Here is a 72,089-nt window from a genome sequence, read left to right as displayed (position 1 = left end):
GACTACTGTTTCTTGGTTCTGGAGGTGGGCGCCTTTCAGTGGCAGAAAGATACTCGTGTCAACACGAGTGCATGACCTATCAAATTCCTCAATGTCTCCAACGTCAAACAGCGGGTTTTTAAATAAGGAGCAGCACAAACCATCCCCACTGATCCTGAAGAACTTCTTGACCGGAATCATAGCCGCCTTGCTTTTGTTCGTTGCAGGGATGGAAACAAACCCCGGACCTGAAGCTTAAACTATGTGCAATCAACAAATCAAAAGCACTCAGTTTAGCGTGTGATGCCACTACGTAATTGGGGCAGACCTCAAATATGGCAAATTCAAATCCGTTAGTAACAGCGATAGCAACTTTTTGTGCCGAGACTGCACGTGGTGTCGACCACCTTATATACCCACTGCGCAACCAGTCCACCACCAAAGAATCCACAATTTTCATTATCCGCTAGTTCAAAATAGCAGCTATACAAGAAAGAAATCTTACTGTGGCGGTTAAAATCCTCTTGGGTATCAGATAGTGGCCACCAACCGCCCTAATGAGCGTGGCAGAGGCGGAGATCTTGCATTCATCGTTGAGAAAAACGTTCATTAATGGCGACATTAACGCATACAATGAGCTCTGGTACTCACATAAACTCAGATCCAAGAGATGATAAGTTTGCAGTTAAAATTGGAGAATCAGACTTCATATTCTTAAATGAAAAATTTTCAAGCCGGTCATCAACATTTGTTCAGGCTCGCCAATCATTACGCTCGTTGCACAAGATCTGGTCACAAATACAAAGAACTCGAACCTGACTCATTTCAAGTCCTCATCACCTTAAACCTATCCCTCAAACATCACCTGCGACATTGAGAGTTTGAAAGCAGAGACGAAACGCTCCTACATTCATTTCAGGAAAGAATTCTGGTTAAAATTTCGTGAGGAAAGAGAACAATTGTTTCTAAAAGTACTGTTCGCGGGTAATGTGTTAAAGGATCATCAACAAAGCCGCGTTGCAAAACATTCCACCGGTCTGCAATCGTGAAATAACCCCTAAATTCTCAAAAGAGGTACTAAGAATAATGAATGAAGGAGACAATTTACAACAAGAACACTCAGTCACCCCAACATCCTAGTCCTCAATCATAAAATAACTAATACGATACAAGACAATAAGCGCTCATAATGGATTTCATAGAAAACCACTCCTACACAAACTGAACCAGTGAATCGAACTGGCTAACCATCAGCATTGCTTCAGTAAAGTACGGTCGATATTTACTGCGTTAAAGTGTAGCAACCCAAAATAACGGTCTTAACAAAAACAAAACCTGTCATAGAACGCAGCTTGTTGCTCTAGATCTCACACTGCAATTGATACGGTTAACCACCGAGTTCTTGTACTTAGTTTTTCTCATTAAGAGCACTAAACGATGGCTGCTGTCATATTTACGAGGCCGCTTCACTCAAAGTCGATTAGAAATCAGGCAACAAGCAAACGTAATGCCACACTAGTGACAACATTATTTCAATCTTCTTTGCAGATGACAGTACCCTTCTTATATCTGGGCCCAATGCATCGGTACCACACATTCCCATGAACGCATACATGGATCACCTACAAACATGGCTCATAAATAGACATCTTAACCTATCTTGATGATAATTCTATGGCCTATTTATTAATACATGGTCTACCGAAGTGAGGTTTAAAACTAAGGTTGATATTAGGGGTTATCTCCTAAAATTATCCAAATTTCTTACATTCCTGGCTGTCACATTTAACAACATGCTTATTATCAGAGAGCATACATAAAATATCTGTTCCTGATTACAATCATGGAAAAATGCTTTGAAAAACTAGCCAGCACTAATTGAAACTGCAGTAAAGGGACCTCATCGATTTCATACAAGTCCATCAGTCATGTTATGAGCTACAAAGAACCAATATGGTCATCCAGCCTCATTGCCTTAAACTGGAAGAAGGTGCAAGTGAGACTAAATGATGCGCTGAGAACTGTCACCGGTTGTGTGAGAATGACAAATATATAACACCTGCACAATGAAAAAGAGGTTCTCAAGGTGCGTGAGCGCAGCGAAAGACTCAAAACAGCTTCAACTTGACAGACATCTTCCCAGTCGAGCGGATAGTGAGAATTAGTTAGTAATACGAAAACGCTCAAGCCAAAACTACAAACTTTGTTTCAACGAGACATCGCCTCTCTTTTCCCAAACACAGCGCAAAGTAATCATACACTTTGTAAAAAGAGCTTCGAGCATCTCTATAATAAAACCTCAAAAATTGCATTGAGAACTACCCTTACAAAGTACCTTACTCATTTCCACCTGAAAAAGACGCTAGTGAACATAAGCTCGATCGTAAAGTCAGGTGCAAACTTGCGCAGATCCGATCAGGATACTCTCCCTTGCCGGAGTAGTATAAACCTTAAAATCCCTAGTTTCACAAGGCCCTCAGCTCATAAAGTCAATCGTTTGTTTAACTGTCGAAACAGACCGACAGATTTAGATGTCCTCAGTCTCTGGACTGACGCCACCCCCCGTGTAGTTGAGCTTCCTCAGCTCGCAACGAAAATTAGAAAAGGAGAGCTTAACTAACCAAATAGTTAGTATGACGGGGATGCTGCCCTCAAAACAGCACAACTAAACGAGAGTACCATTGTAACGACTTCCAGTGACAAAACTACGTTCAGGTAACCCGTTTATATTGTATACCCTAAATATCCCGTTAGGGGCCAACGACACTGGGCTATGGACGAGACGAAGCCACCTCAAACAAACCTTCATCTCCTTCGCAGCTGAAGGATTATCATGATAAAAAAATTGCTGCCCTTGAAGGAGACGAGGCCACAACAATGACAGTTGTTTTTGATGAGACATTTAGATGACACTACAGACAATTCTTCAATTGCATTTCTGAAAATATGAAAATGCGCAAATTCCAACCAATGCATTTGCTCTCATTTAAATTTATTACTAAACGGCGGGTTCCTAAATTGTAATAATCTGAACTAACTAAAATTTCGTCAATACACAAATGCAGCTTTACATAGATCAGGATTTAGAATTTTTTCGAGGTGGAGAACTTCAAAGGTTTTCATAGCAAGAATCGGTTTGAAAAAATGAAAGTTTCTAAGTGAAAAGAACGTATTGATTGTCACTTATATAGATAGTGATTTTTTTTTCAGTTTTGCTCCTTGATTTTCATTTTTTTGTAAGTTCTGCTCAATTATTTTGTTAAAAGGCAGGCAAATTCCACTATCGAACAGCAAAAGTTTGAAGGTACTCGAAAAACGTGAATGACTTCTAGTTTCGAAAATGGATTTTAATTTTTCTGAATTCCCAGCGGAAAAAAAAACAAAACAGATTCAAGTTTCTGGAAATGGGATTTTTTTTGTTGAAAAAAGAATCCGTCATAAACATTTTGGATTGAAATTTGAAGAGCTCTAATTTGATATATTTTTTGTTCAAAAGTTGAAAATGTTTTCAAAAATTGTCAATCATTTTTTTCGTTTTCGGTTGTAACATGATTGCGAAGGCAGGATGGCCGAGCGGTATAAGGCACCAGAGCAATCCAAGGCTAAAGAGTATATCAAGCTGAAAATTCTAGTACACGAATCTACGTGTGGGTTTGAGTAGCACTCTGTAAATAAGTTTTGTTTTGGTTTGGTTGTCTCCAATTCATCCAGTTTTAGACCTATTTTGATATGCTCTGTTTAGAAGCTAAATTTTTATCTGAAATGACCGCTGAAGGCACTGTCAATGCACCGGCAGTCACTGAGACTGTTCTAAACGAGATGTTCGGAGACGCAAGGACTGACTTGGGCGAGACATTTTTGAAACAGGAGAAAGTTTTAGAACAAATCCAGACTGTTCACTGCAAGTTCTCTCAGTTGAGCTCCGGCAACAACGAAGTGAGAGACGAGTTCCTGAAGAAACTAGCACAGGCTTATGATGCGTTTGAGACCCTGGTTAATCATCTGCGAGAAGGACAGAAGGTTGGTTAATTTATTGTCAATTCGGGTGTTTTTTATTTTGTTTCTCATGTTCAGTAATAGTACGTCAAATGGCTGTTGGGTATGCTTTTGAATGCAGCAATTTATCGCTTAAATTGAAGTGTAGATCGAGAATCTAATTCCATGTTGAGTCCAGGCTAGTACGAATGATAAAATCGAAAATATATATATATACGTGTTTAGTTCTATGGAGACTTGACGGAGATCCTGCTCACACATCAGAGTAAAGTGAACGACTTCGTGTTCGCGCGCAGCACAGAAAAAGAAGATCTCCTCAAGTGAGTCTTAAGTAATTTCCGTTTTTCCAAGAGTCGATTAAACTTGGACTCTTATATAGGTCGTGATGATTTTATTTCGTTTTCTTTTCAGGAAAAGTCTTAAAATGCTCTTATAACTACTGGAGTGCGGTCAAACATTTCATTGCATTCATGAAATTCATCTGCTAAGAGGCAGTCAAATTGGGCTATCCAATTACAAACGTGAAAGAGGCGCGAAAAAATGTGATTGATTTCTAGTTTCCAAAGTGGAATTTAATTTATGATTTCCTAGCGGAACAAAAATTTTACCGAACACTCCAGTTTTCTCAGTTTGAGTTAATTGTATCAAAAAAGCCAATGATAAATAGTTCTTGAAATTCAAAGAGTTTTGAGATAATGTTTTTTTTTGAAATTCGAAAATTTTTCAAAAAAAAAAACAAGTCAGTTTTTTGTATTTCTTTGCGATCATTGATTTTTTTTCCAACTGTTTGTTGGCTATGTTTGCTTTTTGGTCTTATGGTTATTGCGGATAGCTTTTCAGATGTTTTTTCGATGTCATTGTTAACCATAAACAATTTGGGCGACGCCATTTGTTGCATCGAAAAACTGGATCTGAATCGAAATTTATAGGAATGTTGTAGGCCTCAATCCCCTAGTTAAGTGTGTTTCTGTTTCCTTCTGACAAGTTTCTTTCTGATCTCTCAAGCAATCTGACGAGAACGAAACGCTTTGAAAATTCCAATATTTTTTATTTGGTTATAGGGACATCACTTCGAATGCCACTAAAACTGCAGGTCAGCCGGATGCTCCCTCCTACCACTCCAACATCCCCGCTGCCTCAGGTTCCACCACCGGCTCCGCTTCAAGTAATTCTGCGCCCACCCAATCCACGGCAGCCCCATCGGCACCTGGCCAGACCCCTTTCGCGCCCAATGTGCAGCAGCCGCTATACTCTAACCCTACCCCCATGCCCAGTTACAACCCCTACATGCCCATGACGCACCAGAGTAAGTACAAGTGCTTTTTCAATCAGGTGTTCAAGTTATAATTTATATACAAAAACAAATTATTGAGAGTCGATGATGGTAGTTCAGACTCTTATAAAGGTTGCTATGATTTTTTCCGTTGTTTTAGGAAAAGTCTTCGACTTTCGGTGTTTGCACTAGCGTCAGCTTAGTGTGTTATTACGAACCTTCTTTTTTTTCTAACCTAACTCGCAAATAAAAAAGTTTATTAAAAGTATTCAATTATTTGGAAATTTCACTGTAGCATTGGAAATTGCAAAGCATCTGTTCTCTGCTTTTTTTCTGGCTAGTCTTTAGTCTTCTGTCTTCAATCTACTATTAAGCCTCTTTGGCTGAGTGTTTAATGTGTGTTACTTTTAGTTTCCTGGTCGCACGTTCGAATCTCAGACGTAGCCGATTTTCTGCTAATTCGAGGCTTATGTCTACTTTTTCTTATTTTTCATTTTAGTTATCTTCAAGCTTGTTTGAGCATAAATAATTTGATTACATATGTTGCTGCTTTGTTTTTGGCTAGTGTTATGTCCTATTTGAAAAAAAAACATGTATAATGAAAGTGTAGGGGGTTTATTCTTTTTCGTTTTTTTTGCAACGCTTAGGAAATTTTTTTGCACTTAAAATATGGTATAAAAGGAAAAACTGGCTGCTCTGTGTGCCTGCATATTTCGCTAGTCTCTTTTCATTGTGGCTCACGTTCTACAGCCTTCGAAAGTTTCAGTAGGGGATTTTTGGCCTACTTGTTTTGATTTTTTTCTTTTTCCCAAACATGAATGCACAAATCAAAGATGAAGGTTTCAATCAAGAGAACAACTTACGGGATATATCTTCTCAGGCGACTATTAACAAAATTAAGTGGAAAAAGTTATGGCTTCAAACAGACCATTTTTTGTCATTTTGGTTAAATTTTAAAACTTTTTGACTTTTCCCAAAATTGGAGATTACCATGCCAAATCGGAGATTAAGGGTCGAACCAAAAAAATTTTTAATTATGCAGATTTTAGCTGCGCAAGCGGCTATGCCCTCCCTTTTGAAAGAAAATATGGCCTTGGAAAATTTTTTCGAAATATAATCTTTTTTCAAAAACTGACCTGTCGATTTTGAGGTTGATAGTTCAACAAAACTAACATGGCACTTGGATGTTCCTTTCGTAAACTGTTTTACCGTGTTTTGTTTATACAGAAAGCTGTTATGGACTTCGGAAAAATACCTTCTCAAATTTTAAACTTTTTAAAAGAAATTTCGTATTATTCTCGAAAATTTATTCAAATCTGATATTAACGACTCAATGTAAAAAAGTCAGGTTGTGGAAATCTTCAATCTATAAATCAGGGTGTGGAAAGCAGAGGCTATTGCCGTGCTTAATTTGATAAATATTTTTGGATGTAGGAACGAAAAGTTAACGATTTTTAGAATTTTTTTGACTTTTTTTTTCGAAAGCTACCCAGCCAAATCTGAGATCACCTGAAAGAGCGAGTATTAGTGTTTCTCTTTAACTAAGTGATTAATTCCCTACTTGAGCAGAGAAACACAAAGGCTTAGCGTAAAGTCCATTTTTTTGAATCTTGGAAAGTTGCGCTCTTCCATATCTGTTCAATATATGATTAAAAATATTAGAACAGGTAGATTCAGCATTAGCTGGGCCTTTAGTTTTCTTGCAGGCGAACTTGGCGCAGATGCGAGGACGTGAGGCTTCTAATCAGCAGGTTGGATTTTCAGATCCGGATTATTTGAATAATTTTTTTTGGTCGGTTTTTTTTGCTGCATTAAATATTGGCAGTTTGATAGAAGCTGTAGCGGCTTTGTTGGTGGCTAGTGTTAGTAAAATTACAAGCGGTCGTTGAGTAGATGTGAGAACGTAATACTCCTAATTGCAACCAAAAATTTCAAGCTGTTTTTTCTTAATCTTTTTCTTATTTCTATATGTTTTGCCTATTTAGAGCTCTTTTCTTGCATTTTCCTTGCTTGTGTTCGCGAAGAGCAGCTTCGCCTCTGTGTAGCATGAATGCAAACTCGGTTATCTAACAGCAAAAGAGTAAAAGTCACGGAAAACGTGATCGACTTCGAAAATAGAATTTGTTTATCAGATTTCCCAGCGCAATAAAAACTTCACCCATTGATCCAGTTTTCTCAAATTGGGGTTTTATCAAAAAGGGTCATATGTGTTTCTGGAAATTCAAAGAGTTTTAAGGCAATCTATTTTTTTTCTTGGAAATGAAAAAAAAAACAAATAGTATTTTTTTGTTTACTTGCGTTCATTGACTCTTTTGCAATTGGCTATATTTTGCAAGTGAATTTTAGTTATCAGATTTCTCAGCTAAACAAAAAATTTATTCAGTGATCCAGTTTTCTCAAATATGATTAATTCCTTGAAAAAAAATCAATCATACATTGTTCTGGAAATTCAAAGAGCCTTAAGGTCATCTATTTTCGAAGTTCAAAAGTAGAGATTTAAAAAACAACAAATTGGACTTGTTTTTCTGGTTTCTTGCGTTCATTGACTCTTTGCCAACTGTCTGCTGGTCATGGTATGCGATCAGATAGTACAAGTGACAAGATTTATACGATTATACGGAAACGATAATTGGCAGTTTTTAGTGTGACTAAAATTATTTATGAGTACTGCGGGGTTGATTGATTTAAAAGATGGTTCAAGTCCAAGATAAAGAGTAGTTCAAGTCTTTGAGTTCATTTCACTCCCAAGAAATCATTCACTTTGATTTCATTCACTCGAGTTCACTCGCAAATAAAAGTTTTCATTATTTGGGAGCAAAAGTGTTCGTTTTTTGTACAACTTGCTATAATCACGATCTGTAGCATTGGAAATTTCATAGCATCTGTCTCTGAGTTATTTGAGGCTACTGTTTGTGATTACTTAAGAGTCCGTGGTTAGTTCGTGAGACTCATTTTCTCCAGGTAACCGTGGGTCGCAGATCGAATCCGAGACCTCGCCGAGTTTTTACTTGTTCGAGGCTTATTTCCACTTTTCTTATTGCACCTTATAGAGCTGATTTTTTTTCGTGTTCTCTCTTGTGTTTGCGAAGTGCAGCGTCGCCTCTGTGTAATTTTCCGGAAGAAAACAATCTTACAGCAAAAACGATATAAAAAGACTTGACCGGTTGATATAATTGAATTGGGATTTCGATCTCGTGAGTTTTACAATTTCAAGTTTTTTAAAATCAAAGCCAGAATAAGAAAACTAAAAATACATTTGTATATTGTACGATATTCGGGTTATACGATTATAAGACACTACTTTCGTCAACTCACTTTTTTCGATTGTTGATATGTAGTTGGAGTAGTGAGGACTCTTAATAGCAACAATAGACCATTATTTTGCCTGCAGCACTTTTTATTTTGTTTACTTTGCCCCTTTCTCTCGTTTGTTGATACAGGTACGTGATTTGATTGTAGCACGGTTAATTCTGATACGGAAAAATTTTTTAAGAAAACCACGAAGACATGAAGTTCTTTTATTTTTTTGTGACCGAAGAATATTAAAAAAGGAAATTGTTTTCAGCTCAGGCTAATAGGCAAGATTTTAGCAGAAGCATAGTAATGGATTAGTTTATAAAAGCAAGGCCGTTTTTTCTAAGCCTAGTTCAAATGGTCTTACAACAGTTGTTGTTTTTTTATACAAAAAAATTCCGATTACCTCAAAGTGAATCGCAAAATAAAATATTAATGGACGAAAAAGAAGGTTTTGCCACAAAAAGCGTTTTTATTTGGTCATGCGAGAACAATTTTTTTCGCGGTTTAAATTTCCATTTTTTCAAATTCATAATATCAAATGGAAGGCAAATTACTCTGATATAAAAAAATTTTGCAAGTGGCGCGAAAAAAAGCGTTTGTAAGTTAAATTTTGAAACCAAGCTGTGGTTTCTGCAATACAAAATTGGAGTTACCGCAAAAAATGCGAGTTACATGAGTTTTTGAAGTCATATTTAAAATTTCTCCGCCTCAACTGATATCACCCCGAAAAAAACGTTCACCAAGTGACTTAAGAATTGATCAATGTTTAAGTGCCCTATGGTAACCCATATGCGGGTGGTTATCCCCAGCCAGTTTATGGAGGTCAAATGCCCCCTCAACATGGACAGATGCCCCAAGGAGGGGGGTATCCTTACCCACAGCAACCAATGATGCCTACTGCGCCCTACGGTCAACACAACCCCTACCAACCCAACATGTACAACCCTTACGGACAAGCTCCGCAGGCTCCTGGAATGAACCAGTGGCCTGCCGGATATCCACAACAGCAGCAGCCCCAACAGTAAAGAACTCTGAGATGAATTGTAGTTATATGTATAGTTTCGATCTTCCCCAGTCATTCATCCATTCATGGACTTTTATCAGTGCTAAAACCTTGAAATTTTTAAATAGTCTTTCTTTTTCTTCCCGCGCCTACTTTAGAGTAAATACCCAAGTTCTTTTATCGGAAAATGCAGCTCCATAAAATCTCACGTTCATTATTGCTTTAAACCAAACAATAATTTGTTTTCCAGCGGGAGGAAATGTAAGGAGCCTTGTATGTTGCTAAATGCGATTGTTGATAATTTGACGAGAAATGCTTTTTTCAGTTTTTCCATATGCTTTAAATACAAAGTTCTCTGTTTAAGCTTAGAATAACCAGATTTACTTGCGAAATAAATAGCTTTAAATCGAAATATCTTAAATCTTGGAAATATTGTTCTCGGTGATATTGCTAAAAATGCAATTGAAAATCTTGGCTATATAGGAAATGAAATTAACAGCTCGACCTTCAGCCAATTTTGAGTCAAGTAATTTGTGGCAATCCCAGTTTCCATGCGAAAGAAAATAAAAAAATGTTGCAAAGCTCTCGTTCTTTTTTTGGGGATCGGATTATGCTGAACGGGTACAAGATTGTTTAGCGGACGTAACAGCCCTCCTTTTCACAACGGGTGAAAGTTTAACCACAACAATTTTTGAGGCAAGATGAGAAGAGAACCTCAAATTAGGGTCTGTCCATTTACCCCACATGTAGTCGTGTTACCTTGTTGAAGTACGGATTTCACGAAGTAGAAAAACGTCAATTTTTGCGTCTCAGAAAGGCGTATTTCGCTAGTAATAATGGCCGAATCATTCCTGATAGGCTTGTAGTTGTGGCAGATTTAATTATTTGAGACGAAGATGGTTGAAGCAGGTAAATGGAATCGAATTTATTGCTGTGAAATTATATCTCTGCCTGATCAAGTTTCACTGAATTGCTATTGATATTTTTGCGTTGAATATTAAATATCGATTGGTCTATTTGTGCATAATGATACTAACTCGAAAATTTCTAAAAGTAAAATGTGAATAAATTTGGTTCTGAAGCAACCAAAATTGCTGAGTGTATAATATATCCGTGACAGTTCATTTTAGAATCGAATTGAATAAAAAGATTATTAATGCCTTTGAATTATTGAGATTTCAACGTGGAGCTAACTAATCGGGCAGTTTCAGAGAAAGTACTCAGTCTGTTCGTCATGCTATCTAGTTTCGACCTATTTATATAAACATTGCATAGCCTCACCTTAATTTCTTTCGATAAACTTGATAAAACACCATAGTTAACTTTGAAAATAATAAATTATTTTTCTGCAAAAACTCTCAATCAAAGCTCATCATTGTGATTAAGTGAGGGAGACTTGTCACCTCGCGGAATTCTCGAATGACGAAAGATCCGTCCGAGATAGTGGAAAGTAAACAGTCGTAAGCTAACATCATAGATCACTAAAAATGTACGCGGGACATCTTGGGTGTTTTCTAGAGTTCGGTTAAAATTGAATTATTTTGTTTAACTGTTTTTCTTTGCTTAAGTGTCAAGGAACGCAGTGAAGATACGTAAAAAGGTAGAGATTATTTTTTAACGCTCATATCACATAGTTCGCGGTTTGATTTTGGATGCTTTTTTTCAGTCCAATTCCTTTGTTGAAAGGATTATAAACACTACTATTGAATAGAAATTGTAAATGGCACTGAAAAGAAATTGTGAATATCAGTCTTCTTCAAATTGTAAAATTTTGAAGACTGATATTTCCAAAAATGTACTTCAGCTTTCTGGATTTTCAGCGGAATGAAAAAGTATCAACATTGGTTGATATAATACAATATATGGTAGGTTCAATTTGAATATCTGGATCGCTTTTTGTTATACTTCGCAAATTTTTTATAATTATATAAAAAGAAAAAATGTAAAATTCAATTTTGAATAGCATTTCATCTGGCAGAAAAATGTATTTACAAAAACTATCTTAGTAGTATAATTGATTGCAAATGAAATGACTATATTATGCATTAAAGTTCTCAAATTTAATACATACACTACACTCATAATTACCACCTATTGTAATATCACCACACATTGATCCAATTTTCTCATATTGGCTTCATTTTATCACAAACGTGTCATTTACATATTTTTGTGATCTAGCTTTAAGGCAATTTCGGTTTCATTAAAATTTTTTAAAAAAAACTAGGTGTTTTTTCGGATTCATAGCATTCATAACACTTGCGAAGCGAGTGTATGAGTACGAACCTTTTTTTCTCCAACCATATTTCGTCATTTGCATATTTTGTGATATAGCTTTTAGGCAACATCGGTTTCATTAAAATTCTAATTAAAAAAAAACTAGTTGTTTTTCGGTTCTTAGCATTCATTACACTTGCGAAGCGAGTGTATGAGTACGAACCTTCTTTTTCTCCAACCATATTTCGTCATTTGCATAATTTTGTGATATAGTTTTTAGGCAATATCGGTTTCATTAAAATTCTATTTTTTTAAAAAAAACTAATCGGTGTTTTTTTTTTGGATTCTTAGCATTCATTACACTTGCGAAGCGAGTGTATGAGTACGAACCTTCTTTTTATCCAACCATATTTCGTCATTTGCATAATTTTGTGATATAGTTTTTAGACAATATCGGTTTCATTAAAATTCTAATTTTAAAAAAAAAACTAATCGGTGTTTTTTTTTCGGATTCTTAGCATTCATTACACTTGCGAAGCGAGTGTATGAGTAGGAACCTTCTTTTTCTCCAACCAGATTGCGTTATTTGCATATTTTTGTGATATAGTTTTTAGGCAATATCGGTTTCATTAAAATTCTAATTAAAAAAAAACTAGTCGGTGTTTTTTCGGGTTCTTAGCATTCATTACACTGGCGAAGCGAGTGTATGAGTAGGAACCTTCGTTTTCTCCAACCATGTTTCGTCATTTGCATATTTTTGTGATATAGCTTTTAGGCAATATCAGTTTCATTAAAATTCTAATTTTTTAAAAACTAGTCGGTCTTTTTTCGGATTCGTAGCATTCATTAAACTTGCGAAGCGAGTGTATGAGTACGAACCTTCTTTTTTTCCAACCATATTTCGTCATTTGCATATCTTTGTAATATAGCTTTTAGGCAATATCGGGTTCATTAAAATTCTAATTGAAAAAAATCGGAGTTTTTTTGGATTCTTAACATTCATCATTACACTTGCGAAGCGCGTGTATGAGTACGAACCTACTTTTTCTCCATGTGTATGCTGCTTACGTTAGAAAACAAGCTCGTTTTCCAACTGAATGGAAGCTTCGAGAAAAATTCTAGTACATCTGTAATCTGCTTAACTGCTACTGAGTAACGATTTAGTAGAATGTATATCGTTTACCTGAGGCAGTACATCAATGACGAACTACAAAGTTTGTGTTAAACTGTAAATTTGAAATTTAGTTGTCTTCAAATGATAATCAGTAATTAAATATAAAAAAAACTCCCAATTTAGTTGATGCCGCATGTTGAACACACAGTCCATTCTAGATCAGGGCGTGAAACAATTTGCTGAACAAATAGCTAAACCCAGCATATGTAATACCTCCACCGCTTTTAATCAACCTTTCACTAAATATAATTTGTCTGAAGGCTCTTGTTTGTGTTGTTTGAGTGCAGCTTAGTTTTTCTCCTAAATTTAGAAACGAAAAAAGTTATTCCCACTAGTTTTTACACTTGCGAGAGCAAGTTCGTTTTTATCGGGAACCAGATTTTTTTCCCGTAAACAACTTTTTTAAACACATTTGTGGTTAAAATTGATGTTTTGTTTTTGGAAAGTTCTAGGACTCTTAGCACTTGGGGCCTCAAGTGTCGTTGATATGTAGTCTCAAGTGTCGTTGAATAAATCCTGTAGTTTTTCAAATTTTTTATCCCTGACTTAATTAATTTCCCTTGTTTGCTTTTTTTTCGCTTAGAAATTTTATTCAAATGAAATGATTTCGGCGCTCGGAAAATACTAAAAACTTTCATAATCCTAGTGGTTGCGTTTCTCATCTGTTTTTCTGTGATTGCGTTTTTCGTATTTCCAAAAAAGTGTTGATTTTTTAAGACAACAAATTGTGTGTTTACGGATCAATTGGCGTCTAACCACGCGTTTTTGGCGCTCAGAAAATACTAAGGGTTTGTTTAATGATAGTGGCTGTACTTCTCGTCTGTTTTTCTGAGGTCGAATTGTTCGCAGTCCAAAAAATGTTGATTTTTTCAAGTTTTTCTTCGCTTTAGTTATTTCCATCTCTCTGTATTTGGTAGCTTGCAGTTGATACGAAGCTCAGCTTTTTTTGTGTTAAGTTTGAAGTTATGGCAGATTTTTGAATGATTTTTTGTTTTCTAATCAGAATTTAGATTTTTCCGTCAACAACTTCTTTAACAAATCTGTAAGAGTTTAATCTGGCTTCATTACTGAATCTTGACAAAGACTCGTTGCCACTGAATCTAGAGGTAAAGCGATCTATCTAAGTAAAACAACTTGACCTTCAATGAGAAACAGTCGGTTCTAAACTGCTCTTTTTGCTTGCCACGAATTTAAAACATCGCAAACTTATTCAATGGCGAGTCTCAATACTTTATTCGATGAAATAAAAGATACAGTAAATATTGATCCTAAATTGAAAGGCCTATTACAAGGGCTAATTGAGAATGTAAAAGGTAAGGATGATATCATTGTTGAATTGCAAAATCGGGTGCATTTTCTAGAGAATAAAGTTAATGAAATGGAAATTTTACCTTTACGATCCGGAAATTTTACCCAAGATGTCCTGGCCTTTTTTAACGAAGTTATGGGCGTGGAGGTGAACAGCTACGACCTGAAGGCATGCCATTCCCTCGGCCCTGTGAGTCAAAACCAAAAATGTGTGGTTATAGTGAAATTTGTCTACTTTGATATAAAAAAACGAATTTATGGCAGGAAAAAGTTATTGAAAGATATTTTGCACCCTGTAAATAAGCAACCAGTGTATATAACAGAGAGACTTACTCAGCGCGATTCAGAGCTTCTTGATTATTCTCGGGGTTTGGGAATGCACACAGTTACATATAATTGTGCTCTTCATGTTTTCGTTTCGAAAGCAGATGGTGGATTTCAAAGGCACAACTTAGTTGATATTAAGGATGCTGATCAAATTTTCAAAAACAAGAATCCAATGATGGCAAGACAGACAAATAATGCTAGAAGACAAAATCCTCGTGTGGTACAAAATAATCAAAACAACTTTTCTCGTCCTCCTATTGTTTCAGTGAGGAAACGTGACAGAGAAATAACCCCAAATAATGTGGAAAGAAATCATCTGACTGATGAATTGTACAGTAGGGTATCGAATCCCGTCAAATTGGTGCAATTTGTGGAATCACTTCAAAGAGATTCTCCATAGTCCAAATTCGTCAACAACGGAAATAATAATCATGAAAACGATTCTGATTAGTGGCAAAAGCATTTCAACTCTATTTACAGTTTTTTGCCGTAAATCTCTTTTGTTTCATTAGAAAAAATCTTTTGCGAGATATGACTGACCTGACAACAACGCAAACAGCATTTTTCCTAAATGTTCAATCCATAAGAGCCCATCATGACCAATTATCAGTTTTAATTGAATGCTTTGATAACAAGCCTGCATTAATCGGGCTGACTGAAACATGGCTCTCAGACAATGATCCTATTGGCAAATATAACTTAGAAGGTTATGGCAATATTGTCTGTGCAAACCGCGTAAACGCTAGAGGTGGGGGCGTTGCAGATTTCATCAAAATTGGCCTTAATTATAGTTATTTTAAATTACCAGTCAGTTTGGAGCACATCGTTATCAAAATGTGTTTTGTCGATCACACTACACTAAATGTTTGCATAATATATCGTCCACCAAATCTCAAACTAGATTTTTTTTGAATTTATTTGAAGATTTATTGCTTGAATTGAAAGCATTGAGCGGTGAAATTTTGCTAATGGGTGATATAAATTTCGATATTGTAGGTAACCAGCGCAACTTTTCTGACTACAAAAGTCTGCTTTCTTTTGATTTAGAAGTTCAAAATATCGAGCCAACTAGAGTAACTAAATCATCAAGTACATTCATTGACCATATAATTGAGGCGGAGGAAACTCAGGTAAAAACAATAAATTGTTCTATTAGTGACCATTATGTACTTATGTGTGACCTAAAAATTTTTTCAGAAAAGCAAAACGTGGATTCTTATCATTCGGATTTCAACTATGATTTACTACTGAATGATGATTATTGTTTAAAATTTTTATTTTCGCTAAAAAATCGATTGAACAAAATTAATGATGATGATCCTGACCTTTACATCATTGAAATGATCCAAATCTTGATTGATGAATTTTCAAAGTATTGCTTAAAAAAATCTGAAAAAAGAATAAAAACAACCACCCATGGATTAATCTGAAAATCAAGAAAATGATGAATAACCAAAATGTGTTACATAAAAAGTGGGTTCAGACACCATCCATTGAAAACAGAAATAATTTCACCTCATGTAGGAACAATGTTATTAAGGCTATAAGGTTGAGTAAACGCCGGTTCTATGATAACTTGATAACGAGGAAGAAGAACTCGTCCGGATTTTTTGATGCTTTAAAACATTTTTGTGGTGAAAAAACTGTGAATACTGCTTCCTTCGATCTTAATGTTTTCAATGAACTCTTTGCTACTTTTGGAGAAAAACTAACAGAAAACTTCAAACAAAACGTGAATCGATCAAATTTTCCAGTTAATAAAAACACGTTCGTTATATATGATACCAATCGATATGAGATACTGAAGGAAATTAAAAACTTGAACAATAAAAAGTCTACTTCTCAAAATTGCAAATATTTTACCATTGTATAAAAATGGCGACAAAATTGAACCCGATAACTACCGTCCAATTAGTTTGTTGTCTTGTATAAGTAAATTTTTTGAAAAACTAATTTTCAAGCGCATATCTAATTTTGCCGCTAAAAACAGCTTGATTGATAAGCATCAGTTTGGATTTCGAAGTAATCATTCCTGTACTATGCCATTTTGTCCATTACTGACTTTTTTCGGGAATCAATTGATAATAAAAAATTTGGTTACTCCTGCTTTATTGATTTGAAAAAAGCATTTGATACAGTTGATCGGAACATTTTGCTTGACAAACTTAATCAATATGGGTTCAGAGGGAAAATTCACAAGTTAATGACAAACTATCTTACAGGGAGAAAACAATATGTTTATTCGAATCAATCCGTCTCGAATATGCTAGAATGTACAAAAGGTGTTCCTCAAGGTTCAGTTTTGGGGCCATTTCTGTTCCTTTTATAGATAAATGATATGCCGTCGGCCATCAACGTTAAGCTAACATTATTTGCAGATGATACAACGGTAGTTGATGCTCAAAAATTTGCATCCAAAACGAAGTTCTAGACAGAATTAAATAAAAGATGTAATTGGTGCAATAATAACAAACTGCTCATAAATCAAAAGAAGTGCAAAATAATGAAGTTTGGACGGGATAACTTAAATGAAAAATTTTCTTTTGGTAATAATGTACTCGCCGAGGTTTCTGATTTTAGGTGTTTAGGAATTCAAATGGACAACAGACTCAAATTTGAAAGTCATATTGATAATGTTTGGGGTAAATTAGCTAAATTTAACGGTTTACTATTCAAGGGTAGAAACTATTTCTCGAAAAATGTGCTGGTTCAATTTTATAACTGCTATGCAAAGCCACTCATTTCCTACGGTTTAATTGCATTTGGTGCAACATCAAAAAGCCTCTTAGAAAAAATATTTGTGATGCAAAAACGTATTTTTAAAACTATTTGTTTCAAGAGAAAATTTGGGCATGCCTCATATATCCTACATTAGTTTGAGATTGACACCGTTTTTGACTTATATTTCAGACAAATATTCAAAGAAACTTTTAATCAACTTCGTGGTTAAACTCCCCTTGAAACTTTTAATTTGGATTCTCTGAAAAACCGTCGGGTTACTCGGGCCTCTGTGGCAAAAACTTTACCAATCATGAAAACTAGAACACAAATAATGCAACGTTCATGGAAAATGTGTCTCTTAAATGTTTGAAATTTTTTGAAATCAAACGAGCTGATACCAGATAACCTAAATCAACTAACTGAGCATCAACTAAATGGGTATTTCAAAAAACTGTTTTCATTGTTTCTTAAAGATAATGGAGATCTTCTAGATTTATTTTTTTGAATCATCAAGTCGGATACTATCTCGCAACTTCTGTCATAGGTTTTTTCAGGGTCATGCCTCGATAAGCTGCATAGCTGTTTGCATGATCCTTGGTGGGTTTGATTTGTACATGCGGTTTATTGTTTACCTGTCTGTATAATATTACTCTCCTAATAAACTATACTACTATACTATCTAAGGTCTGGGGTTAGTGTCCAGACCCCACCTTAATTATTTCATTATGTACGAAGTTTGAAAAAATTATTCTGCGAAGAACTGATTTGTCGTATTTTCGTGTGTCCATTTAGTTTTTGTCGAATTCGCTTCCAAAGCAAATATATTTGTTTCGGGTTTGAACTTCTTCGACTCTTATTTTGAAAATTAACCGGAATTTTGAATGCCAACTTGTATTTTTGATTTTTAAAAAGTATTATGGTTTTGGCTTATGTTTTATCGGCTTAGCCAATCTAGCTTACGTCGTTTGAAATCCAAAAATTGAATATTTTTGAAACTACTGAATCGGCTGTGGTGTAAAGTTATAAAAAATGAAAACTAAATTGCTTTCAATTTTTAATCGGAAATTTTTCTTTTAGCATTGCATGTTTTCAGCTCAATGAGCGTCTTGTCGGCCCAGTGGCCACTCGAAAATTGTTTCTGGAAGTGTTGGATGGATGTTTGTCTGAAATTGATCTTTTCGTTCTTTCAAAAACATAGTTTCATTTTTTTAAATACTTTATACCCAGTTCTATCCGTCTCAATCATCGCGCTAACCATGTATCGTTAAATATGTGGATTCATTGGCAAAGGGTTTTACCCAAAAAAGTATAGGCTAATTCAGTTCGTTAACAGTATCCAAGTCGTGCAGGGTTGGTTCTAGGATTTTCTTGAGAGGGGGCGGATTTTCAAAAAAATTTCGTCGACCTTTTCTTTTGATCAACCAAATTGATTTTCCGAGGTCTCTCAAAGCATTACAAAGAGCCTGTTTTCGCCAAAATTTTTCCGCCGCAGGCAAAATTAAAAAGAAAAAAAAAACAGGTCGAAAAAGGCGTTTTAAGGCAATTTTTGGAAAATTTTGACCAAAAAATTGCGATTTTTTTGGCCCGCGGTACCCCCTCAAAAATAGTATATATTGGCGCTTAAGGCGCCTTTAGAAAATTTTTAGGGACCGTTACCGAAAATGGATGTCTACCTTTGAAAAGATTAGTACAAAGGTGGACCCCTTGGGTCGGCAGGAGGTCGAATCCGCCGCTGGATGCAACTGAGTACTTGAAGTAGTTTTATAGAATTTCATCCAAAAAGGTAATGTTTAATCAATGAAGGGATGTGGATTTTTCTGTTTACGATTATTTAAAAAATTAAATTGCATTTTGGAAACTAGAAGTCGTTTGAATTTTTTGAGCTCTTTCAGCTCTCGTAATTGGATATCCTAATTATCTTCGCTTTTTGAAAATAAATTTAAGTTCGGCCGGAAGAATTTTTCTGTCATCTTGAAAAAACTCAAAACGACCGATGTAAGTGTTTTCACTGCGTTCAGTGACATTTTGTTTATTTCTTGTTGGCTATGTTGAAAACCTTCAGTGAACGGAGCGTAGAGACTTGTATTGCCCGCTTAGAACTTTTTCGGTTTCCTTGGATTCATTTTGATTTCAACTGTTTAGGTGCTCTAATCATTGAGAGTTGTTTGAGGATTGATGGAGGCAATTCTTTGAAAACATTTTAACCAAGAGCGAAAAAAAACAATTTTTTATTTTTTCCTGAATGACAAACCTTCTCAAATGTGGTACTGCTCTTTGTGAACCTTGATTTTACTAAAAATAAATGAAAAATGACTGTTTAGTGCCTTTTATGGCAGCACAACCTCACAACTGGATTGTTTGTCAAGTTGTTTGTCAAGTAATTGTTTGTACAATTAACGCCTTTTTGATCAAGTTTTTCATACAAAATTCAGGAACTTTATTCAATTGGTCGCCAATGAACCAAGGTGATAAAACAATTTAATTTCACAGTAGCATGTCGAGCGTCCTTATATTCCAGGTGTTTAGTTTATCTAACGATTTTTTTTTCATATTTTTGTTGGCTGACACCTAAAACTGACTCAAAACACGATCGGAGCGATTCTGAATCAAGATTTTGCTATTGACATTTATTTTGTCAAACTAAGATCTTTTTGGTAATCGTGTTCGGAGAAATTTTAATCCTGGGAATATTGTAAATCAACTAGATTATATGTCTTAGGAATTGCTACGCAGTTAAAACTGGCAATTATAAAAAAGTCTATTTCGGAAACAAATTAGAGAGATTCATTCCTTTTTTTGGCCCAATGTATTTCGAAAGCTATCTTGCCTGGTGTTCTATAACAAGACTCCTCATCACCTCATCAAGGGCGGATCTAAGATTTTCTCGAAGTGGGGGGGGGGGCGGACTTTCAAGAAAATTTCGAAAGATTTCCCGCACTACAAGAAAGCACTGCAAAGACCCTGTTGCGGCCAAATTGCGGACTTAAAATTTTTTGATTATTTTTTAGTCCTTCATTTTTTTCCAGCTTCGAGGGTTTTCTGTTCAGGTATTTGCGGCTTTGTCGCTGCTCGACTATTTTTCTTTTGATGCTTTTTTTTGTCCGGGTATTTCGATTCTTTTCGATTCATAATTCGATAATTTGTTTTGCTTGTTGTTTTTCAGCTTTATCGCTGTCGAGTAAGCTCTCGGTTTAGTTTTGTATACTCAATATGTCTTAGTAGCTCTCGGTTTAACCCAAATGGTATGTACCACCTTGCGATCAGTAAATATATGGTACTCAGGGGCTCGTTGTTGGCAGTATATGTTTATAATTTTTTTAAATAAGATTTTGTCGAAATGTTTTATTCGACTTTCAGCTTGTTGTGGTCAGCTTTAACTCTGTCGGCTAATTTAACCAATATTTTTGTTTCCTAAAGACTCCAGCCCCAAATTTGCAATGGTCAAAATCAACCCTACTTGGATTTAAAATTTTGTTTTAACAAAAAAGTCTTTTGTGTTACATTTTTATTAGTTTTTCAAGTTCTTTCTTCGGCAATAACATCTCAAGAAAAATTTCTTTTGATAAGCGAAAACAAATTTGCGCGCATGTTTGTATTTTGATTGGAACTGCAACTTGGAAAACATTTTTGATTTTTTTTGTCTTGAAGGGTTTCAGTTCAGGTATTTTCAGCTTTGTTCCCGCATGGCAAGTTTTCTCTCACGGCTAATTTCACATTTCTTCTGTCCTGTCTTTTTTGAAGATAGCTTTCTTCATTTGGGTAGATATAATGTTTTTAATTTTTTGATTTTGTTTTTGACTTAGCGGCTGTTTTGTTCTGTATCGAAGGAAATGCGAAGCTCTGTTTTGCCTCTGGGTAGAAACTGGCTATACTCTAGTGATGTTTTGACATTTTCAAGATGACGCGTCGGCGATTTTGTTGAAATGTTTCAAACTTTATGGAATAATAACCAAAAAAAATTCTGAAAAAATAACCCTGTCGTTTTTTTTTTTCATTTTTGACAGTATAAATTTCGGTCATACAAGAGGCCAAACTGTAGATTTTGTGAGTTGCTAGCGAATCCCGTAAAAAGGTATTCACGCCAACGTTGTTCTTCTTTTATTTTTCGTTTCCTTTGATTTTTCTGACAAAAGCTAGCTGAACAAGTTTGAAGACTTGGATTGCTACACACACTAAATTGTGCGCCTATCCAGTGCTGTTTGGCCGCGTAAGGTTGGCTAAATTTTTTGAAAAAGTTTATAGGTTTTAGCTTCTGTGTTCCCAATTGTATTTTGTAAATTTTGGTCTGTTAGTCTTATTTACTTTCCATTGTGCCTAAAGCTCCAATATGTTGCCATATTTTTAATTAGAATGCTGTCAGAGTTTTTTAAAGCTTTCTGCATCGTTTTATATGATAATTTAATTGTTAGAAATTTTTTGAAAATTCAGTTTTTTTGTTCTTTTTCCTTCGCCTTGATTATAATTAAGGAAGTGATAGAATTTTATCATAGTCTTATTATTCCTAGTCTTATGATGGACTTACCAATAAACTGGTTCAATGTTTTATGCAGAGTTTGCGGGTAATTATGGGAAATTTTGGCCTCAATTTTTGAACGAAACTCGAACGAAACACAATTTTCGAACAAACGATAGTCCGATTGTTCAAAATTTAGGCAAACAAATTTCTTAAAAAGCCAACGTTTAAATTTTTTTTTTGAATTAACGCGTTCAACAAATTTTTAAATTATGTGTTTTCATTTTGTATGTAAGAGATGATGAATACTTTCAGTTTCGAATAAAGAAAAATATTGGTCTGTTTGACTGTAATTGTTTCACGAAAAGTCCAAAGAATTCTTTATTGGCTGAGTTGCAATAGCTTTGAAATAATGGCATATGTCAGTTTCTTACAAAATTTATACTTATTGTTCCGACTTGCGTAACAAAAGTAACAGAATATTTGAGCTCGAGTGGAATTTTTTGGAACGTAGAAATTGGTCACCATCAAAAATTCCATATAGAAAAAGTTTCTTTGTTCGAGGGTGCCACATCTAATGTAGTGCCACATCTAATGTAGTATGACTCGCCAAAATAATGTGACATTACCTGCTTTCGTATAAACTAATAGTTTTTGAGCCATTAACAAGAGCATGAAAAGTTGCTGAGCGTTGCAAACTGTTTTTTTTTTTCAAATTAGATCTATTTGACTTTTGCGTCGAAATATGGAGTAAGAGTCATCATCATTATCTCCTATCTCATTAACCATTGGTTTTTTGGACCACACATATAAGGAAAAATTTTGATCAGCATCAAAAACTATGCATGAAAATTCGCATTATTTGATCTTGGTCGTATCAAATGTAGTTGGACGCTTTAAGCAAACGTTATGAAATAATAACCAAAAAAAATTCTGAAAAAATGTACGTGTCGTTTTTTTTTTCATTTTTGACAGTATAATTTTCGGTCATACAAGAGGCGAAACTGTAGATTTTGTGAGTTGCTAGCGAATCCCGCAAAAAGGTATTCACGCCAACGTTGTTCTTCTTTTATTTTTCGTTTCCCTTGATTTTTCTGACAAAAGCTAGCTTAACAAGTTTGAAGACTTGGATTGCTACACACACAAAATTGTGCGCCTATCCAGTGCTGTTTGGCCTCGTAAGGTTGGCTTAATTTTTTGAAAAAGTTTATAACTTTCAGCTTCTGTGTTCCCAATTGTATTTTATAAATTTTGGTCTGTTAGTCTAATTTACTTTCCATTGTTCCTAAAGCTCCAATATGTTGCAATATTTTTAATTAGAATGTTGTCAGAGTTTTTTAAAGCTTTCTGCATCGTTTTATATGGTAATTTAATTGTTTGAAGTTTTTTGAAAATTCAGTTTTTTTTGTTCTTATTCCTGCGCCTTGATTATAATTAAGGAAGTGATAGAAGTTTATCATAGTCTTATTATTCCTGATGGACTTACCAATAAACTGGTTCAATGTTTTATGCAGAGTTTGCGGGTAATTATGGGAAATTTTGTCCTCGAATTTTGAACGAAACTCGAACGAAACACAATTTTCGAACAAACGATAGTCCGATTGTTCAAAATTTGGGCAAACAAATTTCTTAAAAAGCCAACTCTTAAATTTTTTTTTTTGAATTAACGCGTTCAACAAATTTTTAAATTATGTGTTTTCATTTTGTATGTAAGAGATGATGAATACTTTCAGTTTCGAATAAAGAAAAATATTGTTCTGTTTGACTGTAATTGTTTCACGAAAAGTCCAAACAATTCTTTATTGGCTGAGTTGCAATAGCTTTGAAATAATGGCATATGTCAGTTTCTTACAAAATATATACTTTTTGTTCCGACTTGCGTAACAAAAGTAACAGAATATTTGAGCTCGAGTGGAATTTTTTGGAACGTAGAAATTGGTCACCATCAAAAATTCCATATAGAAAAAGTTTCTCTGTTCGAGGGTGCCACATCTAATGTAGTATGGCTCGCCAAAATAATGTGACATTACCTGCTTTCGTATAAACTAATAGTTTTTGAGCCATTAACAAGAGCATGAAAAGTTGCTGAGCGTTGCAAACTGTTTTTTTTTTCAAATTAGATCTATTCGACTTTTGCGTCGAAATATGGAGTAAGAGTCATCATCATTATCTCCTATCTCATTAACCATTGGTTTTTTGGACCAACCATATAAGGAAAAATTTTGATCAGCATCAAAAACTATGCATGAAAATTCGCATTATTAGATCTTGGTCGTATCAAATGTAGTTGAACGCTTTAAGGATATGTTTACTAATCTGCTATCTCATTAAGGATTGATTTTTTGACCGCTTAGCATAAAACATTGAGTTTAAAAAATGGGCATTGTTCAAGATTACTCTCAGCATAAGCTGTATGATTCATCATTTTAATGTTACATCATCAGCTTTCTCCTAAAGCTATATCTTTTGACATATACATGAATTTTATATAATACAAAATTTTAGTAGAAAATTTAAGGGATTTTCAAGTTTTGTTTCATCATTTGTGTGGTTCATCAAAGTAATGACACGTCATCTGCTGTATCCTTAGTTGTTTTGGCAAAATAGTTAGCAATAAAAAGCCTTGAGAATAAAAAAACTATAGGCATCCAACGATGATTTTTGTTAAAACTCGCAATCACTATCATCAGCTCAAAATTTGATGGAAGGATCGAGTTCCTGAAAACTTTTTTTTTTAGTTTTGACTACTATAATATTTGGGTAACTTATCTGAGGAGAGTAGTACACCAATTGTTAGTAACGGTAGTTTTAAGGGTTGAGTCAAAGGAGTTCCATGCAGTTGGGCATCAGTTGAGTAAGTACATGAAAAATAATACAATAGTAAATCAGGGATAAAACTAAGGTAAATATAATATCATAAATAGGGATATTATATTACATGGTACGGGGAATACTAGAAGGCGAACGTTAGAAAAGGGGAACTGTTAATAAGGGGGTTATTCAGAAAAGTTGATATTAATCCCGAGTTTTCGTATAAATTGAAACATTGTTTTACCTGAAAGTTTGTCATTTTCTTGTAAGTCATGCTGTTTTTGAAAAGTTGAGAGAAACGAGTCAGTCAGCTTGGCTGTAATGTCAAAAGTCAAGTTGAGAGAAAGGTGACCTTAATTGTTTACAATTAACACCCGCCCACATTTGCCGAGTTTGCAAATAAAGTATTGAATAAAATAGTAAGGATACGGTAAAAATACAAAGATAAGGGAACCAGTAGATAAGGGAACCAGAAATTGTTCTTTTTCATCTTCATCTTGGTTTGTCTATCGTTGAGCTGATTGTCTTAGTTGAATTGAAGAGTCGTAGATTTGTTCATCTTTGTCGAGTTGATATGTTGAAGGCTGAGTTGCGTGATTATTTGGTTGGTTAGCTATTTGGAGCTTGGTTACTGCGAAACTGGGAAAACGCGGCTCAATTTGACCACAGGTCGAACTTTGAATCCAGTTGGCGTTTTCAGCTTCACTGAGCGGACTATTCCATCTTGTCCAGGAAAGGTTTCCACCACTTTAGCAAGAGGCCACAGTCCACGAGGTGTAAAATCCTCCAACATCCAGACCATGTCGTCGGGTTGCAAATTGGAAGTCGCAGAAGTCCACTTTGATCGTTTCTGCTGACCTGGTAAGTACTCTCGAAGAAAGCGATTCCAGAAGTGATCTGCGAGTAGTTGGGATGCTTTCCATGATTTTGACAGAGATAAATCCTTGTCCTTGAAGATACCAGGCGGTAAATTTGGAGTTCCACGACCAAGAAGGAAATGGTTGGGAGTGAGAGGCAGATCATCTTTGATGTCGTCAGACACATTGGTTAAAGGTCGTGAATTCATGGTTGATTCAATTTCGGTCGTGAAAGTAGCCAGTGTTTCATAGGAGAGTGTTCTTGATCCGATGACTTTGTACAGGGAAAGTTTAAATATCTGAACTAGTCGTTCCCAAGAACCACCAAAATGAGGGGCCACAGGAGGGTTGAATTTCCATTCGAGTGATACGTCCAGCTGATTGATGCTTTCCACAAATTCTTTGTTCTTTTCCAAGTTGTCTAGACATTTCTTCAGCTCAGAATTGGAGCCCACAAAACTTGTCCCACAATCAGAAACCATTTTCGATGGTTTTCCTCGCCGGGCAAAAAAGTGTCTGATACAAAGAAGAGTGCTGTCTGTCGATAGTCCTAATGAGATTTCAAGATGCACAGCTCTGATCACTAAGCATGTGAACAGTAAAATATACGCTTGGTATTGTTTTCCTTGAAGGATGATGGGAAAAGGTCCAACGTAGTCCAATCCAGTCGTTGCAAAAGGAAAATGATTTTTTGATGGCAGTCGATCAATTGGAAGATCTGACATCTGAGGGTAGTCGACTTGTTGTTGCATTCTTCTGCAGGGTATACAACTGTGTATGATACTTTTCAGCATGACGCGGCAGCGAAGAATCCAGTAGTTTTCCTGTGCTATGGCAATTGCTTGTTCCTTTCCGCAGTGGGAATGTAGAACATGGATGTTAGCTAACAGCAGGCGAACATTGGGGTTTTCACCAGCGAGAATGATTGGATATCTAGCTGATAGCATGATAGGGGCACGCGTGAGACGTCCACGAGAACGCAGGATACCGAAGTTGTCCACAAACGGTGCTAATGTTCGAAGTCTACTTTTGCCTTCAATTGGTTTTTCTTTTTTGATGTCTGAAATTTCAGAGACAAAATCTGTCCTTTGGGCAGTTTTAATTATGAGAAAGTGCGATTTCGTTAGATGCAAGAGTTGAAGATCGACCTTCGACTGTTTGTTGATCTTCCGTTTGAGATTTTCTGCGAATAAGAAGCAGTATGCAACTGTCCGTATTAGTCTTTTCCAGTTGCTGAAGCGTTTGATGTCAAATATAGGCTCAAATTTAGACTCTAATGAAGTAACGAATAAAGGGATGTTCTCAAGCCGAATGTTTTCCTGTGAAGGCCATTGAGAAGAATCGTTCAACAGAAATTCCGGTCCTAGTAGCCACCGACAGCTTGAGGTCATTTCTAAAGCAATGTATCCTCTGGTACCGTCGTCAGCAGGATTTAGCAGAGTTGGAACGTGAAACCACTGTTCAGGTTTAGAAACGTCTAAAATTTTCTGAAGCCGATTAGCGACGAAAATTTTGTGTCGTATTTTAGGTGTTCGCAGCCAATACAAAACAGTAGTACTGTCAGACCAGAAATAAGTTTTTTCAACTTTGAGGTCAATTTCCTCTGAAACAAAGAGCGATAGTTGGGCAGCATATACTGCAGCTTGCAACTCGAGATTGGGAATTGTAACACGTTTCATAGGAGCGACTCTTGTCTTTCCTATTATAAACTTCAAAGATGTGGAGCCGTCGCTGTAGACTATTCTTAGGTAGCAAACAGCAGCGAGAGCGAATTCTGATGCATCACAAAACGTGTGAAGCTGGATTGAAGCAGGGTTTTCTTTATCAAAGAAGTTCCTTTGGAATGAAACAGTTTCGAAATTTTCCATTTCGTCTACCCAAAGTTTGAAATCGGGAAGTTTATCCGTGTCTAGTGGAGTATCCCACTTAACACCTTGTGACCAAACAGATTGGAGAACTTTTCGAATCCGAATTGTCAATGGAGCCACTATTCCGAGTGGGTCAAATAAAGAAGCGGTATACTTCAGGAGTTTCCGTTGCGTAGCAATGCCAATACGTAGAATTTTTACAAACTTTTTGTTATCGATGAAGTAGCAGTCAGTGTTGGTATTCCAGTGAACACCGAGAACTCGTTGATGTTTAGGCGTTGGATCATTAGGGCTGACTAAAATATTTGGATCAATTGAATCCAGGAATGGTTTACTGTTTGAGTTCCACTTATTCAAGTTGAACCCACCTCGAGATAAAGATCCTCGTAGTTGTGTCATTTGTTGGAGGGCTTCTTCTACCGTTGACGAAGTGACATACAAATCATCCATGTAGATATTCCGTTGAATGATTTCAGAAGCCAGAGGAAAGTCGTTTTTACTGTCTGATGCACATCGTCGTACTGCGTAGCAAGCCACGCATGGTGAGTCTGTGGCACCGAAAATGTGTCGTGTATATTCGTGAGTTTCTAATTTACCATTTTCTTTCCAAAGGTATCTTAGAAAAGGTCTATCCTTTGGGCTGACTAGCACTTGCATAAACATAGCATCTATGTCAGCAGATATTGCTATTTTATTTTGTCGAAAGCGAATTATGAGACCTGTTAAGTTGCACAAAAGATCGGGCCCTTTGAGCAAACTCGAGTTGAGGGATTTACCCTGAAAAATGCTGGAAGCATTTGAGACTCGTCTAACTTTGTCTGGTTTGTTGACATTTGTCACTGGATGATGCGGCAAATACCAAGATTTGATTGCAGTGTCATGTTTTGCATCTATTTTGGTGACAAAGCCCTTTTCTAAGTCAGTGATGACTGTTGCGCGGTATTTCTCCCTTAAATCAGGTTTACTTTTAAGGCGAAATTCGAGGCTGTTGAGTTGCTTTTCAGCTAGCCAACGGTTATTTGGAAGATCAGTTCCTCTTTCCAAAGAAGGTCAATTTGATAGTGACCATCTACTAAAGTACAAGAGTTTTCGAGAATATCGATTGCTCTTTTATCCGATTTGGAGTGCGAGCGTTTTGAAGAAGCGATGCCTGTGTTTTCTATTTTCATCCAGTTGAGAACTTTCTGGTATAATTTTTCATCTAAGTTATTGTGTGAATGAACTTGTGTGAAGTTCACCGGAACAGATGGAACGGAATTATATTGCGTTTTGTTCCGACCTGTGCATGTCCATCCCAAAAGGGTTTCGATAGCCCAGGGAACATTCTTGGGGCCATAAACGGTATTTTTGATCTCATGATATTCTGGATTGTTGTTTCCGATGACTAGCGATATGCTATTGTCGTTTAAGTCCGGGTATTTAACATGCTTTAAATGTGGAAAATTGTTGCACATTGCGTTTAGTTGAAAAATATCAACTGGGGCCAAATTATTTTCATCTACCGTGAGTACGTCATCGAGCGTCATTGGAGTCGATGTGCTTTTGTATGGTCTAATTTGTACATCCACAGATGTAACTTGAACTGACTTGGTCTAATGATATCCAGATATGGGAAGTGAGTGCTTCTTGTTGACGTCCAAGCCTAGTTGAGTTGCCACTGAGTCCAGTAGTAGAGTTACGCAGCTACCACTATCTAAGAAAGCGTAGGTACAAAGTGTTTTATCACCATTTGATAATTCGATTGGTACAAAAGCTGATTGACCTGATCTCTGACAAGCTATTGCGCGATTCACTGCAGCTTTACTAGGGTTTTTTCCATAATTATCAGAAGGATCGTGGAGTAGAGTGTGGTGTTTTTTACCACAATTATCGGTTCGACAGAGCGATTTCGAATTGCAGTCAGTAAACCTATGATTCCCTAGACAGTTAAAGCATAAGTGCATTTTTCGGGCATGCTCTTTTCGTTGCTTAGGGTCTAAAGCTTTGAAGTGCTCGCATTTGTAGAGAGGTCCACAGGTGTCTCCACTAGGACAAGCATTCGAGTTTACATTATTCTGAGCACGAGAGTTTTGTTGATCTCCCTGATGGTTAAAGCGCTGATTTTGATTTCCTACACCATTTGTAGTAAAACCATTGAAACGGGAACCACTAGGGTGTTTAGCGTTTCCAGAAGAATTGTTAAAATTGTTATTGTTTTGGTTTCGGAAACCTGTCGGAGGCATGTCGCGACACGCCTGTGCGTACCGTTGAAACCATTGTGCTAGATGTCTCAAGGAGGGTTGATCGTAGTCTTTGTCGATGACGAAGCGATTCCATTCTAATCTCACAGGACCGGGAAGCTTTGCCAGAGCAGTGTTCAAGTTTGTTGTAGAACAAATATCGTGAACAAAACCAAGTTGCTCAAAAGTGTCCACTAAAGTTAGGAGAAAAGCAGAAAACTGCATGTATGATTCTGGTTGAGCCAGATTTGGAGGTTTGAAATTTGCAAGACGTTGCAAAAAAGAGTTGACAATTCTATTGGTATTGCCAAAGTTTTCACGAAGACGTTGTAGTGCTAGTTCGTATGTGTCGCCGTTTGCACCATAACCAGCTATCATTAGTTTAGCTGGGCCAGTTACCAATGATTGAAGATGGATCATCTTTTCAGTTGGAGACATATTAGAATTATGAATCGATGATACGAATACACCATACCAGTGCAACCAATAGTTGGGATTGCCATTGAAAATTGTAGGCTTCAGTTTTGGCACTGATCGACTGAATGTAGTAGAAGTGTCGCTTGAATTAGTTGCCAAAGCTCGATTGTTGTTGTTAGGAAGGTTTGCAGCACTAGCTTGTTGTGAGCTGTGGTTAGGAACATCACTAGCAAATGGATTTGAAAATGATTGGTCGCCTTGAAATGGCGCCGAAAGGTTGTCGTCAGAGGCAGCTGTTCTTGCATTGCCTTGAGTATTGTTGCTCATGGTTATAAGGTTGTTGTTTGGTATATCCATTATGTTTGCAGTCGGCATGGAGGTTGCGGTTTCCTGTGGGAAAATTGAAGTAGCATTTTCTTGAGCGCTGTTATTTGGAATTGTAGAAGTAGCAGGATTTGATACTTGTTTTTTCAAATATTTTTTCACTTTCATTGAAAATACTCGGATTTTCTGTTTCAACTGTACTGTCCAGTGAGAATGTTCTTCAAAATCGTGTTCAGAACCAGCCTGTAACATTTGATCGTTCAGGGTATCAAGTTTTTGTTGGAATTGAGACAATTCAGTGAACGTTTCATTGATGAGTTCAAGATCATCTTCTTCCTCGTAGATGTTGTTTTCGAGCATGTCGATCAAAGTATTGATCTCCATTTCGTGATGACGTCAAAGCGAAACCAGTTTTCGAACGCCAGTCTCTTGAACGTTTTGATTGGTATCTTGCGTTTGGGTACCATTTTGTTCCGAAGGATCGCTGTCATTGTTTTGCGTCGTTTTATTTCTACCGGATGGGGCCATACCTTGAACCAGGAGACGTAAACCAATACCTACCAACTTATACCAGTATATGAATTTACCTTTACCAACCTACCAACTTATACCGAATACCACCGATGCTCGTAAGAAGGAGCGAAATAATGGATAAAGTTTAACCAATTACCACTGTACCTTACCACTTGTACCTACCTCCGAGGGAAAATTGAGCGGTCGTTCAAAGTGTCCTCGGTATTAACAATTAACTGCGATTTTAAAGCTAGTCCAAGAACCTACCTGGTCCTACCAGCCTACCGACCCTACCTACCTACCAATTACCAGTATAAACGGCAAAAAAAACCGGGTGCAAAGATTAGCACCAATGAGTGTTGACCTCCCAGAGGACAACTGAGGATGACGTATTTACCTACCTACCTGTCGCTATTTAGCAGGCGACCGAATTGTGATTGCTGACTTCCCAGAGGACAACTAAAGTTGATGTACCTGTTTACCTACCTGTCCTAATACCGTAGATTTATCCCTGTGCAATAAAATTTGCACTTATACCAGTTGACCTCCCAGAGGACAACTTGCCTTTATCGCTGTAGCGTAGCGAATGAGACGAACTAGAATTGTTCGAAGCAGTTGATGAGCTAAACGAAGCTCGAATGTAGCCACGAACCCAGTGAGGCTCGAAGCAGCAGAGGAAATGAGCTCAGGTAAAGCTCGACAGGAAGCAGCCAAGAACCGAGAGGCTCAAAGCAGAAAATAAGGTGAGCTAAGACGAAGCTCGAATGTAGCCACGAACCCAGTGAGGCTCGAAGCAGCAGAGGAATGAGCTCAGGTAAAGCTCGACAGGAAGCAGCCAAGAACCGAGAGGCTCAAAGCAGAAAATAAGGTGAGCTAAGACGAAGCTCGAATGTAGCCACGAACCCAGTGAGGCTCGAAGCAGCAGAGGAAATGAGCTCAGGTAAAGCTCGACAGGAAGCAGCCAAGAACCGAGAGGCTCAAAGCAGAAAATAAGGTGAGCTAAGACGAAGCTGGAATGTAGCCACGAACCCAGTGAGGCTCGAAGCAGCAGAGGAAATGAGCTCAGGTAAAGCTCGACAGGAAGCAGCCAAGAACCGAGAGGCTCAAAGCAGAAAATAAGGTGAGCTAAGACGAAGCTCGAATGTAGCCACGAACCCAGTGAGGCTCGAAGCAGCAGAGGAAATGAGCTCAGGTAAAGCTCGACAGGAAGCAGCCAAGAACCGAGAGGCTCAAAGCAGAAAATAAGGTGAGCTAAGACGAAGCTCGAATGTAGCCACGAACCCAGTGAGGCTCGAAGCAGCAGAGGAAATGAGCTCAGGTAAAGCTCGACAGGAAGCAGCCAAGAACCGAGAGGCTCAAAGCAGAAAATAAGGTGAGCTAAGACGAAGCTCGAATGTAGCCACGAACCCAGTGAGGCTCGAAGCAGCAGAGGAAATGAGCTCAGGTAAAGCTCAAACAAATGTCATGTCGAAGAACAATGACGAAAATTGAGAGTCCAAAAAGAACTCGAATCAGGTAACCAAGGAGTCGGGCAATAAGAAAGCAAAAGTGTCAGAAAACACTTGAAGGAAGGAAGCAATGAAGGAAGCAAAGGGCCAAGAAAGGCTCGGAAGGAATATACAAGGCGTCAGATAAGACTCGGAAGGAATGAATGAATGAGTAGGGAAAGACTCGGAAACGAACAACAAATGGGTCGAGAAAGACTCGGAAAGGAATGAAACATTGAGTCAGAAAAGACTCGGAAAGGAACGCAAAAGGCAATAAAGACTCTGAACGGAATGAAAAATGAGTCGGAAAAACTGAAGTTTTTTCATAAATGAGTCACAAAAGACTCGGAATAGCAAAGCAACAAAAAACGAATTGAAAAGGGAAAATTGATGAAAATAACTTAATACATTATTCAAAGTAAATGAAGCTATGAACAATTGAAACGTTTAAAGTTTACATGGGTTAGAAATCAAGAGCAATAATTGATCTTTTTTTTTTTTTTAAAATGTAAATCAAATAAACTGCGATTAACTGTAAATAAATGAAATAATATTGTAATGGGGAAGTATTATAACAAGATATAATAAACCGCAGACGTAAAAACTGGGGAGGAAAAACAGTAACTAACCATAAATTTTTGGTTGTGGGGGAATAAAAAACACAGTGTAACGAGCTAATCAAAACTTTTTCGGGGCGCCAATATATGGTTTGGGTAACTTATCTGAGGAGAGTAGTACACCAATTGTTAGTAAGGGTAGTTTTAAGGGTTGAGTCAAAGGAGTTCCATGCAGTTGGGCATCAGTTGAGTAAGTACATGAAAAATAATACAATAGTAAATCAGGGATAAAACTAAGGTAAATATAATATCATAAATAGGGATATTATATTACATGGTACGGGGAATACTAGAAGGCGAACGTTAGAAAAGGGGAACTGTTAATAAGGGGGTTATTCAGAAAAGTTGATATTAATCCCGAGTTTTCGTATAAATTGAAACATTGTTTTACCTGAAAGTTTGTCATTTTCTTGTAAGTCATGCTGTTTTTGAAAAGTTGAGAGAAACGAGTCAGTCAGCTTGGCTGTAATGTCAAAAGTCAAGTTGAGAGAAAGGTGACCTTAATTGTTTACAATTAACAACTACACAAAAAGTTCTTTATCATTCAATTTTTTTAAGTGGGCTTAAGCTGAGACGTTTCTTTTGGACGATTCTTTTGGCGCTATGAAATAAAAAATATTTGGATTATCAGTTTCATAACTCAAGTCCAGGGGGTTTTCGATAAATGCGTTTTTATCATCATGGATTCTGAGGTTAGCACTAAACAAATTATGCAAAACTTGTTTAAATTCAAATTTACAATTTCATAATTTTTTTTTGGCGTAAAATTGCAACAATAGACTATTCTAAGTCAAGAAGATGCGTTCCCTATCTCAATACATAGGATGCCCGCCGATAACCTGAAACTTACTATATGCTACCGCGTGTCTTTCTACGTGGAGGAAACCTACAACCATTCCTAATACACAGGGAATCATATTCCCTATCTTAATTTTTAGAGTAGTAAGAGGATATCTATAGCCTATTTTAGAACATGGGGTCGCTATGAATACCCACGGTTTTTCCCACACATATACTACTTAGATGCGATTTTTTGTTAAGCGGTTTCGAAAGAGATTTTTGGTATCTTCTAGCCTATCGGCCTTGTTGATGCTTGATTTTTTAAGGTTATTGTTGTTTTTCTGCAGTACTATTTTCTATGTTTTTTTTGGTTAAAAAAGGGCTCTTTAATGTTTTTTACTTGCTATTGTTTATAAATTTTCGACTTTGTGCGGCGTGCTGTTTCTGCGTACCATTTGTGCTTTTTGCTCATTTTTGCTTTTTTGGTTTCGTTGGCAAAGAAACTGCATATGCTATTCGCAAATATTGAGAAAAAATTGTTTTGAACCGCTTTTGGATTTCTTGAAAAGCATTTGCTATAGACTCGTTTTGCCTCCAATGAGGCACTTTAATTGGTAGGGCAAAACTTTGTCACAGGCGACAATTCGTTTCAAGCAGCGAATCGTAACACGATATCAGCAAGACATAAGACGGCAGGATAAATCAATTTAACTATCTGGTTGTGTATTTTAACTTGCATCCAGTCATTTTGGAATGATGTCTAATCGGATGTAATCAACACTTAAGAGTTAAGAGCACGAGTATATTATATTTTAATTGCGTTTGAATAGTCAAATTGGCAACTTATAAACCCATAACTGTACAAAAAGATAAAACATCATTTTAAATTTGGGATCTTGACTTCAATGAGTTTTGGATGGTATAGAAAACTTCGTTTAAAAATTGCTGTGACGGAAAAATCTGTTCACTTGTTTTTGCCGACACGTATCATGTGTTCCAACGAATCAACCGGACAATCTCCCCCTTAAGTGACCTAACGTAGCTTGTCCTTCCAGAGCACAAAATGTAAAAATTTTGAAAATTATTAAGACTCGTATCAAGACGAAGCCCTGATTGTTCTGCGTCCTTCTCAGGTCTATGGAGAAGAAATAACATGAAAAAGTTAATTGAAATAAAATAAAATAAAATGAAAATTTTATTTTTAAAAAATAAAATTTTTGTGAAAATTATCCCCCCTCACGCCATATAAAGTACAAAGTGATAGATTTCGCTCCTATTATTAAATCAATTATGGCAAACAAGCTTCTTTCAACCAATTTTGAACGATTTTTAAGACGGATTAAAATTCCGCTCACGCGTTGATAACGCGAGATATATCGCGCGTTAATTGTCCCAAATCGGCCGAAATGGCAGTTTTAAACCTCCATACCTTTAAGAAATTGATCTCAGGTAAAAAAAATTAAATTCAAGCTCAAAACAGCAATACTTTTTGAATGATTATTGGTCAAAACCAGCAGCATTTCATATATAGTAATATAATTTTTGTCAATTCTTTTTATACTTTCTTTTAAAACCGGAATAAAAACAGCCCATTTTGATTATTGCAATCTTTCCATGTAATTTGAAACAGACCAATTGTACAACCCAAATCAACTAACGGGAAAATAGGGATTTTTCAGGAAACCATTTTGAGTATACCATCGATTTATACAAATTTAACAGTTTTAATAGAAAAAAAGATTCAAAATAAATATTTTTGGTTATTAACAAAGTTCTAATTCAATCCCACACAAGCCTTATAATAACGGTTTTTGTGTGGAATCTTTCGAATGTCAGACTTAACACCTTATTGATCCGACTTTAATAAGTAACGGAATAAATGAGAACGAAAGTAACGGAATATTTGTGCTCGATGTGGGTTTTTTTCTTCCATAAAAGTTTGTACTTTTTAACTAGCCCTTTTTGACGGAACTTGTAGATCATTCAAAAAGTACTGTTGTGCTGAGCTTAAATTTGAAAAAATATTTTACCTCTGATCATTTTTTTTTGCAAAGTTATAGGAGTTTAAATATTGACATTTTGGCCAATTTGGGAAAATTATTGCTCGATATAACTCGCGCTATTAACGCGTAAGCGGACATTTATTCCGTCTTAGAAATCGTTCCAAATTGGTTGAAGAAAGCTTACTTGCCATAATTGATTTGTTTATAAGTGAAATCTATCACTTATTACTTTATATGGCGTGTGGAGGATGATTTTTACAAAAAAATCTCATATTAAAAAAAAATATATTTTTTTTACATTCACTTTTTTGATATTATTACAGCTTTAAACCTTAGAAGGCAGTCGGAACTTTCAAGGTTTCGTCTTGATACGAGTCTTGTTGTTCCGACTTTCGATACGAAAGTAACGGAATATTTGTGCTCGGGGTGGGTTTTTTTTTCTTCAGACAAATTTCTACTTTTTAACTAGCCATTTTGACGGAATTTTTTTACATCATTCGAAAGGTATTGTTGTCCTGAGCTCAAATTGGAAAAGATGTTTCGCCTGTGATCATTTTTCAAAATGTTACGGGGGTTTAAAGATTGCCATTTTGGCCAATTTGGGACAATTAACGCGCGATATTTTTCGCGCTATTAACGCGTAAGCGGAGAGTTAATCCGTCTTAGAAATCGTTCCAAATTGGTTAAAAGAAGCCTATTTGCCATAATTGGTTTGTTACAAGGAGCGAAATATATCCTTTTGTAGTTTGTATGGCGTGTGGGGGGATGATTTTCATAAAAAGTTTCAAATTTTAGAAAAATTTTTTTTTTGATTTTGTTTCATTTCATTGAATTTTTTAATGTTATTACTGCTCCATAAATCTTAAAAGGCACTCGAACATTCAGGGCTTCGCCCTGATACGAGCAATTTTGTTAAATTTTAAAATTTTTACATGTTCTGCTTGGGGAGGACAAGCTGCGTTAGGTCACTTAAGTGGGAGATTGTCCGGTTGATGCGTTGGAACACATAAAACTTGTGTTCGAGAACAAGTGAACAAATTTTTTCATCAAAATTTAAACTTTATATTTTAAATTCAAAGGAAACTGAAAAAAAAACTTTCGTTAATTGACGTCAGGATAAGAATATCAGCTAAGGGTTGTGTTTTCGATAACAGATAGAATCTACAAAAGAGCACAAAGCAGATAGTTTTTTTTTGCTACAATAGCTTGATCAATAACAGAACATGTTCCAGAAACTTCGAACTTAATAAATTGGCCGCCCAGAACTGTCGTTTGGTATTGGTGTTCAATCATTCATTACTATTACACTATGATCTCAAAATATGAACTTAACATATGAATTTATATACTACTATAGTTTGTCCAGTATTCCTACAATATAGCCCCAAACAACGCTTAAATTTCATTCTCTAATTCAGTTTGTACAAAATAAATTCAGTATGACAGTTCTTGGTACTATGGACAAACCTCGACTTGATCTGTTGTGCCCATTTATATTACCTATTGTAATCATACATTCATTTACAGTGCAGGTAGGTTATAATGGGCCGGGAAAATCTGAATACAGATAAAACAAACGTCATTCGTAATTTTCTGAAAAAGAAACAATAAAGCTCTAGCTAATTCTTGTCCCAGATTCGCTCTAGCCGCTCCGATGCGGTTACTTTTGGCTCGAGCGATAATTGACTGAATGCTGCCCATGCTTCTCACGAGCTTTTTCTGTAATTCAGCTAAACTTATTTACTTTTTAGTTAAACGCTGATTGAACTTCGCATTTTTGTTTCAACCTTCAAAGAAAGTAGCGGAAAGTTACAAAGCTCAGAGACGTTTTTTCACTTTTTGTACCATCTATAAAATATCGATTCTAATATAAAAGATTTGAAAATTGCCTATTTAGGGTACATCCCGCATCCAGTTTCAAGCGTTAATAATCGATTATATTACGATTTTAGTACCAGTCTCACTATAATTGAGAAACAATCAATTTCAATCAATTAATAATCGATTATAATCTCTCTTTATAAATTCAAATTATAATTAATTATAATCCATTATAATCGATTATAATCGATTATTTATTCGTCTATTTTTTGATACAATTATAATCGATTATAATTGATTATAATCCATTATTTTTATTCAAATCTATTTTTTTAGTTTTGCACAAAAATCCATTATAATTGATTATAATTGATTATAATCCTTCTTGTTTGTCCATTTTTGTCTTCGAAGTTGCATCTAATTTGCTTATATTTTATGATTTTCGTGTACGTTGGTTCCTATGAAAAATGAGAAAAATGTTTTTAAAGTTTTCTAATTAATTCAAATTTATAAGTTTTTTTCTTCATTTCTTCCCCATTTGAGTTGTTTTGTGATGCATATTTTAAGCTTTTTTAAACACCAAAACATCAGCAGATTGATTTAGTTTCATGATTGATTCGGAAAATTTATTTTTCATCTACCGCGAGAACCTTTCCACTCATATGAAAGGATCTCCATGAAACTTTTGTTTCATGGTATAACTTTGTGTTCAGATGAAACAAAGTGTTCAAGAGATCTCTCTTTTAGAGATTTTTTTACTGACACAAAAAAATAACCCATAAGATATATTTCGAATATAAGAAAATTTCGGAAAAATAAGAGATTACAATCGATTATAATCGATTATAATTGATTTTAAGGGTTTTTAGTAAGAACTATAATCAATTATAATCAATTATAATCGATTATAAGAGATAATAATCTCTTGGAAAATATCACGATTATAATCAATTATAAATCCCTTAAAGACATAAATTTGGTAATTATAATCGATTATAATTGTCAAAAAATCATCATAATAATCCGTTATAATCGATTATTTACGCCTAAACTTGGATGCGGGATAATTATTATCTTATATGTTATTTGGAGCGAAATGAAACTAAAATGAAGTGAGGCAAACTAATTGATTCAATTATTGCATAAATAGTTGCTAGTTTTACCATTTTACGCTGGACATAATTTTTTTTCAAAGTTGTGTGAACTTTTTCTTTGTTAAAATGTTAAACTGGTTGTCGGTGATGGATTTAACTTTCAAATACAGAACGGTGATAATATTGACTTTCAGTCTCAATCAATTTTGGCCCCAATTGCGGGCACCAGATGTACACAGGGTAATGAGGAGACCAAATTTGATTTTTTTTTTCGAAAAAAATGCTACTGCTCTTGAAAAAATTTGTTTTTGTGAGACGTTTTTTTAAGGACTAGAGTAAGAAACAAGTTTGAGCCATTGTAGATGGAGTTCCGTCAGTCAGATTCCAACTAGCTTCAAGAAAACTCGTGCGGGTGCGATGGAAGATCTGTATCGTTGTTCGTTCAAACTGTCTAATTCTTTCTCTGGTTGTTAGTGTTTCCTTTTATTTTTCCGACGTAGTTTTCTTTCGATCAAATTCTTTAACCTAAAATTTTTCAATCTTTTTCCAATTAAAGTACGTGAAAGACAAGTTCAAGAACAAAATCATCGGCGAGGTTGTTTAAAATTTGAAGAAAAAAAATTGGCAGTTCGTTCAAATTTTGATACTTAAATATTAATAGATACCGGGCAATGTTTCCATACACAATACTAAAACTTACATTGCTTGCTCGTCAGTTCGTCTGATTTCAATGGACTGTGTATGTTTTTAAGGTCTAAGTTGGTAAACCAAACTTCTCCAATGGATTTTTCAGACAGTTGGGATGGTTTGGTGGATTGGTTTTAAGGCTTAGTGAAAATAGGTGACTTTCATTTGATTTTTTCTTCTTTCGATTCTATTTTTTCGGGTTGTTTAAGGAATTTTTGTCGAAAAAAGTTTCTATGCGAGGAAAATTCTGACGCGAGGAAAATAGTCGTTTCCAAAGATGCTGCATCTGTGATGACAAATGCAGTTGCCAATTGACTATTTGTTCAGTCATATTTTTTCAAATACGGATCGCGCAGTTTTTGTTATTGGACTACGTTCTTCCTAAAAAAACTTACCGGGCTTTTCGAGTCTATTTGAAAGTTTAATCGAACAAAATTTCCCTTTATCAATCCAATATTTAAATATTCCTTCAACTCTTTTCCTTTATCATCGAAAATTGTCGGTACATTGAGCACCGAATAATCGTCGTTGTCACATTGTCTTGCTTCATACCATGCATTATTTACACCGCAGAAACCTTTATGTCCATGGTTAGCTACATCAGGCTGATCTGACGGATATACAAAATCGGTATTTACAATTTCTTGATCCTGAATTGTTTACATTCTTCTTTTTATATTTGCAGTTTTTGGTTAAATGAATTTTAGAATCACATACTCTACAGAGAGCTGGACATACTGCGAGGCGTCCTTTTGCGAATTTTCCTCCACATTTTGAACACGCATTTTCTCTTCTACAGCTAACGTGGGCTCCTGTTTGTTAAAAATTTAAATGTTTTTTACAGAATGATTATGTACAAAACGTGCAGGTTGAAAATTGTTGGTCATCATGAACAACCCTTTTTCATCGATTAAAGCTATATTTAAGTCTTCGTGAGGTGATAAGTTTTGTGTGAGCAATACTTTTTGAAGTTCATAGTTCTTCTTTTTTGTTGTTGAATATATCTCGAGTCTTTTCGTTTTCTCCATTTGATGTTTCATTTTTATACCATTTCTGCCAAGACGTCTCAAATTTGCTCCAGTTTTCTTTTTTAGGTTGGAGTCCGTTTCAGAGTTTTTGGTGTTCAAAGGTTAGATTTGGCTTTCTACAGAATGCTTGATTTAAGATTTCCCAGAATTTTGCGAAGCTAAACCGAAGGATTTTGACCTTTAAAAAAACTTTGGCGTGAAGATGAGTTTTCCATTATTAGTGCAAAATAGAACCTTGATTGCATCATCACGTTTACTTCTTCGATACCATTAACTATATTCGTCTCCAGTTTGATTCGAATATTTTTGCTTTCGTCAAAGCGTCTCTTCAATGCCTGGTTCCTGGCTGGTCTTTCGAATTTCACCGTGGTGGAATCTTTCTGTAGTTCTTTTTCATTTTGTAAAATTTCAGGTTTCAACCATTCCAATGGATGTAATAATTTCAAAATCGAAGTTTTTTGTTTATTAGTGACAATTGAAAGATATCCCTCCAATCTACCCATGACTTTGAGAATCGATCGTGTGAGTTACCAGAACGGGGGAACTCCCCTCTTACCAGAATTGTTTACAGATGACTGCGCCTAAATGAGCGGTTCTGTTTTTCAAACTAAATTAAGCTCAAAATGAATAAGATAGAGATTTTGCTAACTCAACGCAATAACACTGATTTCGATCACTCCAAAGGAGATCGCTATGAATAAAGTCAAGGTCAAAAACAACCTATTAAAATAAAGTAATTAAATGAAAGCTATCAGAGCAGTGGAGATTGAAACAATGCTACAGAAAGGATATTAACTACAGATTATATGTATCATATGTTTTCTTTTGCAGAATAGGACAAGATTTAAGCTTCTTTTTTGTTGTAAGACTCGGGCGGATTTGCAGCCTCTTCTTTCGCCGCTTCTCAATCAGGAGTGTTTCAATTGGGCTGAGCTGAAGAGTGGCTTCCGCATGCACGAGGAGGCGTGTGAGTACTGGCACAACAAAAACACCATCTACGACATGGAGGGAGAGAAGAGCCTGGAGATGGAGAGCCAGTGCATGAAGGTCATCGACATGAAAAGTGAGTTTTACTATAATTACTTTAAAGTATTTAGAATGTAAATTTAGGAAATCTCTTCCAAGTTAATGCAAATCTTTTTGCAAAGAATATGAAATATAATACGGGAATTGTAACTATTAAGCAGGCATCAACCATTATTTCAGAAAAACGGCTAAAATTTTCGTATTCAAGTGGTTCGTTATCTGTAAAAATTATTGGGATGGCATTGCTAGTATTTGTAGTAATTTTGGAAGCTAATAAATTTATGTCGCTGAAATTTCTTGTCGTGTTATTTGCCTTGCACCAACAAAATAGTTCCATATTGAATTGAGGCTAGAGCTAAACGGTCGTATTTTTTTTTTCGTACGACCCAAATTATCACAATTGATCTTCGATATTGTTGAGAATTTATTGTTTTTCAATCTTTTCTTTTCCCAAAAATTATTCGATATGGATTAAGGGGCAGTCGGAACATCCAGGGTTTTGCCCTGTATACGAGCAAAGTTTTGTTCCGTTATGTAATTTTTTACAAATGTTTCAGATCATCAATTATTTATATGTTTGAATGATGTAAAGTTTTGCGAATATTTGCTAAAGATTAGACATAGTCTCCCCCATATCCGAAAAACTTAGCCCTAAAGACTTAGTCATTAAAAAACGCTTCTGCTTACCTCGACCCATTTTGGAGTTCATTTTCTGTTTTAAGTGTTCTATCATGGTCGCTACGTGGGCAAGATAGACTACGCTTCTCTCTCGTGGGGCTTCGACGTCAAGGTCTTCGACTGTCACGGAGTCATGATAGCCAGAGCGAAAGAGGAGACCTCGGACTTCTTCATGAATTCCTTCCGAGCTAGGACTGTCATCACTTTGTACGACTACAGCGGAGAAGTAGTGGGTTACTCTTTGAGAAATAACATGGGAGGCACGACTATAGAGTTGCAGACCCTTCAAGGTGTGCTAGCTATAAGTTTTATCAAATTATACCCAAATTATTGTAGCAGGAAACTTATTTGTTTTTATTCAGTCGCTTATTTGTTGTCGTACTAGGGTAGCAAGGATAAATTAGTTGTCACGATTCGCGATAAGCAATGCAGTCTAAAAAAACTGAACTATTTCATACTGTGAAAAGCAATATTGAGTTAGAACCGATGTGGTTAACTCATAGAGTAATTTCGGATAGTGTACATCGTCTGCTCGTCACGCTATCTTATTTTCGGCCGGATAGATTCGTGCAACTTCTTAGTCTAATACCGATCCTAATCTTAATCTTATATCTACTAGTCTCAGGGTTTTTAACTAGTCTCTGCTAGGCTCAATATATCTAGAGTATACTGGCTTATTGCAACTGCTGAAGTTCTCTTGGAGAGGCAACTAATTTCTAAGTTAAATTCAAATCTCTCTGGTGCTGAAATTACAAGTAATTTCAGCACTTACAAATAAGTGGGTTGTTAGTTGGATGGATTATGATTGGTTAATATTAAAAATTTTACAGTGGTAAAATATCTAATTTATCCAATAATAAAATGTAGTTTAGATCAGGTTCCACCCATCCGGGGCTTACAGAACTTTTTTAGAACTATCTTTCTTCTCTGCACTTTGAAGGATGGATGATGAACGTTGGTATTAGGCGAACATCATTTTCTTGTCCGGTTCCTTTTGGAGAAGAACGTTCCAGGACGCTGGAATTATGGATAGGAAATTATTACGTCGTCATTCGACAACGACTGTGATCCCAATGAAATCAATCCGATTTCAAAATGGTTTGCTATGACAGGTTTTTCTGTTTTATGTAGAGAACTTGTTTTGTGTGCAATTTCGTCTGGGAATGGCGTGAAGATCGTGTGTGGAAGGGATGCCTTGTAACTCGGATCTGTACGTATACTTGAACATCGAGGTGGTCATTGTTCTAGTTCAATGAAGTCCTTTTCTGCGAAGTCAAGTCGTACTCTAAATCCTTTGAGTTGTGATTGTGGACGGCATATCGGTTGTGTTTAGCCATTCTTGTGTTCGGGTGTGATGGGATCATCTAGTCTTTGGATGTTCGTCTTTGTTGTTGTGTATGATCTATATACTGCAAATTATGTTAATTTGTTTTTTTTAATCATGAATTTAGTTAGTAGTTTTCACAAAAGCGTTTTGTTTTAGTTTGGTTATTTTGAAGAGTTACTCACCCTTGAGTACCTCTTATTAAAAATAGGAGTGTGGTCACAAAGCGTGGATGTAGCGCGGTGGGTTAGGCCGGCTATAGAGCATGCTCAGGACGTCCTCTCTGGTGGGTTAGGCCAGGAGTGAGAGTATGATTTCATGCTGTTTCTTTGAGAGGTCCTGTTATGTGATAACGTTTTATGTTGAGTTTATGTTGGTCTTTCTTATGTTACTTTGGTTGTGTCCTTTTTTCAAAAATCAAATTGTTTTTGGTATGGGTTTGTCTTGCGACTTTTTTGTGTTTTATTATTTCTTTCTTAGACTTTATAATAATCTTCAAAAGAATAAATTATCCAGTTTTAAACTGGGTTAGTCCGGTTTGGGTACCGTTGGTTTTCTTTTCTTAGTCATGCTGTTATTTTATGGTTGTGGTGTTTAGTAAGCTGCGTTGGTTAGTTTGGTTTAGTGTATAAATCCTTTCCAACCGGGTTAAAGGAAAGTTTGAAACTTGTTATCGTGTGTTAGGGTTGTTGATAGTGAAAGCTTGAAACTTAAAATCAATATTTAAACAACTCTTTGTGGGCGAGCTGTGCGAGTTTGGATAGAATTCTTGTGCGAGTGAATGAAAATATTGAAAAAAGGTTAGTACTGCTTTCTCATTTTATCAATTTATTGCATAGAATTTGAAATTTTACTGCGTTTTGGGGAAATTTAAAATTATAAATTTTCATCGTATTTAAGTTTACTGCTTCATGGGGAAATAATTTAAAAATAAAATTACTACGTTTGGTATAAATTTTACCACATTATTTAGTGCAAGAAATTAATGAGTCTTAAAATAATTTAACAAGTTTTTTTTTCTCTTCTGTTTTGTAGGTGATCGTGGTGTGAAGACTAGAAATATAAATCAAACATTGATAGAAAATGGTTAGTACTAATTTAAATTTTTTAGTTAAGAGTATTTGAAATTATACTTACCTTAATCTTCTGGGGAAAAAACCGTGGGGAAAGATGTCGTGTATCATATCTGATGCTGTTAGTAATTTGGCTAGTATGATGTTTTTAGTTTGTAGCAGTGGCCAAAGCAATTGAAGTGCTTTAATGGTGTTTAGTTCTTCGGTGCCTACTGCAAACTCGTAAGGTGTGTTTTGAATGAGGTTATATTTTTTATGATTATATTTAGTATTGTGAATGAATTGTAATATGGGTATTTCAATAGGCTGGATAAATTCATGCGGGATAAGGAAGGGTCTTGATTCTTCGGCATTGAATGTCTTCGTGATGGGACAGAATATATACATTTGGGTAACTGGGTCATAGTTGCGGAGGATTCCGTGGAGGTTAGTATATATGATGCAATATGTAAAATTAAGGAAAAATGGTGACGTGTACTTTGAGTTAAGAAACTGAAAACGTTAGTGAGGTTGTCTTGATGGGGTGTGCAAATCAAAATGATTTTGTATAAAACGATAGCATGTATATGTGTGCGTTTGTTTAGTGGGTTACATAATTTTGTGGGAACAGTGCAAATCGCGTTCCTGTGGTGAAAGAAAGTGAAAGGTTAGGTAAAATAACTGAAATTTATCATAGAAGCTCTCGTATGCTTGAATATCAGCTAGTGATTCTGAAATAATGTGGTCATGCTTTCTATCAAAAATATTAAGTGTGAATACGTATGATATTTTGATGAAAAAGTTTTCTGTTAGCTGTGGGTTTGCGAAGCGGTTTTCATCTAAAAATTGGTCTTGATTAGGGCGGATGATATTATGGTCGTAGTATTCTATTGCAAATTTGTTAGCTCGGGGTGCAGTGAATGTTTTTAGTAACTTTTTATATCCAACGTAAGTAACTTGTCGAGGTGTTAGTGTTGTAGTGAGTCTATATAACATGTATTTGTTTTTTTCTATGCTGTCATGAGTATTTGTTAGTGGTAGGCAAAGAGGGTTAGTAAAATTATAATAAGCTGTTCAATGAAGTGTTGGCATTAAGACATGTTCATCTACAAAATTGCGTGTGTCATTAGTATCGTTAGGGTTAGGTAATGTATATTGCGGAAATGAGGGTAAGGTGATTTCAAGAAAATTTTTCGTGTTGGTGTGCTGCGGGTGATTAATATATTTGCGGGCTGTTCCGGGATTGGTTGGGAATGGGTGATTTGGAAATTTTCGTTTAAAAGTGCGATAAGCTCTGTGAGTGCTAGTAGGTGTTTTGGTGGATGTGGATGATTGAGCTAATGATGGAGTGTAAGCTGAGGAGGGTGTGGGAGTAGGTGGATTTGAGGGTGTTATTGTGGATGATAGTTGATGTATTGTAAGAGTGTTGGGGTGTATTAATTGTTGTTGTAAAATTGTAAAATTATCGAGCTCCTGGGAAATTTGGGGGGTATCTGGGGACTTTATATATGATCTGTCGGAATGAAGTGGAGAATAGGTTGGGGTCACTTGGGAACCGTAAGAAGGAGTGGAAATGGAGGGGAGTGGATGATTAGATGGGATTGGTTGAAAAGGGGTTTTGAAAAAACTGAGGAGTTGGTCTGGGTATAATTAGAGGGAGATGGTTCGAAGTCAGGGGTTTCTACATTAGAGTTATTAAGTTGTGAGATAGAATATAAAACTGAAATATCTGAGTTAGTATCAGAATTCGTGCTTGATGATATATTAATAATCGGAAAATCGGGTGGGAAAGCGAAAAGTGGAATTATCGGAATTTGGTTTTGGAGGTTGGCTGGGTGGGAATTTGAGCGATGGAGGGATCCAAGTTGTCGGCTCATTGCGGCGGGCTAAAAAAATGATTATGTTAAGACCGAAAAGTGGTGGTGTGGGGTTGTTCTATAATTTGTTCGTATCTATTATCATTTTGTGAATGATGTGTCATTATATGTTGGATGGGACTTTGTGTTGTATTTGGTCTGGAATTTGGATTATTTGTGATTGCTAGGTTTCGGAACTTTCGGGGAACTAATGATAATGGATGATTTTGTGGTAGGGGTGGCAACTGTGGTGCGGTAGTAGTTATTTCTATATTATTGTGATCTTCGTCGTAAGTGTTTTGTCTTGTGGATTTTTTTGTGTTGTATTTTTTTATTTGTGCTTCTAGAAGTATTTTGTTTATTGATGATGAAAAAATTCCAAAAAATCCTGCAAATAGTTTACGTGCTACACTTGCTTGTCTGTTTACTTGTGTGTGTATAGCGCATGTATTATAGATTCCTTTTAAGAGTGAGAAAAGAAATCCTATAAAATTTAACATGGCGTATAAGATAGTTAATTTTTCTAAGATGTAATAGGGCCATCCTAGAAAAGCTAGAATTTCGTTCTTTAAGGTGACAAAACTGAAAATATTTACAGGTGAAATATCTTGTAATCGGTATTTTTTACCGTTTAAATATATGTAGTCTTTAATGTCTTTAAAATATCCGCTATAAAATCTTGTGTATAAATGTCTGCGAATCCTGCAGTTTCGGCAAGTTTTCTTAAATTCTGGTCAATTGATTGTCTTTGTATTGTGTCCATTTGTGTTAATAATTCCTGAAATTGTTGTGTTCTAATGTGATGTTGGGTATCTGATTTAGAATATATTCCAATTAATTGTAAATCAATATTTGGATTACGAGCAATAGCTTTGATGCTTTCGGGTGAAAATTTTTTGAGTGATGGCATTAATGTAGGGTATGGTGTAAGGAGATAGTATTTATCTTCATCAGGATTTAATTGTACTACATTGTGGCTATTTTCTGATCCACATGGGACTGCGGTATCTCAAAAATATGTTCGTCTTGAAAGTGTGTCGACAAAATGTACTTTATTTTTATAGAATATAGGGATTCTTTTATAACAACGTTTATCTTCAAAAACATATAGTGGTGATATTTTTTTGGTACAAGTATAAAACCATAAAATATTTCCTTCGTAATCTAGAAAATTTGATCTGTTTCCTGATAATAAGTATCCTGCGTAAGGTATTTTTAGTACTGCTAGTGCGAGTGATTGTAGGTTTTATGTTCTTTCCAGTTCGCATAGTTGATGAAGTGTCTCTAATTCGGAGAGTGACATTTCTTGAAAAATTCGAATTATTGTGTAGTCTAACTTCATATCTAAGTGGATATCGTAATGAATATTACCGAAATAGGTGCTATTCATTAGTGATAGTTCTTGTAAACGTGTGCTTTTACTGTCATGTGGCTTTAGTTTTCCACCAGGTTGACCTGTGCTTTTTTGAAAATTAACTGGGATGTTTGATGTTCCTTCATTTATAGGATGACTTGTGGCATAAGGGTCAAATTTTATTTTTCCAGTGGTCCATGTCGAAATCTTTTTCGTATTCGACAAGTATTTCAGAGTATTGTGTCTTATAAAGTGGATTTCTGTCTTTACATGCAAATTCTGTCTCTTGATAGATTTGGAAACGTGTTAATTTATTTTCTATATCATGAATATTTTTAAAATCAATACTTTGTTTTCGGGATAGGTTTACTTGTTCGTATGGAATTGATTCTATAAAATATTTTTCATGAAATTTTATCATTCGAGCGTGTATTTTAACTACTTGGAATGTTGTGCATGTATCTTCGGGAAACCGAACAATTGTTGCTTGGGTCCTTGTTGTAGGGTCACAAAAACATTGATCATTTTTGCAAGGTAATCTAATTCCTTGATAGATCATTGTGTTATCAGACAGATCTCGTGTGAGTTGTACTTTTTCGAGTTGTATTTTCCAATCGAAAAACATTATTTCTTGATATCCTTTGTTTTTTGTGTCTGCTTTGCAGTTTGAGGGGTTATTTATTCCAATGTGTGGTATCCAGTATTTATCGTGTATGTCATAGGTTAATCTTCCGTGTGCGCCGTTGTATGGGTATTTTTCGTCTAATTTTGTATGTCCTTGATATCGTTCAATTTCTGCTTGATGTACAGAATCGGCAAAGACTTGGAAATTTACTATTTTTCTGTCTGTATTTTTATTTCTTGTGATATTCAGTCTGAGTAATTCGTATTTACAATCATCGGGATTTAGATGTAAAAGTCGTTCTATATTACTTTGATAAAATGACTCGTGATCAAGTCGGTTTTTATTTCCGTTGGAAACTTGTGAACAGTGTACTTTCTTTTCGGAAAATGTTGCTGTAAATTTATATCCTGTGACTGTTGTTGCTCGGGCTTTTGAATACAATGTTGCTGTTACATTTCTATTTTCTATAGCTTGTGGTTCTGTTTCGCATTGTGATACTTGATTTATTGCATTTTTTGTAGTGTTTTTTGTTCGTTTTGTTCTCTTCGGAAAGTATTAGAAAAAAGATGTGTTGAAATGTGAATATTTTTAGAATATACATGTGTATGATAATCCGGAGTATGGGTTATAAAATGTGATGTAACCAATTGTGTTTTTTGTATATCTATCGTATTTATATATTACTTCAGTTGTTATAAATGGTGGTGGTAGCGATTGAGCTGTTATATTTGGTGGATTTACTGGGTAGGGATGTTGAACAATATTGTTAAGTTTGATCGTGATTTCAAAATTTAACTGGAGACTATTTTGTTGAAGTATTTGAATATTGTGTTTCACGAATATCTTCGTGGATATCTTGTCTATATTGTAATCTGTTGAGTGCCCAACTGTGCACTCGGTTACTTTCCTGATGTTGTCCAAATAATGGTGGGGGTGCTACGAATGTATTCCAATCTAGTCCTAAAGGGATATTTGTTGATGATTGTTCTCGATATCTAGCGTCGAGGTTATTTGGAAAATATAAAGGGAAAAGCGTCGGTGAAATTTGACTTAATGTTGGCGTTGACGGTAGTGATAATGTTTCTGGTAGTGATGATAGTGTTGTATCCGTAGAAATATCTATTGGGTCATTCACTAAGTTTGGTTCACCTTGTGTACATGAGTGTGTTGTCCAATATGGTAGTCGTGCGGTGGGACTGGGGGGTTAAAGGGATTTTCACGTATTTGTTCAGATGTTGGTGTTGAACCTAAGTAATCTGAAGGTATATTTGAGGTGCTAGATTGTGAAAGTAGTGTGGGAGTTTCTGGCAATGTACTACTTGAATTTTCTGAAGTAGTTGGTGTTGGCGATTGGGGTATATCAAAATGAATTCTAGGGGTTTGAAAACTTCTGTTTCTTCGTGGATGTATAATTTGTCTATTTATTTCAACTGTATTTTGATTTTGACTAATGTTTCTTATTCTGTTTAAGTCTTGTGGTAATGTGGGGTATAAATTATATGTTGGTTCACTTAGATGTGCCTGTCGCTGAACTGGTTCTAATGGTTCGGATAAGCGAGCGTGTCGTTCTCCAAAAGTGTATGGATTATCTTGGAAAGAAATTCGTGTGGATGTTTGGGGGTTTTGGGTAGTTGTAGGTATTGTTGGGTTTTCTTGGGATGATGTCGGTGAAGACTGATTTTGTGGTTGTTGGTTAGCAATTTTTGATAGTGTCCGATTGATTTTTTCTAGTGGGAAGATTTATGTTTATTGTAGTTTTTTTCCATGAAAAGAATTAAAAGGATTGTTGCTAAGGCGAATGTGACTATTGCCTTTTTTACACATTTGCACATTGTCAGTATTAGGGATGATAAAAATATGATGAAAATTATGAATAGTGAAAAAATATCTGTTCTACTAAAAATGGTTCGTATCAATTAAATAGATTGTGCACTATCGTACCTGTGAATATGATCAATGATTTGGGAAAGTTCGAGATATATTTCAAAAAGGGAATAGAAATTTTAAAAAATGTTGCAAAAAATTATTAAAATGATTATAAAAGCGTCAAAAGTATCAAATAGAAATATGAACAAAAGTTTGAATAGTATGAAAAACTTTATTAAAAGACTTAAGATTGTTTTTTTAAGATACTGATCGAGAGAAGAGCATTTAAGAAATGATTTCTTTGTCGAATATTTTTTGTTGTTTGAGGCGAGATTCAAGTGTGGTCGAGTTATTTATGAATTTTTTGACAAGTGGGTTGTGTTTTCTGAGAAATTGTTGGGGGCTAATTTTATGCTGTTCGGGAGGTCTTCTTTTGCTTCATTTTTATTTGTCGGGTGATCTGGGGTGTTTTTGAAATATTTGTACTTTAGGCCAATTGATTATGTTCCTTTTTTACTTTAGGCTAATTTGCTATTTTTGGTTGGAGGGTTTTTGAGGTCTGAGTTGGAAAAATATTGTTGATCTTTGCGTTATTAGATAGGGGAGGGTTGTAATATTATGGTGGTATTTATTTTAGTTGTCAAGTTTTAGCGAGTTGCTTATTTTTGGCCTGGAGGTTGTAAAGTTTTAGTTATAGATATGCCTGGAGTTTAGTATCTTTCGGCTAATACGTTGGTGTTAGAGATATAGAAGGTGACGGATTTATATGAATCCTATTGGCTGAATCTGAACTAGAATTGTTGTGTGTTTGTCAGCATGTTATCTTGAAAAATGAAAGTTCAAAATGATCCAGAGGTGCAAAAATTATTTATTTTGAAATCAAAGTTGTTTTTGAAATTCAACTTTCATTAATATTTTAGATTGTGGGATGAATGTTTTGTAGTTTTTACGTGGTTGATTTCTAAGTCGTGATGATTATCCTTGTTCTGATTCTTCTGCTTGTTCTTGTGGTAAAATTTTTTCTATCATTTTTTGTTCTTTCTTTCTTTTTGAGATATTTTTGGGTCTGGTGTTTTATGATTGTTTTTCAGCTTTGATTTGTGTTTGATTTTGATTTTCATGATGAACGTTGTGTTGTTCATCTATTTTTTTTCTGTATGTGGATAATTTTGACTAACTTTTAAACCTGTGAAAGAATATAATTGAGTTATTTCGCGTAGTGCGTATTCTTTTGGGTAGTAGGGCAATAGATTGTTACGTTGTTGAACAATTTCTTTTTTAGTTGGATCTGTAAGTTTATACGTTACGTCAGTGGGTTTGGCAATTATTTGGTATGGTCCTTTTCGAAGGGGTTGTAATTTCTTATAGATTCCTTTTTGCGTTTTAAAGTTAGGTATTAAGACGAATGTTCCAATTTTTAAATCTGTGGCTGGTGTAAAGCGTGAATTAATTTGATCGTTAATGTTTTGCCTTTGTAACAATTTCTTTGTTACTTTTTGGTAAATATCATTGTGTTTTTTATCTCTATTTTAAATCCATTCGGTGTGTGTGCCGGAGGCTAATTTAAGAATATGTGTGTGATGAAAATGATCTTGATCATGTATGTGTAAAGGTAGGTTATAGCAAATTGAGTCTTTATTTGGTTGGCAATAACCTTGTGCATTTTTATGGGCATTTGCTGTAAACATAATTGGTTTACGTGGCTTTTGATTAAAAAACATTTCGTATGGTGACATTCCTAAAGTTGTCGTGATTTGTGAATTGTATTCTAAGGGAAATATTTTTACATCTGCTGACCATTCTGTGTATTTTGTATCATTTCCATTTATGATACATCGGAGCTATTCTTGTAATGAACGGTTCATACCTTCGACTAAACCGTTTGTCCAAGGTGCATGAGATGTACGTGGTTCATGTTTGATGTTATATAAGTGGCATAGTGTGATGATTTCATTTTTTATGATTTCTGTACCGTTGTCTGTAACTAAGATTTCGGGTAATCCGAATTTAGTTATCCAATGTTCGTAAAGTGTTGTGTAAGCATAGTAAGCATTACAATGTGGTACTGGGTTGAGTGCTACATAATGTGTGAATGCGTCAACAATGACCATAATGTAGGAGTTTCCTTCAGAGGATAGTGAAATTGGTCCTTTTGTATCGAATGAAATGCGATGGTTAAAATACAAACTTTGTCCTTTAAATCTTGTTTTTGTGCTATTTGTTTTTGATTTGGATAAGGTTTGTTCAATTGACATATTATACAATCATTGCATAATACTTTTATCCAAATTGGTGCATTTGGGAAATAAAAATTTTGTGTAAAGTTCGAGTATGTTTTTTTCTGATCCGGAGTGTCCTTTAGTATTTTGTGTATGTGAGATGTTAAAAGCTATTAATATCATACTTAAAGGAAGACAGGGAACTTTAGAATCATTTAATTGATAATCTAAAAGATCTGTCTTTTCATTAATTGTTGTGTTATTAAATTTTCGGAAAACTCGGAGGAGTGTTTTATTCCCTAAAATTATGGTATCTGCTTTAACGGGCTTAGTTATGTATTTGTACCATGATTTTAGTTGTTATATTACTGGGTCGAGATTTTGATATTGTGTTAAAAGTTCAAGTGTAATCTTATCTGTTGGGGGGAGAAAAATATTGTCAATTTCTAGTTTTGGATGGGGGAATTGTGTCAAGTGGGTCATGGAGGTCAAAAACTTGATTTATTGTGTATTTTGAATTGTTTGTTTGTGGTCCTGATAAATTTATTTTATCGGTTAAATTTTCTTTTTCAATTAGTGGAAAAAGGTCTTTTTTATGCGAGTGTTGTTTTTTTCTTTTTTGTTGAGTATTCTTTTTTATCCATTGTGAGTATGGAATTGGTTTAAAAGTTGATGTGCCTAGTAACTCAACTTCATAGTGATTATTTTGGCATTCTAAGTAGAGTGGAAAATGTTGTAGATTATTTATCTTTGATTGATCAATGTCAGTTGATTGATCAATGTCAGTAATTCAGGTGGCGTATTTCGACTTAATGGATCTGGTAACGCAAGATTTTTTCCTGCTGTCCAAACTATATGTAGGTTTGGAAATTTCATTAGAATTAGTTGAAATCTAAAAATTCTATGATTTGGATTTGATTTTTGTTTAAAGAGAAATATAATTGGTTTGTGATCTGTGAATAGAACTGTTGGATGTTTTGATCCAAGTATCAGAATTTCATATTCGGTAAGTGTATAAAATATAGCTGTACATTCTCTCATTAGAGTTGACCGTCGTAGCTCTGCTTGTGTGAATAATCGTGAATTTGCTGATATAAGATTTGTTTTATTTGTTCCATTATGTGATTGTAGCAATGCTGCGCCGATGCTAAAATTTGAAGCATCGCACATTGCATAGAATGGTTGATTTGGATCTGGAATTGTGTTTGAAATTTGTTCTGTTAAAAGTTTTTTAATTTTGTCAAATCGTGTTTGATGTTCAAAGGTCCATTCAAAATTATTTTGTTGTCTGAGGATGTTATAGAAGGGTCTTAAGTATAATTGCATTTTGTAAACATATTTACCTAAGAAATTTAACATTCCAAGGAATTCTTGGATTTTCTTTTTATTTGTAGGTGGCTGAAGTTTTTGAATGGCATCAATGCGTGATTTTAAAGGAGTGATAGTTTCTCGTTCTATATTGTGTCCTAAAAATTTAACGCGTGTTAGAAAGAAGTGTGATTTATCGGGGGCTGCATTCAAATTTTATGATACTGTTCTAAAACTGTAAACTTTTCTTCTTTAGTTTGTGATTGCATTAAAACATCATCTAAGTATGTGATTGCATTTTTCTTGAGTATTAGTGGTCTAAAAATTTTACTCATAAGAGCTGAAAAAGCTGCTGGTCATATGGATATTCCATAGAAAAAGCGATCAAATTCATATTGTTGATTTCCAATAACAAATTGTGTTAAACGTCGTGATTATTCATATAGTGGCATTTGATTATAAGCACTTATCATATCTGTGGTTGTGAAATATTTACCATTTATCTTTGTTAAGATAATTTGTATGGGTTCAATAGGCCAATTGCATTTTGTTTCGTCAATTAGTGAATTGAGGTATCTAGCGTCTAAAACTATTTTTAGTGATTCACCTTTTGCTAGAATGATAACAGGGTTGATAAAAGTGTTACCTTTTGGTTTTTCTTCCTTATTTACTGGTGAGATAATTTCGTATTGTTCTAAAATGTCAAGTTTTCTGTTTACTTTGTCATGTAAGTGAATCGGTAGTTTACTTGCTCTTTGTTTTTTGAAAACTGCGTCAGGTTTTAACGGAAGGTGTAGTGATGAAATAATTTTTCCAACGTCAAATTTTGATGTTGCGTAAACTGTTGAATATTTTAACAGTTGTTTTGCTGATTTATCAAATTCAATTTGTGTAATTTGTGAGTGTTCAAAATAAAACATTGTTAAAAATTTTTGTTGCTCTTTTGTGTAATTTGTTATATTGAATGTTGGTTTAAAATATGGTGTTTTTGTGAGGTAATCTGTGTTTCTTTTTTCATTATTTTTTATAATATTTATGGATAATTCTTCGTCAAGAACTGTTGATCTGCAATTATCTAATAATTGGAGTATATTATTAACGCGGTAGGCTACTTCATTTATAGGTGAAATTGTAGCATTTGTTTCACAATATCCTAAAAGTCCTAATGGTAATGTTACTTTTTATGGTGTATTGTTATACACGTGTAATGAAATGATGTCGGAATTCGTATTTTTCGAGTATTCTATGGATGAGATAGTAATTTTGAAAAATTTGTGGATAGGTTTAAATTCAAAGTCTGACATGAAAAATTGTAGTTTATTTTGACTTTAGTCATACTGGTGAACTTGTTTTATCAAAAAATTATATATATTTCCTGATAGTGGTTTCAGGTGTTTCCGTTGTTGATTGTAAATGGGATAAAATTTTGAAAAAAATGTTGGTTGTTTGTTTAGTCTTTGGAAGAATGTTAGGGCTGTGTTTTTTTGTTTTTGTGTATTTATCTTTGATATGGATCTTACTAGTTAGGATGTTGATTGTTGGTATATATTTAGATATGAATGGTATGCCAATGATATTGTGTTTAATATCAGTAATATGAAATATTTGTTTAAATGGTTTGTTCAAACTTTTGTTTTGTTCCAATGTTCTTGTGGGAAGAAGGAATAATTGGAATTTTCCATAATTTACTAATGTTGATCCTTGTGCTGTTGCTAATTTTTGAGAGGTTTCAAGAGGTGTTAAATTTGGATGCAATGTTTTGATTTCATTCCACGTGGGAATATTCATTATATTTGATTCTGCTCCTGAGTCAATTAAAAAATCAATTTCAAGATCTGGTGGTTGAATTTCTTTGTTACTTTTTGGTAAATATCATTGTGTTTTTTATCTCTATTTTAAATCCATTCGGTGTGTGTGCCGGAGGCTAATTTAAGAATATGTGTGTGATGAAAATGATCTTGATCATGTATGTGTAAAGGTAGGTTATAGCAAATTGAGTCTTTATTTGGTTGGCAATAACCTTGTGCATTTTTATGGGCATTTGCTGTAAACATAATTGGTTTACGTGGCTTTTGATTAAAAAACATTTCGTATGGTGACATTCCTAAAGTTGTCGTGATTTGTGAATTGTATTCTAAGGGAAATATTTTTACATCTGCTGACCATTCTGTGTATTTTGTATCATTTCCATTTATGATACATCGGAGCTATTCTTGTAATGAACGGTTCATACCTTCGACTAAACCGTTTGTCCAAGGTGCATGAGATGTACGTGGTTCATGTTTGATGTTATATAAGTGGCATAGTGTGATGATTTCATTTTTTATGATTTCTGTACCGTTGTCTGTAACTAAGATTTCGGGTAATCCGAATTTAGTTATCCAATGTTCGTAAAGTGTTGTGTAAGCATAGTAAGCATTACAATGTGGTACTGGGTTGAGTGCTACATAATGTGTGAATGCGTCAACAATGACCATAATGTAGGAGTTTCCTTCAGAGGATAGTGAAATTGGTCCTTTTGTATCGAATGAAATGCGATGGTTAAAATACAAACTTTGTCCTTTAAATCTTGTTTTTGTGCTATTTGTTTTTGATTTGGATAAGGTTTGTTCAATTGACATATTATACAATCATTGCATAATACTTTTATCCAAATTGGTGCATTTGGGAAATAAAAATTTTGTGTAAAGTTCGAGTATGTTTTTTTCTGATCCGGAGTGTCCTTTAGTATTTTGTGTATGTGAGATGTTAAAAGCTATTAATATCATACTTAAAGGAAGACAGGGAACTTTAGAATCATTTAATTGATAATCTAAAAGATCTGTCTTTTCATTAATTGTTGTGTTATTAAATTTTCGGAAAACTCGGAGGAGTGTTTTATTCCCTAAAATTATGGTATCTGCTTTAACGGGCTTAGTTATGTATTTGTACCATGATTTTAGTTGTTATATTACTGGGTCGAGATTTTGATATTGTGTTAAAAGTTCAAGTGTAATCTTATCTGTTGGGGGGAGAAAAATATTGTCAATTTCTAGTTTTGGATGGGGGAATTGTGTCAAGTGGGTCATGGAGGTCAAAAACTTGATTTATTGTGTATTTTGAATTGTTTGTTTGTGGTCCTGATAAATTTATTTTATCGGTTAAATTTTCTTTTTCAATTAGTGGAAAAAGGTCTTTTTTATGCGAGTGTTGTTTTTTTCTTTTTTGTTGAGTATTCTTTTTTATCCATTGTGAGTATGGAATTGGTTTAAAAGTTGATGTGCCTAGTAACTCAACTTCATAGTGATTATTTTGGCATTCTAAGTAGAGTGGAAAATGTTGTAGATTATTTATCTTTGATTGATCAATGTCAGTTGATTGATCAATGTCAGTAATTCAGGTGGCGTATTTCGACTTAATGGATCTGGTAACGCAAGATTTTTTCCTGCTGTCCAAACTATATGTAGGTTTGGAAATTTCATTAGAATTAGTTGAAATCTAAAAATTCTATGATTTGGATTTGATTTTTGTTTAAAGAGAAATATAATTGGTTTGTGATCTGTGAATAGAACTGTTGGATGTTTTGATCCAAGTATCAGAATTTCATATTCGGTAAGTGTATAAAATATAGCTGTACATTCTCTCATTAGAGTTGACCGTCGTAGCTCTGCTTGTGTGAATAATCGTGAATTTGCTGATATAAGATTTGTTTTATTTGTTCCATTATGTGATTGTAGCAATGCTGCGCCGATGCTAAAATTTGAAGCATCGCACATTGCATAGAATGGTTGATTTGGATCTGGAATTGTGTTTGAAATTTGTTCTGTTAAAAGTTTTTTAATTTTGTCAAATCGTGTTTGATGTTCAAAGGTCCATTCAAAATTATTTTGTTGTCTGAGGATGTTATAGAAGGGTCTTAAGTATAATTGCATTTTGTAAACATATTTACCTAAGAAATTTAACATTCCAAGGAATTCTTGGATTTTCTTTTTATTTGTAGGTGGCTGAAGTTTTTGAATGGCATCAATGCGTGATTTTAAAGGAGTGATAGTTTCTCGTTCTATATTGTGTCCTAAAAATTTAACGCGTGTTAGAAAGAAGTGTGATTTATCGGGGGCTGCATTCAAATTTTATGATACTGTTCTAAAACTGTAAACTTTTCTTCTTTAGTTTGTGATTGCATTAAAACATCATCTAAGTATGTGATTGCATTTTTCTTGAGTATTAGTGGTCTAAAAATTTTACTCATAAGAGCTGAAAAAGCTGCTGGTCATATGGATATTCCATAGAAAAAGCGATCAAATTCATATTGTTGATTTCCAATAACAAATTGTGTTAAACGTCGTGATTATTCATATAGTGGCATTTGATTATAAGCACTTATCATATCTGTGGTTGTGAAATATTTACCATTTATCTTTGTTAAGATAATTTGTATGGGTTCAATAGGCCAATTGCATTTTGTTTCGTCAATTAGTGAATTGAGGTATCTAGCGTCTAAAACTATTTTTAGTGATTCACCTTTTGCTAGAATGATAACAGGGTTGATAAAAGTGTTACCTTTTGGTTTTTCTTCCTTATTTACTGGTGAGATAATTTCGTATTGTTCTAAAATGTCAAGTTTTCTGTTTACTTTGTCATGTAAGTGAATCGGTAGTTTACTTGCTCTTTGTTTTTTGAAAACTGCGTCAGGTTTTAACGGAAGGTGTAGTGATGAAATAATTTTTCCAACGTCAAATTTTGATGTTGCGTAAACTGTTGAATATTTTAACAGTTGTTTTGCTGATTTATCAAATTCAATTTGTGTAATTTGTGAGTGTTCAAAATAAAACATTGTTAAAAATTTTTGTTGCTCTTTTGTGTAATTTGTTATATTGAATGTTGGTTTAAAATATGGTGTTTTTGTGAGGTAATCTGTGTTTCTTTTTTCATTATTTTTTATAATATTTATGGATAATTCTTCGTCAAGAACTGTTGATCTGCAATTATCTAATAATTGGAGTATATTATTAACGCGGTAGGCTACTTCATTTATAGGTGAAATTGTAGCATTTGTTTCACAATATCCTAAAAGTCCTAATGGTAATGTTACTTTTTATGGTGTATTGTTATACACGTGTAATGAAATGATGTCGGAATTCGTATTTTTCGAGTATTCTATGGATGAGATAGTAATTTTGAAAAATTTGTGGATAGGTTTAAATTCAAAGTCTGACATGAAAAATTGTAGTTTATTTTGACTTTAGTCATACTGGTGAACTTGTTTTATCAAAAAATTATATATATTTCCTGATAGTGGTTTCAGGTGTTTCCGTTGTTGATTGTAAATGGGATAAAATTTTGAAAAAAATGTTGGTTGTTTGTTTAGTCTTTGGAAGAATGTTAGGGCTGTGTTTTTTTGTTTTTGTGTGTTTTTATCTTTGATATGGATCTTACTAGTTAGGATGTTGATTGTTGGTATATATTTAGATATGAATGGTATGCCAATGATATTGTGTTTAATATCAGTAATATGAAATATTTGTTTAAATGGTTTGTTCAAACTTTTGTTTTGTTCCAATGTTCTTGTGGGAAGAAGGAATAATTGGAATTTTCCATAATTTACTAATGTTGATCCTTGTGCTGTTGCTAATTTTTGAGAGGTTTCAAGAGGTGTTAAATTTGGATGCAATGTTTTGATTTCATTCCACGTGGGAATATTCATTATATTTGATTCTGCTCCTGAGTCAATTAAAAAATCAATTTCAAGATCTGGTGGTTGAAATTCTTTGCTTCTTGGGCTCTCTAAGAGAAATGGAATTGTCCACATTTTTCTGTAGGTTGTTCTTTTTGTATATTTTGATAAATATGTTTTGTGTTTGAGCATTGTGTTTCATCTTTTTTTTTCTCGGGTTTAATTACTGTGTTAATTTCGTTTACTTCTTGTGTAGTTTGTGTATTATCAATGGGTCCAATATAGTAATTGTGGAGGAGTTCCAATTGATTTTCATATATATGTGAAGTGAAAGGTTGTTCATATATGATAGGTTCATAGTCGTTTTCGACTGTTATCATATTTAAGGAGATGGTATTTTCTGTATCACTTTCTGTATCTGATTATCCACAGTTTATTTGATTTAGTTGTAGTTCGTTACTTCCTGTGTCGTCAATACCTGGGGGGTCTGATGTTGTTTCTTCATTTGACTGTACTTGATTAATATGTCTTTGATGTTTTGGTGTACTACTTCTGTATCGATGTTTAGAAATATTATAATGGTTATTATTCCTATGTGGTGACTGGGAATAATTTCTATATTGATTATTATAACTTGAATTTCGTTTTTGTGAATTGTTCCGTGATCTGTTTTGGTAATTGTCATTTGAACTGTGATAGTTTGATCTATCATGCGAGTTATTTCTTGATCGATTGTTCGGGTAATTCTGATTTCGATTGTTCGAATAACTTCTAATTCGATTATGTGAATAGTTTCTATTTCTGTTGTATGATGAGTTTCGTGATTGATTATTGGAATAGTGTTTATTTCTTGGGTTTGATTGGGAACTGGATCTAGAAACAAATTGTGTTGCATTGGAATTTGATCTCGAATAGTTATTTTGGCTATTCGATCGGTTATATCTATTTTGTGAGAAATTTCGTCTATTTCCTCGTTCGGGTGATTTACCTCTTTAACTTGAGTTATATGGTGATTGATTCCTTGTGTAATTTGAGTTGCTCGGAAGTGGTTTTCCTGAACCGTTATTACTATATATATTTTTGTTTCGTAGATTTTGGTCTTTTTTTATGTTTTGATCGAATGATTTATTTGGTTCTTTGTACTTTTGAAGTATATTCTGATTGTCTTGTTGTTTTTGTCTACATTCGGAAATGCTGTGTCCGTATCGTCGGCAAAAATTACACGATTTTTTGAAGGATGGTTTGCCTTTAAAGTTTGGATGTTTTTCGTAGATATTTAGTTTTTCAGTGATTTTTTCAATCAGGTCTGTGTCTGATTCTTGTATGTTATTTATATGTGTAGTATTTGTTTCAATTCGATTAACATATTGTAGTTTTAGATTTTCTGTTTCTTCGAGTTTCTCTGTGATTTCTGCTTGTTCTAGTTTATCTACTAATTTTTGAAAATCTAAATCCGGTTCTAGAATTGAGGAAGGATGAGATACTCTCTTTTTTATAGCTATTTTCCTTAATTGAGGTGTTAAAGTCATCATTAAAATTTCTGTCATTTTTGTGTTTTTGTAATCATGTGTATTAAGTGAATATGCTTTTCGAACTAGTGTTTCGATTCGTACTGCTAATTAATTGATTAATTGTTTCATTTGGTAGTCTGCGGAATTCATTGCATAAAACTCTTTGATGTTGTTTGTTTCTTTCAGAATCAAACATTTTTGAAAATTCTTGTGTGAATCTTTTGCAGTCTGATTTTATTTCTATGGGTAATACTGAAAACCATTTTTGAGCTGCGCCATCTAGGGTTGTTTGTATTAGCGCTGTGCGTCTATGTATTCAATTTTGTTGTAGTGGCGTATTAATTGGTTCGGGTCCTATATTTAAAATTAAATTTGCTGTTACTGCATTTAAATAATCTTCTACAGAATATTCAGGGTCTGTTCCTGTGAATACCATTAATAGTTTATTCGATGTTATTGATGATCCACCCATGAGGTATGGAGTCATCTGCGGCATTTGGCATTTGTGAAAAATTTGAAAGTTGATTTTTTGTGATTTCATGTTGCTGAAGGTAATAAGGAAGCGGTATTTCATTTTGCATTTGAGTTGGTTGATAAGAATGCATTAACATTGGGTTTTGTGGTTGAATTGGTTGAAAAGATTGTGCGTTAAATGGGTTCTGTATATGCATTTGTTGTGGATTTTGTATATCTGTTGGATTTCATGGGTAAATTTTTATATTTTGAGATGGTTGAGATTGTCGCGGTCTCTGTGTGCGATATTCTTTAGTATATGGTGCAAAAATATCAGGTTTATGATAATCATCATCATCAGATGATAAATAATTTGTGTTATGTGGTGTATGTTGTTTATTTTTATTCTGTTGAAAAAATGGGTAATTTTAACTATAATCCTGTGTAGGTTGTGGATTATCTGGAAAATTTACTGAATTGGTTGATGTTTTTGGAAGATTCCAATAATGGGAACATACGTAATTTAAATTTTGTGTAGTTTTTCGGGGAGGTTGATTTGTTTTTGGTTGGTGTGCATAATTATAGTTGTGTTCTGCAAAAGTGTTTCTTGTGAACGTTTTTCGTGTTTTTGACGGTCGGTTTTGTCATTGGTCTATACGTTTGATAGTCCATATTTGAATATTTTGGAGCAACCGAAGGTTTACCGCTTGATTGTAAGGTTTTTTGTGTTAGTGATGTATTTGTATTTCTTGGTGTTGTCAGATTGGGGTGTATTGGTGAAATATTTTTTTTGTGCAGTTGTTGCTGTTGTTTGGACGATTTCTTCATTTATGAAGTGTGATGGTGTTTGAATCTCTTGCTGTGTAAGATTTTTGGTTCCATTGAGATTTTCATTATGTATGACTGTTGAATTTAAGCTGTTGTTTCGTGTATCAGGTAAAAATGTTTTATAATTTAATGGTGTTGCGTCAATCGTTAATGGTATTACTCTTACATAATCGCTGTGGAAAGATATTGTACTTATTGCTTGACTCGAGATATCTTGTGAAATATTCAGAAATGCTGGATGAGACCAGTCAGGGTCCCAAACGTAATCTGATTGTTCTGAAAGGACAGTGTCGTCATTGGTATTTTGAGGTCTGAAATTTTTTCTTGCTTGTGAAATTAAATCTAAATTGTGGGTGAAATAATCTATTATAAACCATGCTAAAATCTTTTGTAAATCATGTTTAGTGTTTTGTGAAACATCTTCTCTAGTAAAATTTTCGCGAATTGTATGTAAAAAGGTTGATACTGTGATTTTATTTCGCACTTCTGTATGTTTGGATGTTTCGGTTGGTGATATACTTTGAACTTCTGTTTTTTCTAATATAGATATATAACTATATATTTCTGCAAAAACTTCGTTAGTGAATATAGAGTTTGCTCTTTGTGAATTATGATATTGTATGCTTTTGATATATTCTATGAATACTTTTGAAAATTCTAATTCAATATCGTCTGTTTGAATTACATATTTACGATGGGCTCTATTTGGTGTGCTAAATTCTATGGTGTAGATTCCGTATTGTTGTGTTAGATTACATATGTCTTTCAAATAATGTTCAATCATTTGGTTTTTGATTACATCTGGGAATTCTGCTTTGCATGGACTGATTCCTGGTTCAAACAAATTTACGAGTAAGTTCTTACAAAATCGTGTTTGTCCTCTATCATCGAGTGAATCTTTAAGAAAGGGAAAAACTGCTTCATCATCTGGACTTTCGTCACTTTGAGTGTGGCTCATTTTTTCATTTGATGACTGTGAATATATAACTATCAATGTGTCTAATTGGTTGATTCCAGTTATACAGGTGTACTGATCTGTGTTTATACTTCTTTTTTATTCTTCTTTTTCCTCTTTTTGATGAATTTGAAGTTGTTTCTGAGTCGGAAAAATATAATTGATCATGAATGGGACAATTTTTATCTATTGATTTTTTAAATTTGTATAGTTCGTCTAAACTTTTGGCTTCTGATTCAGAAAATGCGTTTCTATTTTTTGAAAATCTTTTTGGTGTGATTTGTCTTTGTTTGTTTATAATTTTTCTTTTTATTGTTTGTCGTTTTGTTCGAATGTATCCAACTGTTTGTGTATGAGGAATGATTACAAGATCGTCATTTTGGTTATCTATTTCACAATTGTGTAAAACGATTGTTTGTTTATTTCCTAAATTTTTGAATGACATAAGGTTTAGGATGAGGGATCCAAGAAGTTGTTAGTTACTTTTATTTTCCTAGACTGTTAGTCCTTACGATTTTTTGGTTACCTTAACCTGGGTCTTTTTGTTCAGGGTTGGAGAGAAAAGTATATCGATTCCGGAGAATGATTTTCTACTTTCTCGTGGCTAATCTAAATTAAGGTGTTAACTTACTTAATCTTTTTTAGGGGTAGTGATTGTGTTCAAGGGTTGGAGAATAGTAAATCGATCCACAAGGCTCAGGTATAATTAGAACGCAAGTAGTTCGTTAGATACTATTTTAAACTTACTAAGTCTAAGATCTATCCTGGGTCTGTTGAAAGGAGGGTTCAAGTGAAGGATGAATAAACGAACTTCTTCACTGTTTAACTTAATTTGAATGGTTAGTTTTATTTAAAAATTTCTATTAGTCCTGGGTCTTTTGGAAAGGTTGGATAGTGAATCGACGTTTGAGGTCGTTAGACACTTGCTAAGTGGGTGGGAGAGAACATAATTGTTCTTTTTGATCCAAGGATAGGCCTTGATGATCAGATTTTAAATTTAGTGAGATAGAAAACTTATAAAGATCCAAGGATAAGCCTTGATGATCTGATTTTCAAAATTAAGTGAATTTAAATTTAAAATTGATTAAATTCATTTAAAAAAAGATTTAGTTTTTTTTATGATGTTAATGAGCTTATGATTGCTGTTATAATTAGGTGATGAAGCTGGAACAACAAGATGGTTTATTATTACTAACTATTTATTGTCATGCTACTAATTTTTATTTTTATTTTCAATAAATATTTTTCAAATATGTTTTATATAATACTGCAGAAATTAAGTGAACGATCTGAGATCTTTTTATCAATCGTTATTGTACATTAATGAGTTTGTTTAGCGCCTGAAATGATCATGAAGATTTACTTCAAAATTTTATGTTTGCAAATGAAAATCTAAATTCATTGCTAATAAGATTCTAAATATAAAAGTTTGTGTTGGCTTTTGCCGTTCAACCAAAAAAAAAAATAAATGGTAAGTTTCTACGTAGTCTTATATCGTCTCTTGTCCGAGGTCTTCTTCCAATACCGGGTGCTTCTAGTATTGTGCGGAATATCGGCTCTGATCTATTGAGTCGTAGAGACATTTCAATTAAGTTAGTATTGTATAACATTTTGAAAAAGTTTTGTCTAATTTCTAATCTGTATTTGGTTAATTCTAAGCTATTAAGGTCTTATTCGAGACTTATGGTCGCACCAGATGAGTTAGAACCGATGTGGTTAACTCATAGAGTAATTTCGGATAGGGTACACCGTCTGCTCGTCACGCTACCTCATTTTCGGCCTGATAGATTCGTGCAACTTCCTAGTCTAATACCGATCCTAATCTTACTCTTATATCTACTAGTCTCAGGGTGTTTAACTAGTCTCTGCTAGGCTCAATAGATCTAGAGTATACTGGCTTATTGCAGCTGCTGAAGTTCTCTTGGAGAGGCAACTAATTTCTAAGTTAAATTCAAATCTCTCTGGTGCTGAAAATACAAGTAATTTCAGCACTTACAAATAAGTGGGTTGTTAGTTGGATGGATTAAGATTGGTTAATATTAAATATTTTACAGTGGTAAAATATCTAATTTATCCAATAATAAAATGTAGTTTAGATCAAGTTCCACCCATCCGGGGTTTACAGAGTTTTTTAGAACTATCTTTCTTCTCTGCAATTTGAAGGATGGATGATGAACTTTGGTATTAGGCGAACATTATTTTCTTGTCCGGTTCCTTTTGGAGAAGAACGTTTCAGGACGCTGGAATTATGGATAGGAAATTATTACGTCGTCCTTCGACAACGACTGTGATCCCAATGAAATCAATCCGATTTCAAAATGGTTTGCTATGACAGGTTTTTCTGTATTATGTAGAGAACTTGTTTTGTGTGCAATTTTGTCTGGGAATGGCGTGAAGATCGTGTGTGGAAGGGATGCCTTGTAACTCGGATCTGTACGTATACTTGAACATCGAGGTGGTCATTGTTCTAGTTCAATGAAGTCCTTTTCTGTGAAGTCAAGTCGTACTCTAAATCCTTTGAGTTGTGATAGTGGACGGCATGTCGGTTGTGTTTAGCCATTCTTTTAGTCGAGTGTGATGGGATCATCTAGTCTTTGGATGTTCGTCTTTGTTAATGTGTATGATCTTTATACTGCAAAGTATGATTTACATTTTATAAAATTATGTTAATTTGGTTTTTTAATCATGAATTTAGTTAGTTGTTTTCACAAAAGCGTTTTGTTTTAGTTTGGTTATCAATTTTGGTGCAGCGATAGTTTAATATTTTAAGGACGCTTGGCTAAATTGGGAGCTCTGTTTTTGATTTTTTTTGTCAAATCTAATTAGCGCACTTAAAAAACTCGACACCCTTACCACGCAGTAAGATTCCCTTGAGTACTCTATTCCCTTGATATTATTGAGTACTCTAGGTTTTGCCTGCCAAATAATATTCGAAGAAAGGCGCCTAGAAGGCTAATATGTGATACTTTGAATGTGCAGCGAAACACAGTTTTTGGTCGAAACGGTCAAAAACGCGCAAAACGGATGTTTTTGTTTTTTTTTCTCAAAAAAATGCCTGCAGCGCACAAAATTCTTAGATATCAAATTTTCTTAAAATATGACAAGAAGGCTCAGAATATTATTTTGAGTGACGTAAAAGTTAAGGGTCTGAAAATCACAACATCTCATAGATCTTGATTTATGCAATTTTGTTGAGCAGTGTTGTAGTTTAGGGGAGGACAGTATAGCGTGGATGGCGGTGCGAAAGCAGCACGCCGCCTTCATGTCCCTCTGCTCCAACCCTGAGTGGACTGTGATGAACTTGATGCAGTCCAACTCAGAGGCGGGCGACTTAGCAGGTACATCAGTGGAACTAAGTTCGCACCCAGGGCCTATGGTAACAAAACGACCGTAAAAATAAAACTTTAATTCAATACGTGACATGAGACACGCTGGAACAACGGGGTTAGATCAATCAATGTATAAGTGACATTCGGTGTAAACAACCGCACTATATAGGTTACCTTACTACAGAACATAGCTATAAGTTATCATGGACTTGCCATACAATCTTCTATGATTACTAAAAAAATGATTAATTACCTTTTGATTAATCAAAAATTGTGGTTTTGATTAATCCGTAGTCTTGCAAAGTAAGGTCATTGAAGGGTTTTGGCAGAGTAGGAGTACAAATTTCGAATTGGCTGACATAAAAAAGGTCGACAAACTTTTCAAAAACAACGCCCCCATCCCCCCGTGCCAATTGCCATGAGAAATACATCTTGATAAAAAAACCTGCCCTTTGGTAATCAAATCGACAGCTGAACATTTAAAAGACCATTTTTTATGCGTCACAGAAAAAATTTTGAGAAAAAAAAGTTTGTAGGTATTTTATGGAAAATGTTGAAAAAAATGAGTAGATGGATCAATGAGATCTTGCATTCCAGTTTTTAATTTAGAATAAGTTTGCTGAGCTCTGCGCGTGAAAAATACTTCGTTGTGACTGGCTGAAAAGACCAAAAGTTAAAATCAAGTTAACATTCAGCCCTTCGGAAAGATGCTTTGAAAAAGTGTTAATTTGATCTAAAACTTGCATAGCGGGAGGAGCGTAAAAACAGCCTACCTTTTTTTGGCCATCAGCTTATTTGAAACTGTCATGAAACTTTGGTGTCCCACCAATTAAACTTTCAATTTCAGACCCAGTCTATATCACAGCTCTGGTCGCAATTGAGGGCATGAAGCAGACAGGCGATCATGACATGTGTACTTTCGTCTCAGTGGCGGGAATCGTGATTGCCTGTTTACTCGTCCTGGCAGTAGTAGCACTAGCAACTCTCATTTTCATTAGGTTGTACTCAAATATTCAACAAAACATGAGTTCTTAAATTTGTTTTAATTCGTCATAGTCAATGATGTAAAGATTGTAATTCTCAAACAAATTAACTAAAACTCCACACTAAGCCTACTTATTATACCAAAAAAATCATATCACGACAAAACCCTTAAGTTTTTTATCCTTTTATATTGTTTTAAGTAGTGTTTGAGTTACTCGCACTAAGAAGATGGTTTAAGATCAATTTAGGCAAGAAAAAGGTTAAACCCAAAAGAGGAGTTGAAGTATGATCCATTTAAGCCGACTCAGATTAATTTAAATTAATTTTATGCTTCATTTGTATGCTGATTAGTATTTACACATTATAAACAAATTTTCAAAATTAAAAAAAAAACGTATAAACTACGCTTTTCAGACAATTTATAGGCCAATGTTTTTTAGAGAAAATGAAGTTCTTAAAGCAAAATTATTTTTTTTATTTTAGCAGACCATTTTTAAATTTGATTTAGAAAATTGCGCAAAATTGTTGATAATGTTACTACTAGACTAACATTTTCTTATAAAAGAAGAACATTATGATAGTATAAATTGAAAAACACAGTCAAAATTTTTCTCCATCTTCTGGCCACCTCTTTGTTTCCGCCCAATCCTCCACCTTTCATTGGGTACACCTTAGACTGTACCCTAATTGTTCCGACTTTCGATACGAAAGTAACGGAATATTTGTGCTCGGGGTGGGTTTGTTTTTCATCATACACCTTTCAACTTTTTAACTAGCCATTTTTGACGAAATTTTTTTATATCATTCGAAAGCTATTGTTGTCTTGAGCTCAAATTTGAAAAGATATTTAACCTGTGATCATTTTTCGTAAAGTTACGGGGGTTCAAAGATTGCCATTTTGGCCAATTTGGGACAATTAACGCGCGATATATTTCGCGCTATTAACGCGTAAACGGAGAGTTAATCCATCATAGAAATCGTTCCTAATTGGTCAAAAGAAGCTTATCTGCCATAATTGGTTTGTTGCAAGGAGCGAAATCCATCCTTTTGTACTTTATATGGCGCGTGGGGGGATGATTTTCATTTAAAAAAATTCAAATTTTCGAAAAAAACTTTTTTTTTATTTTGTTTTATTTCATTGAATTTTTTATTGAAATTTGGTTAAGTAATGGTATCTAAAGCAATTATAAGTGAGATGTTAATATTGAATAAATGGTTTAACATTGGTTTTTACTAGATAATCAACTGATTCATTGGAATAAAAAGACGATGGTTAAAAATTATACCACACCGACCAGCAAGTATTTGAATTCATAATTTGGAATCTTTTTTTAAAAGTTTAGAAATTTACAGAGTGGTTGAATTCCAGGCGTAAAATTTTCAATTTCAAACTGACTGGAAGAGCTGTTTCCTATAACAATTTGTACGCTCTTGCATTTGATCAAATGTTTAGGCTCAAAAAATTGGATTTTTTTGTTCCGATTTTCGATACGAAAGTGACGGAATAGTTGTGCTCGGGTTGCGTTTTTTTTCTTCAGACAAATTTCGACTTTTTAACTAGCCATTTTTGACGGAATTTAATTATATCATTAAAAAAGTATTGTTGTCCTGAGCTCAAATTTGAAAAGATGTTTCACCTGTGACCATTTTTCATAAAGTAATGGGGGTTTAAAGATTGCCATTTTGGCCAATTTGGGACAATTAACGCGCAATATATTTCGCGCTATTAACGCGTGAGCGGAGATTTAATCGTTCCAAATTGGTTTAAAGAAGCTTATTTACCATAATTGATTTGTTACAGGAGCGAAATCTATCCTTTTGTACTTTATATGGCGTGTGGGGGGATGATTTTTATTAAAAAATTCAAATTTTAGAGAAAAAAATGTCTTTTTGTTTTATTACATTAAGCTTTTTATTGTTTTTACTGCTCCACAAAACCTTAAAAGGCAGTCGGAACATTCAGGGCATCGCCCTGATACGAGCAGTTTTTTATTGTTTACTGTTCAATTATGATGCATTTTGTATGTTTACGGGCATTTTGCATATCATTAAAACAAATTAGGAACAAGACTGCTCGTATCAGGGCAAAGCGCTGAATGTTCGGACTGCCTTTTAATGTTTATGGACCAAAAAAAAACAATAAAAAAATATATGTAATAAAATAAAATGCATTTTTTTTTCTAAAATTTGAAATTTTTCATGAAAATCATCCCCCCACACGCCATATAAAGTACAAAAGGATAGATTTCGCTTCTTGTTACGAATCAATTATGGCAAATAAGTTTCTTTTAACCAATTTAAAATGATTTCTAAGACGGATTAAATCTCCGCTTACGCGTTAATGGCGCGCAATATATCGCGCGTTAATTGTCCCAAATTGGCCGCAATGGCTATCTTAAGCCCCCATAATCTTACGAAAAATGATTGCAGGTGAAATATCTTTTCAAATTTAAGCTCAAGACAATGAAACCTTTTGAATGATATAAAAAACTTTTGTCAAAAATGGCTAGTTAAAAAGTCGAATTTTGTCTGAAGAAAAAAAAACCCACACCGAGCACAAATATTCCGTTACTTTCGTATCGAAAGTAGGAACAATAAAAGCGGACCAAGTATTGAGCCCTATGAGGATCCTAAAATAACTTAGCGCCAATTTGAATAGACGTTGGTTATTTCCCTTTTTTCATTTCTCCTATAAACTCTTAAGCCTTTAAGCCTAATTAATGTCTTTGCCCGTAGCCCACAAGATTTTAATTATCTGTCAAGTTTTGAATAAACTTCTCACTTTGAACGAACTGGCTTCAGTTTATAAATTAAATATATAAATTCAATTACGATATTTGGCCTTCAAGTTTTTTTTATAAGATGCCAAATTAGAAGCTATAATTGTCAAGATTTCGTTGAAAATTCTACTATTTTAGCAATTGATTTTTTTTATGGAAGTAACATTCTTTGTTCTGAGATTTTTAACTGGTAAACTAAACAATTTTTTTGTCTTTTTATAGGTACATAGCAGTCAACACTTTCAGAATTAACTTCTCTTATGTTTTTGAATGCAGTACTAGCATTAAATTGCAGCATAAATTTACTTAACTGAATAAGTTTTTTAGGTAAAAGAGATATTTTTCGTTTTACAACATTCAAAAAAGACAATCTTAAAATATCTCTGTTTTATTTTATTACTGCTCCGTTAACCTTAGAAGGCAATCGAAACTTTCAAGGTTTCTTCTTGATACGAGTCTTGTTGTTTCGATATTCGATACGAAATTAACGGAATATTTGTGCTCGGGGTGCGTTTTTTTTCTTCAGACAAATTTCGACATTATAACTAGCCTTTTTTGACGGAATTTTTTTAAAATATCATTAAAAAAGTATTGTTGTCTTGAGCTCAAATTTGAAAAGATGTTTCACCTGTGACCATTTTTCATAAATTTATGGGGGTTTAAAGATTGCCATTTTGGCCAATTCGGGACAATTAACGCGCAATATAGTTCGCGCTATTAACGCGTGAGCGGAGAGTTAATCCGTCTTAAAATTGTTCCAAATTGGTTGAAAGAAGCTTATTTACCATAATTGATTTGTTACAGGAGCGAAATCTATCCTTTTGTACTTTAAATGGCGTGTGGGGGGATGATTTTTATTAAAAAAGACAAATTTTAGAGAAAAAAATGTCATTTTGTTTTATTACATTAAACTTTTTAATGTTATTACTGCTCCACAAAACCTTAAAAGGCAGTCGGAACATTCAGGGCATCGCCCTGATACGAGCAGTCTTGTTTTGTTTACTGTTCAATTATGACGCACTTTGTTTGTTTACGGGCATTTTGCATATCATTAAAATAAATTAGGAACAAGACTGCTCGTATCAGGGCAAAGCCCTGAATGTTCCGACTGCCTTTTAATGTTTACGGAGCAATAATAAGCAATAAAAAATTAAATGTAATAAAATAAAATGATTTTTTTTTTCTAAAATTTGAAATTTTTCATGAAAATCATCACCCCACACGCCATATAAAGTACAAAAGGATAAATTTCGCTTCTTGTTACAAATCAATTATGGCAAATAAGCTTCTTTTAACCAATTTAAAACGATTTCTATGACGGATTAAATTTCCGCTTACGCGTTAATAGCGCGCAATATATCGCGCGTTAATTGTCCCAAATTGGCCAAAATGGCTATCTTAAACCCCCATAATGTTACGAAAAATGATCGCAGGTGAAATATCTTTTCAAATTTAAGCTCAAGACAACAAAAACTTTTGAATGATAAAAAATAATTCCGTCAAAAATTGCTAGTTAAAAAGTCAAAATTTGTCTGAAGAAAAAAAAACCCACACCGAGCACAAATACTCCGTTACTTTCGTATCGAAAGTAGGAACAATAAAAGCTGACCAAGTATTGAGCCCTATGAGGATCCTAAAATAACTGAGCGCCAGTTTGAATGGACGTTGGTTATTTCCCTTTTTTCGTTTCTTTTTCCTATAAACTCTTAAGCCTTTAAGCCTAATTAATGTCTTTGCCCGTAGCCCACAAGATTTTAATTTTTTGAGTAAAAACTTTTATTATGTGAAAAATTTTTGCTTAAAATTTTTTCATTTTAATACGTGAAATGTATTCCAGAAAAAAATTGCCTTTTTTAAAAAAAAACTTCCGGAAGGGTCCTCTCATTGACTTCTGTCAGAGCATCAGTTGTCTTACATTTTCCGCAAGAAAACAGAACTGTTTGTCGTAGAATAGATTATGTTTTTCAAAAAAGGAGCCAATTCTAACAGACATTAATCATTCTTAAATTTTACT

At 34.5% G+C, this 72,089-nt stretch overlaps 2 protein-coding genes across 2 annotated transcripts in view; both read left to right on the top strand.

Moving 5' to 3' along the window:
• The window catches only part of LOC134842341 (programmed cell death 6-interacting protein-like), a 74,016-nt gene extending 62,919 nt beyond the window's left edge, over nt 1-11,097 (top strand). The window contains exons 12-15 of the mRNA XM_063858628.1: nt 3,722-3,999; nt 4,201-4,295; nt 5,037-5,281; nt 9,317-11,097. Coding sequence (XP_063714698.1) covers nt 3,722-3,999; nt 4,201-4,295; nt 5,037-5,281; nt 9,317-9,570 — 872 coding nt within the window. The 3' untranslated portion in view covers nt 9,571-11,097. The remainder of the gene's footprint in view (nt 1-3,721; nt 4,000-4,200; nt 4,296-5,036; nt 5,282-9,316) is intronic.
• Nucleotides 11,098-37,021: 25,924 nt separating this feature from the next.
• LOC134842437 (uncharacterized) lies at nt 37,022-67,439 on the top strand. Its single transcript, XM_063858776.1, has 5 exons — nt 37,022-37,176; nt 41,142-41,337; nt 42,023-42,268; nt 66,195-66,320; nt 67,159-67,439. The coding sequence occupies exons 1-5, from the start codon at nt 37,084-37,086 to the stop codon at nt 67,344-67,346; spliced, it is 849 nt and encodes a 282-aa protein (XP_063714846.1). The 5' UTR covers nt 37,022-37,083; the 3' UTR covers nt 67,347-67,439.
• The last annotated feature ends 4,650 nt before the right edge of the window (nt 67,440-72,089 follow it).

The sequence above is a fragment of the Symsagittifera roscoffensis genome, chromosome 3, assembly GCF_963678635.1.
Source record: "Symsagittifera roscoffensis chromosome 3, txSymRosc1.1, whole genome shotgun sequence".
Classification (NCBI taxonomy): Eukaryota; Metazoa; Xenacoelomorpha; order Acoela; family Convolutidae; genus Symsagittifera; species Symsagittifera roscoffensis.
Note: the sequence above shows the minus strand (reverse complement) of the source record. Positions and strands in the feature narration are given on the sequence as shown.

Coding starts and splice junctions, on each gene's coding strand:
- LOC134842437 (XM_063858776.1), top strand. CDS start 37,084: ATGACAGTTCTTGGTACTATGGACAAACCTCGACTTGATCTGTTGTGC. Junction 37,177..41,141: donor TACATTCATTTACAGTGCAG/GTAGGTTATAAT, acceptor TTTTGTTGTAAG/ACTCGGGCGGATTTGCAGCC. Junction 66,321..67,158: donor AGAGGCGGGCGACTTAGCAG/GTACATCAGTGG, acceptor TTTCAATTTCAG/ACCCAGTCTATATCACAGCT.